This window comes from Conger conger, chromosome 6, assembly GCF_963514075.1.
Source record: "Conger conger chromosome 6, fConCon1.1, whole genome shotgun sequence".
In the NCBI taxonomy this organism is placed as follows: Eukaryota; Metazoa; Chordata; class Actinopteri; order Anguilliformes; family Congridae; genus Conger; species Conger conger.
The window spans coordinates 28843769-28915857 of record NC_083765.1 but is presented as its reverse complement, the minus strand read 5'-3'; the positions used below and the strand labels follow the sequence as shown (position 1 = coordinate 28915857).

Sequence of the window (72089 nt, the reverse complement as noted above, 5' to 3'; positions counted from 1 at the left end):
ACCCTTGTGTTTCACCAAATCAAGATTTTTGTCAACAAAAGGCAGATGAGTCTACACACTGCATTTGCCCTTTATTTATTAGCATAAACTTCCAGTTGTGACACAGGAGCCACTGTAAATATTTACTTTTTAAATAGCCTTTTAATATCATTCGTAATTTCTCCTTATTCCAATTCTTATTGTTACTGCAATCCAAATTATTAATAAAAATTAACCTTTTTTGTCTTCACAGAGTGATTTCTCACATCTTCGGGGATTTTCAGCCAACATATTAGATGAGAATTTGTGTTAGACTGTAGAAATGTTAGGAGGGACTTTGGAGGGATTAGTGTAGTTTAATTGTGTAATAATTTTACCTTATTCATGCTGTATAGTGTGTTTGAGGCATTGAAGTAAAAAATATTTGAAGATTTCTTGTAATTGTAATAGATCTTAGTCATTAAATCTTCTTGCATCCAACTGCTTGAGTTTTGTGTTGTCCATTTTTTGATATTTTAATGTGTGTTTGGTTGAAATCCTTTGAGGGAAACAGAACCCTTGTACATTTAAATCCCCGGGGGCCATTTATCCAAAATAGAAATATTAATATCTTACTATCAGATGTGAACACTTCAAGCAAATCATGAAAATCACAGAAGAAAGTGTGGCGAATTGGATTTATTTCTCATAGGATCAAATTATAATTTGGTAGACATTGGCAAGGTAATGAACAATAAAATTACGGTACAATGCCACAAGTAACACACAGAAAAGCATTGTCAGGCCATATTGCTTATTCTAACACTTGAACAATTTGTCATTCATCAAAAAATAGAGCATTGAATATGATGATAAAATAAACATCCATATAAATTGTATTTTTGTGGAGACAGAAACAACACAAGGTGATGCCTGCGTCTTCCTGAAAAAGTAAAAAATGGCATTCATTAATCATTTATATGACCAATATTTTATACAGCGCATTCTACCTTTGCTGATGATATGCATGATATGAATATGCAGATACATCTGGTCAGGTGAAACTTTTCATTTCCTTTCACTCTCCAAACTAACTAATTATGGTTTTTAGAAAGCAGTCTTTATGCAAAAGCATACCAAATATCACATGCTGTAGAAACAGTAAATTCCAGCTTGATTACCTGTGATTTATGATATATTTTGATATTCTATGGCTCAAACAGGAATGAGAAGCTTGAGCGTCCCTGTGAACAAAAAAGATGTATTATTAAGTTCTTCAGTTATATTAAACAAAATCTTCGATTACAATTTTGTTAATAAAATTGAGAAATAGAACAGAAAATAACTTAAGATACAGTATGCATTGTTTGATTGGCGTGCTTGACGATAAAATGTAAAATATGACTGGAATTGTTAACTCTTTCATGGAAGAGCGTATGCTTACATCATCAAAACCGGATTTTGGAGTGTCTCCATGCCGTTCAGGGGGAGGGGCAGATGTTCTGGATTCTGTTCCAGAAGTCACATGCACCTATGGAAAGACAACAACAGAAATGGTATATTAATGTAAGCTTTGCTGGTGAGATATCAAAATACAATAAAGTAATCTTATCCCTATAAATATTTGATTGAATATGTCATATCCTTACTGCCTCAATTTGTCCTTGGGTCTGGGAAACCTGTTAAAAAACAATTAAGGAACAAAATTAGAAATGAAATGAACATAATACATATTTGCACTCTTTCACAAAACCTCCAATCTTCAAAAACCCTGAATTCTAAAGCTATTGGGTTCAATTCGACATACTTAGCACAAAATGAAAACAGAGAAAATTGCATTCAAATTAACAAAGGTTATAAATAAAGTAATTTCTAACATTAACATTTTTATTATGGCATAGCTGTGGAAAAATTGCTCATGAATTGAAAAAACAGTTCAATGTATGCTTAATGAAGATGATCACGATGAAGACAATGCATGATGCAGCAATCAGGCCATGCTGTACCTGTAGGGGGAGCTGAGGAGTCTGGGTAGTCTGCTCAAAGTTCATCTGATTGACACCTTGTGTTGGCTGGAGGACCATGTTGGGATTGGGCTGGGGGTACCTGTAGTAGTAATAAGGATATCTCTGTGGAAAGAAACAGTATTTCTGATTAGTACTTATAAAAATCATCTTGCTTTCATGTCTCACCAGATTTGTATCCATTCTCATACACAAAGACCCGTTTCACAGATTTCACAGATCTGCTGACTGATCTCATTGGCAGATTCACAGGTATCAGTACAAAAGATAACAAAGTGAAGGAACAGTACCTGTGCACCAGGTCTCTGTGGGAATGGCATGGAGGGATAGTACCCAGGAATCATCTGTGGAAGTACAGAGGCAGAGGCATCAACATGGGGGAGTATACAAACAGCATGTAAACACACTGGTGAGTCTGTGGTAGCAGCAGGGCCTACCTGACTGGGAGCTTTGGGCTGCTGGGGGGCATTGGGGTCTTGAGGTCCCTGGGCAACCTGGGGCAGTTCCTGCTGACCAGGGGGAAACAGCACGGGGTTCAGTGGGTTACCTCCTGTAGGCATCATCACCGACGGGTTCTGGGGGAGATAGGGGCCTGCCATTTGGGTGTTGAAGGGCAGAGCAATATCCGCGCCCTGCTGAATCATGTAAGGGGGCAGAAACGAAGCAGTCTGTGGAAATAAAGACAGAAGCAGAAAAGTGTTTTGAGTCAGCATTTACTGGTGTTTATGGTGTGAAGCCTAATGTTGTATTGCTATTGCAAGCCAGTCAAATTTACATGCATGTGCATTTAACAGTACATATAGTTCTAATATTATAATATAATGCACAATTGTGAAGTTATTCCATTACAGTTTGTTGGGAACTTACCTGTGCTTGACCAAATCCAACACCAGAGAAGGCCAGCCCAGGAGTGAGGCGTAGAAGCTAGAAAATAAATGTGAAAACAATGTTGATTCAAGATTTTAATCAAATCAAGACTTTTGAATAAAATGTAGAAAATGTTTATCCTCATAAAGTATGCTTACCTCATTACTGTTACTTGCAATAATTCCAAGCTGAATCTGGATAGAAAACAAATGCATATTTATCTTATTTGCACGCCTTGTTTGAGCTGATTATTATTTGTATTATTATGTGATTATTATGTGATTTATAATTTAGAGTATGGCTTATTTATTTATAAATGCTTACTGGAATTGCAGTGCTAGCACCCAAAAAACAGGCAAATGCAATCACAGCGAGCAGCTTCATGACTTCTAAATGAAAAAGAGGTAGACAAGAAAGCTTGCATGAGTAAAACATATCCATCCTCCCAGAATCTAATTGACTGCAAACATTCACCACTAACATATCAACAGAAAAAGCATTGCATGGAGATTTACATAGAAATACATATTTAAATTGTTGAACATTCTTGAACTTGCTTGAGAAAGCAGGAAACATGTTTGTCTGAAGTACTGTAACCTATTTTCAGAGTAACCAAGCATAAGAAAACAGCAGAAAGTAAATGAAAACATTACCTCTTTTTGCAGGTTGGTCAGTCACAGACTTTCTTGGTTGCTTTCCCCTTTTGGTCTTTCCAGGAACTTGTACCATCTCCCTGTTTGCCTTCGCTTTTTAAACTTTCACTGTCGCCACACACAGCCAATCAGCTCTCAGAAGCGCTGCGGTTAACGTGACACAGCAGAACACCTGGATGACATCACCATCAGGTCTAGAAGTTTCAGACAGTCCGACGGTAGACTGTGTTATTAGAGAAGAGCCATTGCATCCTGCGTCTCATCTGCAGCCGGCCTGTAATACACACATGCCAGCTGCTTCAGCTTTATTCTCTTTCACTTTAATGTGGCAAAAAGGCAGAAAACAACAGCTGACCTGCATGTTTGCAAAAGTAGGGCATTCTTCACTTTTACATCAGCCACTTAAGTGCATGACCCAGGTGCTTAAACTATATCAAATTTGTTTTCAGAAAAGTTATGTACCTATGTGTGCAGAATCCTTGGCCTTAATCATCGAAATTATCTCTTGAAGAAAAAAGTTACTCAATTAAGTTTTTTATTTAATTTCTTTCTAAAGCAAAAAAGGAGAAATGCTGATTTGAATCCATATGTTGTTTGCCTGCAAGACAAAAACAGCTGGAAAATGAGCACATGTGAAACATATTATTCAAATGACTTTTTCGGTTAACATTACTTTCCATTTCTATATGCCACGGAATAGCAGATATAGCAGATACTGAGGTGTGCAGTTCCCCAGTATGACAACATGTTGTGGGGCACATTAGTGCAGAGATTGTGGAATGCTCCAGCCCATGTCTGGCTTCTCCTAAGACTCTTAATACCTGAACCCAGGTGAGCAGCATCTGAGAGGCACCTTCAGACCAATAAGACCTGTGGAGGCAGCTGTGGGATTACATCAATGCCAAGGCCATAATCGTGTGAGTGGTCAGATTTGTCAGACATGAGCGTTTGGTAATTGTGCATTAGCTGAAAGTGTGGTGCTGGCAGTAATGCCAATGACCAGGGCTGCAGGACATGGGAGGCTTGGAGCAAGGCCTCAGCAGACAGGGAGATGACTATGAACCGTGTTTTACACCGTCAGCTTGGACTGGAATAGCAGCAGCAGTGTCCTGCTGGCCCAGGGCTAAACTCATTATGGAGCAGAGAAGGTGGGCGATAAGGCCATAGCATCTTTTCACTACTTTTTATAGATGTTTGGCCGATAGACGATGTGTGTCATGATGCTTTCTGTCCCCATTGGTGGCCTGTAGCATAGTTGCTAAAGTATATGACTGGGACACGCAAGGTCGGTGGTTCGATCCCCGGTGTAGCCACAATAAGATCCGCACAGCCGTGGGGCCCTTGGGCAAGGCCCTTAACCCTGCATTGCTCCAGGGGAGGATTGTCTCCTGCTTAATCAACTGTAAGTTGCTCTGGATAAGAGCATCGGCCAAATGCCATTAATGTAATGTAAAATTGTTTTTAAGAAGCAAAGTAATCGTGATAATGTGATTAATAAACAATGGTTTATTAATACGTTAACTTTAATTAACGTTAATTCTTTTACAGTTTTCTCTGAGAAGATCTCAGTATTATCTATGAATTTCCTTATCACAACATAAATTGAGGCGCATGATTTCAGAAATGAATTACAACATATATTACAAAACATTAAAGTAATAAACTTACAAATCAAAATAAATGAAGTGGAAAGTGGAAAGAGTGGAAAGCTCACAAGCAAATGCAAACAAAACCGTAACAAAGCATTGGTCTGCGAGGCCAGGGAATGGGGGAGATGTCCTGAGTTATGTCCAATGAGCCTCTTCTCTGTCACACCCCAAATATGCCACCCTCCTTGTAGGTACAAAAGTGCACACACATACATATGCACGCACACGCACACGCACACGCACACACACATACACACACACACACACACAGGACAAAGCAATGAAAGGGGATCAGCATGTCAATATGATATGTGTCTTTGATTAAACTCCTTTCTGTGTAGGTATTTATCCAAGTTGTTGTTCATGGTAAGCTATAACATATTTTTTGCACAATAATACCAATATATTAAACTGATACTTTTCTTTTTGGGATTTTACTGACATTATTTAAGATTTAGTGTATGTTTAAATTTGGCTAGCCTGGTTTTTAAGCACAATGATTGTGTATTAGTGACTTGGCAATAGAATGCTAGAATAGGGCCATTCAGGTTTTATGGTATATGATTCAATTCCGGACAGAATTGTATACATCTAAACTGTGAGTTCAGGCAAGATCATAACGACAAGCTAGGTGAGTGACAGTGTTGGTGATGTCATCTATTTTGGCCAGACTTAGTGATGTCATGCTTCTTGACTAAAAGAGGGGACTCAGCTTTGAACTTCTGGAGGAATGGCTGTAAAAGTACAAACAAACGCATTTAATGAATGTTATGACCAAATCCATTGCAAAATGTTAAATAATTATACTAAAGTGCCATTAGAAAACGTATTTTGTAACTTTACTAATGTAACGTACTAACTAACCTGCCGAACATAGCTGGCAAATTCAGCTGAGAATTAGCATGACAGCAAAGAATATTTTATTTTTTTATGTTATGCTGTTCTGGGGGTTTTAGTTAGTTAGATAATATTGATGCACATGGACATCATCATCAGTGATATAACCTAGGTCAGTTCAGTATTTTGGCATTTTCAACATCAGACATTCTTGCCCAGGCAACAGAGCCAGGGTTGATGAGGCCGTTGGCAGTCCACAGCTCACTCCTCCTGATCCATAACCATCTGTGGCTTATTATGGCTCTACTTTGCACCTCTGTCACTCCAAGGAAGATGCAGGCCCTGCATGGGGACTGAGCTACAAACCCTCTGCATCCCACTTCAACTGGCTCACATCGAGCCCTCCACCCTTTTCAGTGACACTGCCTAAGTTTGTGATATTTGGCTGTCTTTCTGTCAATTACCTGCTCCATCCAGTCCTCCCAGGGTAGATGTATCCCCATGACTAACTGGCTTAGATGATTCTGAAACCAAGACCGCATCCTGCCTGAGAGTGGTCTCTGCGGTCGACTCTCGGAACTACGGTTGTTTCCGAAGACCGAATTTCAGCTAACAATCTCTTGCTGTTGCCAGGAGCCCGCTGACACTTTTGGCTGAGGTTTTGGCCGCTTTCCTTCTCTGATGAATGGGATGGCTTTGCAGGTTGGAGACTGTTGCTGTTATTTATAGCAGATAGTGTCAGTTATGGCCTTTAGCACCTGGTCATGGTGCCAGCAATAGTGCCCTTCTCCCAGGGCATTCGGCTGCAGTGGAGGTTGTACTCCAGCTCTCCTCTTCCCTGGCACCGTGGGCACGATAGCGAGCATTTGTCTTCAATTTGACTTTCAGAGATTCTGACCTATGTTTTTATTCTTTCATCACTATTATTCAGTATCATGATTAATAAAGAATATATATTATTTTAATTTATTTTTCTTTACTTACTTCCTTGCTGTTGCTTCTATAGTGTCAAATTTGGCTGATAGGGCTAAAGTTGGCCGAACGTATTATTCCATTCCATAATACACTGTAGATGTAGTTTTAAATTGTACTTCAATATATGTTTTTTCAGACAAAGATAGAAACATGAAGACAATGAAAAGTAACGCTACCCTACATCAATAGTACCACTGTCTTCACAAAACTGAATCGTTGTTATTGCAAGACATTGGGTTAATTAATATAATAGATGATATCATAACGACAAACCTATGAATATTTTAATGCGGTGCACGTACGTATTTTGGCCACTAGATGTTAGCAAAGCCATGCTAGCAAAATATTTTCTTTCTTTCTTCGACTTCCAACTTCCAACTTCCAACGTTAAGAACTATTAATGCACTCCATGTAACATGCAAGGCAGTCAGATACATAGAATGTGATTCAAATAAAACACAAATTAATTTAGAAATGAGAAACTATGAGTAAGTAATGCGCTCTCTTTGAAAATTGTGTGAAATTGTCAGTCATATATGCATGTATTTTAGTCCTTAACCTAGTATGTATAATCTGTCCTATCTGTGTGAGCATATGTTTAACATTGATTATGAGCAATATGAACCAATAAATCAGTAAAATCACTATAATAGCAGATTATGAAGAGTGCAGTTTATTATAAGTTACTAGGTTAAATGCTTCATCTGTTCACATAGTTATTCATGTAAACTTTCATCGTTGTTCCTGCCACAGATGTTCAGTTTGCTAAAGTCAGAGAAAACAGTTGTGAGGAAGTAGTGAGGTATTTCTGCTCAGATTAGGTTGCTGTGAATGGTTACTAAGTGTACCAGAAAATGTAAATGGTAAATGGTCGGTATTTATATAGCACCTTTATCCAAAGCACTGTGCAGTTGATGCTTTCTTTTTCATTTACCCATTCACACACACACTAAACACAATGGCGATTGGCTGCCATGCAAGGCACCAACCAGCTGAGCAGGAACATTTGGGGGTTAGGTGTCTTGCTCAGGGACACTTCAACACACCCTGGGCAGGATTGAACCAGCAACCCTCCGACTGCCAGATGACTGTGCTTACCTCCTCAGCCAATGTCACCCCATATATGCACAGCGGGCTCCAGACTGGCAATGGATAAAAAATATTAGATTTCTCCAAAATCAAGGCTCCACAATTATTCCTAAGACCATTGCTATCACAGCACACGTGTTTTTGCAACAGAGAGGCGGGGCTGGGAATGGGGCATATACGTTTTTGTATGCAAACACAGGAGGGAGAAATCATGAAACCAATCAATCAATAATCAATAGTACACTAGTATAGTATAGTACATTGCTGCACCAATAATTCTGGAGCCCATTGCACCTCAAAATCCACATAGAAACAGTTCCATGACAACCGATTATAGGTTCTGTAGTGGCACCAGAACTCAATCCAATCAAAAACCTGTGGGCTGCACTGAAGAGGGCAGTTGATAAGCACACACCCAAGAATGAGAAGGATCATGCAATGATTACCATGGAGGAATGGTCCAAAATCCCTCAGAATGTGTTCCTTTACCTTGTGAAGCATTACAAATTCTTCATGCTGGTATCCTTGCTAGAGGTGGATGCATCAAGTTATAAACCAGGGGTACCAATAGTTATGGAACCTTGATTTTGGTGAAATGTACTTTTAATTTAGTGATTGTTTGATTTTGGTTGGTTCCATTGAAACATTAATAAAGTACAGTATTTTTCACATTTAGTAATATGAGTTTATCTCAGTAATCATATTGTTTATTCTTTGAAGTATTTTTTGTGCATTGCCAGACATGGGGGGACCAATAATTCTGGAGCCCACTGTACATTAGTAATGAGTAGTGGAACATCTGATTCCTGATATTTTCATTAACCAATGGCCAAACAGATTATGTCAGTGTTTGTGTATGTCTTTATTTATTTATTTAAAGCAATACACCTTGGTATGATGTTCCATAAGCATGTGACCCTGTGGTCTTCTTGTCTCCTTGAGAGATGACTTCACTAACTCAAAACCAACATAAATGTGTCATTCCATTTTGTTAATAACACATCTCACTCCTGCATTTCGTAGTGGAATGAAATACCCACAGGAGTAATTTCAGGACTGTGGTTTCCTACGCAACCTGGTATGTATCCCACAGCTGTTCCAAATGTGCACTTTTTGTGTGTTGGAGTAGGCAGCTACTCTAACATGATTCTGAATATATAATATTCACAGACTGTGACTGTGGAAACCCTAACCCTAACCCTAACCTTAACCCTATTGTTCAAGGCTTATTATTATTATTATGATCCATCCATCCATCCATTATCTTAACCCGCTTATCCTGAACAGGGTCGCAGGGGGGCTGGAGCCTATCCCAGCATACATTGGGCGAAAGGCAGGAATACACCCCGGACAGGTCGCCAGTCCATCGCAGGGCACACACACCATTCACTCACACACTCATACCTATGGGCAATTTAGACTCTCCAATCAGCCTAACCTGTCTTTGGACTGTGGGAGGAAACCGGAGTACCCGGAGGAAACCCACGCAGACACGGGGAGAACATGCAAACTCCACACAGAGAGGCCCCGGCCGACAGGGATTCGAACCCAGGACCTCCTTGCTGTGAGGCTATTATTATTATTATTATCATTATTATTATTATTATTATTATTATTATTATTAGCCCAATGTATGCTGGGATAGGCTCCAGCCGCCCTGCGACCCTGTTCAGGATAAGCGGGTAAAGATAATGGATGGATTATTATTATTATTATTATTATTATTATTATTATTATTATTATTATTATTATTATCTCATTTTTTGTGTAATGTTAAATACTTCAGATAGCAAGAAATGTTAATGCACTGGCAGTTTATGTGTTTTCATCCTCATGGTTCATGGTGGAAAAATCAGAACACAGTCCCATACATGATACAAAAGAAAGTTTATTTAGGAAAGTGTGTTATACAGCATTTAGGTCTATATATTAATAACAATGTTAATGAAAATTACAGCATCAAACATTAGCTCTGATGCCTACACTACATTAATTACACAGTATTTTCCATGCAATCAACGCATACTGTTCTACAGATTCAAATTGAACAGTCCTAGTCTTCACTCTGGACTGCTCATTCTCCATCCTGGTCAGAATTCCTTCCATGGATATTTCCTAAATGAGATAAGGGAGTAGGAATATGTATATATTTCATATAGATTATTAATTTGTCAGTTATGTTTTTTCTGCCTATGATTTGCAACAGATGTATGTGCATGCATGTCCAATATAACCATATGTATGGTTGCCTTTTGTGAAATTTGTATGCATAATGTATTGCTTTAATTATATTTCAAAATATATTTCATTCAACTAAATGACTGAGTTCTTTCCTACCCGTATTCCCCAGAAAATGTTATGATAGCAGTACCTTCAGTCCACTTGAGAACAGTAAATATTTCTATTTAAGCCATACTAGGGCTAGTATTCTCTTCAGCAGCAGTTGGGGTTGGTGTTATTTGAGTTGAAATCTGGAAGAAAGCATGGCAAAAATAAATAAAACTAACATCACGAGGTATGTCCGATATGATAAATAATGTAATTTGTATGTTTAGTTTGATCAGGATTGTATACTCATTTCTGTTTGAGATGCAGCACAGAATACAGAACCTACCTGGGACTCCATGGATGGCCTCTCAGTACAGGCCCTGGAGCGCTGGTGCAATAGGAGGGGACATGGGTGTCATTGCCCAATCGCAGTCAATTACATTATGATATGCACATTATCATTACATAATATAATTACATTATTATATTATAATTATCATTGTTGTTGGTGCTGCTGCTGTTACATTTATACATTATTACTTTCCCAGCTTGAAATAAAGGTAAATTGTCATTACAATTGTGTAATATTTCCATTGTCAGTTTGAAATAACCAACCATACCATGAACGATCTATACCTTAATTCTCTTTAAAGGCCCTGGCAGCACAGATCCCAGCTGTGGATTGAAATTTCCAACATCTCCTGGCGCCCCCTGAAAATCACAGTTTGAAATGATTCCATTTAAACTGTCATCCTGCCTGGATTTTTGTTTTCCATTTTCAAGTGGGAGTAAAAAATCCTAGTTAGTACATTCTCATAAAACAAAAGCAGGAAAGCAAAGTTTATTGATTCAGGGGGTTCTGGAAACATCTGCAGACTAATATAAAAAGGGGTTTGAGAAATATTTGAGTCATATTCATAAGTTTTTCATTAAAGAGATACAAAATGGAGAGTCATGACCTGCTGCTGTGGTTGATTGGCACCCATCTGAGCTCCAAATGCAGGAACCCCCTGTTGAGAAGATTATCATAATGGCCAGTGGTCAGTTTATATATATATATATATATATATATATATATATATATATATATAGTTTATATATACCATAGTATATACCAAGAAAAATAACAGGCATTATTTAAATGAATATAAAAATTATACGGGCCCATAATGTTATTCATTCATTCAGACAAGCAATTTTGGGAGAATAAGCATTTACCCCATTTGTGCCCATTCCACCCTGCTGTTGCTGGGCCCCAAAGTTTGGATTGAAGGGCATCATGGCTTGTTGTGGTACCATGTATGGAATCATCTATTCACAGAAATTAAGAATTTTAAAACATACTCTCTCTTTCCCTTCAAACCATGACTGAGTGAGATTAAAATGAAACTGTAATATTAAATATTAAATATAAAACATGAAATATATGAAAATATGAAATCCATACTGACCTGTCCAAACTGGGGCTGTGCAAGAAGACCACCTCCCAGCACAGCCGGCTGGATTCCCAAGCCTCCACCAATCAGGGCAGGCTGAACCCCCAGGCCCCCGCCCAGCAAAGCGGGCTGCACTCCGCCCACCAGCAGTCCTGGGTTCACCACACCTCCATTCAGACCAGCAATTAACCGCAGTTTCTGTGAAAATTTGAGCGTGGATTAACCACAACTGAACAAATTGTAGACATGCTTCTTCACTGAGTATGCAGTACTCATACACATGCTTAATTTTTATGATACATAATATTCCATATTAAGATTACTTACTTTGGCTGTGTTGGCCTGAAAAAGAATAGAATAAATGGGCATTTTAAAGCAACATGCCACAAATTGATGAACAAAATAGTTTGAGAGTTCAAACAGCTTTCTGAACTCTAAATGTCTCATGTCTCAAAGTTAAGTTGGTTTAAAAGCCCATGTGAACAAACAATAATGCTGCATTGGTAAATGGAAAAAATAATCCTGAGAATGTTATTTTTGGAGATTGAAATTTTTGCTTGCATTTGATTAGGAAAGGTACTCACTTGGAAAAGAATGGCTGTGAAGACAGCAAATACAAGAAACTTCATCTTTTCAAGCTGAAATAAACATGAATAAAATGCATGAGAGCAATGCACTGTATTCAGAAGTGCTTACATTGAATATTCTATTCAATCCAAATACTCAGGAGGCAATGTTGACCATAGGAATAGACTAAATACACGCCAATAGTAAACACATTTAGCACAATACTAATTAAACACAACAATGGTAGTTTTGAATCAAGTTCAATGGGCATTACCTGCTTGTTCTGCTTTGACAAAACCAGTCGATGTGTTCTTATGCTCAGGAATGGAGAACAGGTTTGCTGTACTTTTGGACTGAAAACTCACCATTTTATAGAACTTTTCACAAATGATGGTGGTCACTAACCAATGAGCAGCGAGGACATAAATACAATTACTAATTTCTCAAACATTTCTCATCATGACAGGCGCTACCATATTTAAACTGTTTTAAAGCTTCAGGCTGTTATGACAAGTTTAAGCATGAGTTAAAGAAACCAGTTTTGAGTGACCTCATTTCAATGACAAATACCCTCTAATCCATGACAACAAATTTCTTTACAAAGGAATATATATTTTTATACCCACAGTGCATTGGTATAGAAACCGCATTACATGAACTTGCCTCAGTTGGTTAAGTAATGCTGTCCATGGCCTTTAATAGGAAGCTGAAGTCTTTGGATGTTGGAAGAGAGGAGTTTGTGCCTTTCTTCCTGTTGATTAAATCCCATCATGCTATGCATGGAACTCCTACACATTGTTTTACAAAATATAAGCACGCTAATTATAGTAATTATCCTGTGATGAGTACCTATTTCATAGAAGTATTAAGATATAATGCAATGTACTCCCCAGTCTACCCACAATCCTGACCAGAAATTGGGTTAAAAAAGGACAGACTGGATGTGTGATGATGATGATGATGATGATGATGCCTTCATTACAGTCATGCGGTATGTGCTAAACTTCTGACATTTAGCAAATAGCAATGGCTTTTATTAATCTGTAATTATATTTTCAAGCATTGCTTATTTTAATCCCTTAAGTGATTTTTTCTTTTTCATTAATTCCTTTTTTAAAGCTGCAATTTTCAATTACTATGGTAACAGGATATATCGTTTGAGTTAAAACTCATGGTTCTATCTGTATAATTTTTTTTGAGATGCCATTGCTTTAGTGACAACAATTTTGTAACATGTGGGTGGCAAAACAAGCCTGAGGGGACATTTTGGAAATCTATATGCTACAGAAAATAAGGTAATGTTAATGTCCATTTCATGGCAAGGGTCCAGAAAACCAAATGTATTTTAATGCAATTTTAAAAACATGCTAACTCAGAGAAACGTTGATAGTATGTCCATTGTTTACTGGGATTTCTCTGGAGGAATTATCATTGTTGTCCGTTTTGCCGTTGCATACTTCTACAAAAGTATCTGTACATACAAATTTAACCTGTACAGTAATCCAATTGCATAGTAAAAGCGTGACCCCAATCCGTGAGCAAAAAAATACAGTATAAATTCAGCTGAGCCTAGAACCGGCTTGTGATATTTTATTGAAGTAATTACTGAGAAAGATTTTAGCTAATGACATTACATGGCAAAAACTGTTCTTGAGATTTTATGGTTTTAGGATTTTTAGGATTTTCTCATCTCTCTAGCCTCTCGAGTATTCTCTAGTGAATATTTCTGAGGAAGACAGTGAAAACACATTTCGCTCCAATATAGAGCATTTTTATTGATGTGACCTTGTTTTATATCAATGAGCATCTAAATACATTGTCAAAATATTGTATTATTATTCAGTATGCTTATTAATATGGAGCAAGCCTGCCTTTAAATAATAAATAACACGTGCAATTGAGGAATGTGTTTGACTTGTTGATGGGGGTTGGTTAAAAATGTCCATCAAAAGACCTCAGTGAATATACTAGTATACAAGATGTTATGATAGTGATTATTGTTATTATTTTTTACAATCTTCTCAACCTGTTGCTATCTGAGAAGACCACAAGGAGAGGGAGAGGAAGGGGGCGGTAGACAGGTGGGGGTGAAATGCAAATCCTTTTTTTTTAGGATAAATACTTTAGTAAGCAGCATACAGTATTTTACACATCATAAGACTCATAATATCATTTTGTTTCCATATGTTTCCAAATATCCTTTTGGGAAAACTTTATAGACATAGCTTAGATAAACCAATGCAGAATGCTCAATTTTATTGACATTGTCATCAGATTTGAATGGGGAGTTGTCCAGTGTTTTGGCTGTGGCTCCACTGTTTCTCAGTGTTCCAGGCACCTGCACCTGTATCCACTAAAAACAGACACTTTTGACTGTGTTTGAGCTCCTGTAAATTGATTTAGTACTACTTAGAGTAATTGTTAACCCAACTGGTTATCTTTCTGCAGATACCAGGATTATGCCTATAGTCAAAAGGGTTCAAGAATAGTAACCATTTAATTTTGGGTATGTAATTTTCAAGCTTGTGTTAAGAAACGAGGTGATACTTAAGGGGTTAAAATGTTTTTTTTTCGAGTACTGCTTTTCATTTTCTTTCTTGCAAATGTAATAATTGCAGAGGGGATAATGGGGTGTTGGGTTATAATTTGATGAATATCTTAGTTCTCCCTGTAAAATGTTTACTGCATTTCTCCGAAAGGACAGAAACTTTCAAATCCGGTCTAATGTTTGATTGTCTGAAATGGTACTGCAGTCATCCAAGCAGCAGGATAATAACACTTACATAAGCCTGAAGTAGTATGTTATTATACAACCACTCTTTTGAGGTTGGTGAAGTCAGAAATGGACTGTTTCTGGAAAGTTGTTTTTATTTTTATAATGTCCATCTGCTTATGACTAACATCATTCTGTTTCCTCTTAGATATAGGCAAATATACTAACATATTTATTTTATAAGTAAACATAATGACATTTTGGGAAATTTTGCCAGAAAGCATGCATGAAAAATAGCCCCAAGGGATGTATTGTATGTTGTCTTGCTCCAATTATTCATGCTAGAATTCATTTGACAATAAGTTACAATTGTTGTTGTACCGTGCTTTCTGTTATCCATATTACTGTAATATTTTGGAGGCTGTATAAGTGTTTTAGTCCAGTATGTTCTATTCAAACCTGCCTGTAATTCTCCCCCTACACTGGAGCAACTATGTGGGTCAGATGAGCAGACATAACAAGCCGTGGCCTCCTTCCACTCCTTCAGGCCTTGAACAAGTGGAAGAGAGTTCTAGAAGTTTTATTTTTCCAGTTAAAGAGATTGAGCACTGACTCACATGGTGACAGCCTCTTTGGGAATATATAAAATATTGTAAATACTTCATTTTTAATTAAATAAAGTATGTTTAGTACAGTAAATAAATGCTTATATTTATTTCTCACCTTGTGAGAAGTGCTTTCCTCATTGAGATGTCTCTATTAAACGGTAATTTTTTTCCTAAACCCAAAACACTGCAGCACGACACATTGGACAGAACACCTTTTACAAAAGCAACCGAAAACCATGAAAACCCAGAATCTAATATTTTTTTCTTTTTGAAAAAGAAAACATATTTGTGCTATGATTCCTTTACCCCCTCCAGCACGGTACTGGGGAAAATTAGATGCTTGGCTTATTAAATATACAGTATAAGGAATAAGCAACCACACATTATGCAGCTATGCATTTTCCCTTTTCTCTTTTGATTCAATAGTTTTGTGCATATGTATCTTTCATGGTTACTAATTGTCTTGATTCCGCATTTCCATGGGTAGCAGTCCTGGTAACAATCAGAGGACAATACCTAACCCATTCAGACCCTTTCTTTTCAATGTTAATGAATTATTTACACAACAGTCTTCTAATTGGCATATTTGATAGACCCTAACTAATCAGATGCAAGTATGGCCCAACTGGTTAACAATAGTAAAAGTTACAACACACCAAAGTGAAGCATTGCAGCAGTACCTCAAATCAAGTAACTTTTGTCACAGCCTTATATATTTCTAAACTTATATATTTTTATGTCTACATTTCATGTGTTAAACGTGATATCTAAACACTGGAAATATATTTTTATGTATTATATGTTTAATAGCATAACGAGTTTAGACACAGGATTTTTTGTCCATTGCAATGCACACCAGGTCTGAAGAGATGTAACATGTTGTCAATTATAGTGGCCAACTATACAACTAGGCTTAAATGTTGATAGGCTTTCCCTGAAACCAAAAATAAAGACTTGATCTAAAATCCTCCTGCAATGCTATATACTATGCCATACCATACGCTCCTTCCCTCCAATCATGTATGGTTTGCTCAAAACATTTGGTAATTTACATTCTTGTTAATGTCATTCATTGTGGTCATTTAATCACTTCTGGACCAAGTACCAAAAAAATAGTATCCTGGTCATTTGACCCTAATACATAATTATACTGGTTAGAGCAAAACCACAAACTACACAGTATCATATTCATTGGACCCTCATTTTCTTTCTTTTCTGAGTGATCCCTGAGTCAATCTGGGCAGAAGCCTTTTGTTTCCTCAACCCAGTTGAATCACCAATCAAAAGAAAAGGCATTGTCCACATATCAGTCACCATGTTTGGTACATGGGCATGCTAGAAGTGTGTGGGTAATACAAACAAAATAACATCTAATCTCAACACTTTCCAAGAAATCATCTGCAAACACATGCATGTCTTTATCACCTCTAACTAAGATTACAGTTTAGAGAATAGCCTCCAGTGTTTCTTTGATGAATGTTTTCAATTATTTATTTATTACATATTTACAAATCATTTTTTAAATAATTATTGTAATTGAAGGTTAATTATTGAAATATTGAAATCATTCACTCATATGGTCCTTACAGACAATATGCTTACATTCCATTTAATGCTCTGAAGAAAAACATTGCAGGCAGAAACACAGCGTAATAATTTTTAATTTATTTTGCATAACACAGATACATTTCAATATGTGATAAGATAAACATAATACAATATGAAATAAAAACATGAACATATATGAATTGTAACAGCTCTATGAAAAAACATCATATTTATCAAAGAGTTTAGATGAAGAGTAACAATTTGCTGGAATATAAACAATATACTGCTTCTGTTCCAGCATTTAGATCATTCAACATGCTTACATATTACTTCTATATATTAGTGTGTGTTATACACTGTTTTTCTGGGGCCGGTCGAATGACTTCAGGCAATGGGAGTCATTTCACTCCAGGAAGGTTCAGCCAAACCAGAGGATTCTTCCATGGTCTCGCTCTCAAGAACAGCCTGAAACACAAATATAAAAAAGGATATATTATTTAAGCCCACAATACATCTCTTTGACAAGGCTGTTGCATTTTTTAAACAATGTATTTACCATGCCACTCTATTACAAACAGGTAACTGGCCCTTCTTCTTACTGTTAAAATGACGTACAGTAATGCTTTTCATCAGTAGTGATAGATGTAGACAGTTGTGTTGGTAGTGATTGTATTACCAGCAGTAGCAGTAGAAGTAGTAGCGTTATAAGTGCACTCGGAATTAACACTCACAGCTTCATTATCTGAGAACTCAGGATCTACTGGATTCACTTTGAAAGGAAACAGGGGAAGCTGAAAATGAAGAATTAGTAGAATTATTTATTGGTTTGCAGAACATGGGTATTCCTGAGGCTTGTCACACATCAAGAGAACCTTGATTGAAAAACTGTACCTTCAAAGCCTCAGCAAGAGATGATGGCCATGTTGTTGAAACAGTGGGATCCTGGTGACAGTGTTAGGGCGGAAAGGGGGAAAAGTTATAATAATAATAATAATAATAATAATAATAATAATAATAATAATATTAACAAGAGCAAGAACAATAATAATAGAGTAATAATATTTTTTTACGCAAATAGAAAATGTGCATAAGCCAGAATGTTTTAGTAAGAATGGAGATGTAACAGGATGTAGATTACCTCTTGTATCTCTGAGGGGGCAGTTTCTGGGTTTGGCTCTTCAGCTGAACGCTGTCGGGGGGGAAGAGAAACACAAAGCATAACCCAGTCATTGCTAACTTTCCTGCCACACTAGGTGGGGTATATCAGGCACAATAGCACCTCGGGAACCCATATAAACAGGCCTGTAGCTACTTTGTTGTAAGGAACACAATGATTAAATGAAAGAAATACACAAATAAAATCACAATTGAAATACACATTTTTAATGCAGTGATCGAAACCTGAAAAGTAAGTGCAGCAGTCAGTTGAAGTGAATAAAATCCAGACAACGTGATGGGGTTATTGTGGAATGAACAATCTCACAGACACAGAAACACTGCAATAGTGCCAGTAGTCACAAAGCAGCAGTTAGCTGGATAAGAGAACTAAGTAAAACCCAGAACCCTTCCAAATATGGAACATATTAAACTAAAAAGAGGTTTTACTCAGGGTAGTTCTTAAGCTAAATGGTTGGAGCAAACACAGTAATCCTGCTTTGTGAATTCATGCTTTGTGAAATAACCCTAGCAGGATGGCGAAGATCGTACCTTGACCATGCGTCCATCATGTCCTGCAGCCTGAGCCCCCATGTTTGGCAGCATCATGTTTCTCCCACCCAGAGGCACAAGCTAAGGACAAAACAGCCCATGCTCATGACAGTCCAATACACCAACTTTAACACTTATCTAACATTAGATGATCCTACACCCTGAGATAGGGCGGCAATGCTGGTACCTGAAACTGCTGTGCTGGGTTAAACATCGGTAGACCTGGAACCTGAAATCCAGGGAACTGTTGACCTCCTACAGTATTTGCTGGTACAATTGCAAATAATTGTGTATTTGCACCTTGCTGCAAGGCCAAGTTGTTCCCCACAGGGACTGCGACCTGACCAAAGGGGAGGCCAGGTTGCTGGATGAAAAAAGTTTGAGGAACAGGCACCAGCTGGTGGGGGGCGGGACAAAAACACAAGAGTAAATGTGAGCTGTGTCATCACCATCATGCTGTGAAGCACCCACATACAGTGGAGTCTTCTGTTTGAGAAGTCTCTGTGTAGACACTTTTGATACTTTTTAGTATTTGTTCTGTGGGTGGCTATGGCACACCCGAGTCTTGCTTGCTATACATTACTGTATGTCTCTATGATATACTCTGAAAGTGTTGTGATGCGTAATGTGGTATGCTGGTGTCTCACAGAAAATGTAGTATATATTGGATATTATGAACACATTAAGACTGATATTATGCTCCTTCTGGCACAGATGAATGTAATAGAGACTGAAAAACATGCAGCGCAGTACACACCTGAGCCAGTTGTGTTTGCCCATTCAGAAGCAGGTTATTGAGGACTCCTGGGTTTGCTGCTTCTGCCCCCCCACCCGCATTCATCGTCCCTGGGTTCACAGCTGCTGCTGCTGCTGCTGCAGCCTTGGTCGTGGACAGAGAACTCATCATCAGCAAAGGCCCTTTTGAGCTAATATCAATCACCCACTGCTCAGAAATAACTAATACAAACTACTGAGCCTGTCCATCTGAGCTAATATCACCCCACTGCTCGGAAATAACTACTAAAGAGTACTCAACCTGTGGAAGTAACCTAATAAAGTGAAGATTTGGAGCTCTCAGCAACTTGTTTTGTATGTGTTCTGATGTAAGCTAAATGAAGAAGCTGTACTTCGTTTTGTGTCTCAACAGAAAATGTAAGGCCATTATTTTAATGTCTCAGCAGAGATTGACTTTCATCAGAAAGACCTATTCTCAAATTAGAGGGTATTTAAGACATTTCATGAAATTTCAAGAAAATTAACAACATTGAGCATGTCTTTACCTCTGCACTTGCTGACCCTCCTGCATGCACCTATTGAAAGTAAATATTTAAACAACAGAGTTAATCCCAGAACTTTTCAGATTTCAACTCATGCGTTACAATTAATTGATAGAAATGAAACTCACCAGGTATGCACACGTGTGAATGATGAGAAACAAAATGCCAATCATTTTGCACTACAGACAAAACTGGGAAAACATAGGTATTTAAAAACTTAAAGCAATCAATATCATTGTGACAAACACATACACACACACTGTAATCTGTATATATTTGGACAGTGACAGAATTGTATTTGTTGTGCCTCCGTATGCCAACATATTGGATTCAAAATGGAATAATGAATATGCTTAAGTGTATATTCATTCACATTAACAAAAAAATAATCTGATAAAAAAATCTAAATTAAAATTGGTCTAATACCTTTGCAGGGGTACTTCCTCAGATCAGTGCAGAAAATAAATCTGTGAGTCTGCCAACATATCTTCTTCCTTTTTAAAGCAATGTACCTGCCTCATGTTTATAGACAGCCAATCAGATTGCAGCATCCTTTGCTGATTCAGCAGGCAATGTCATTCAGCCTTACAACTTGACTGAACTTGTGAACATGACCACGCACTGCTCACAAGGCTCATTAAACATACAGCAGCCTGTTCTCAGGTCACAACCACACGCTTTCAGACCTGCATGCACAATGTTACACTATCAGAATCCCAGTGCCAGAAAGGGCTCTTAAACTGAAACACCTGAAGGCTGATTTCACTCATTCAGCTTGAAAAACAATGCTGGTGTCTGTTGGGATTTGAATGCTGAATCAGAGCATTCAAATCCCAACTTCTATACCTTTAGACATCTTGCTCATTCCAGGAGAAAAAAACAATGAGTGACAGCTTCAGCCTCCAATGACATCACTGACCTCTCAGTCTGAACTACCCACAGCGTGATTAACAGACACTGGAGAGCACTCTCAATGTTTGTTGTTTACTTCATTTTACATCATAGCTGACTCTAATTTCTGAACACCTGTTTCCATTACCACCCACTTATGTAGTATGTCAGTGAACTGTGTGCACCATTGCTCTGTTCTGGTCAAGAGCAGCTGTCTATGCTCTCCCACCAAACCACACCCAACAAATCTTCCATCTGTACAGAGAACTCCCAACATAACAGAGAACACTCGAAACATGAGATTAAATCTAAAATGCCATTTTATTAGGAGTGTTAATAAGGCAGAAGACATGACAGGAGCAGCAGAACAAGCATTGAAAGTGTTTTACAGCTATCCTTTGCTTTAGTGCCACTGGATACATAGCAAGCTTTCTGTGCTCATAATATTCATGAATAAATTATAGCTCACTCTGGTTTTTAGTAATAATGATTTTTATGTCAGGTAGAATTAATGAAAAATAATTTAAATGTACCATATAATGAATGGGAATTAAACAATTACATTTTTGATTATTCATAGTGAAACATCTTGATGAAATGGCTTAAAACTCTTAAAACGTATCTTTTTTTTACAACATTCAGTCTTCTGTGGTGAGGAAGACATGCATTTACTTTTCAATTTATTTTGTTTTCATTTCTATTATGATTATTGTAACAGCTTAAGATCTGCTCTATAACAACACACATATTGTTATAATGGTTAAGTAAATACTACATTATGTGTTCATACTGTGCCGTACACAAATATATTTTTATTTCCTGAAAATATTTGAACATCCACATATTTATAGTTTCTTTGCTTGCATCACCTGTTTCAATACAACACAGTAAGTAAGTAGGAGACATCAAAAGGTACATCATTTACTTTTGTGTAACACACATGCACGCATACACACCCACACATCACACAAACTGAAACATCAATCTACACACGCATTTCTTCTCTATTCCAGTTAGGAAGAACAGCCTCTGTCCACTCAGCTGGCAATTTGATTACAAGGTCTGAATTTAGAATAATAGATTCAAATCCAGGTCCTCTGTTAGAATAAAAAAGAGAAAGAAACATAAGAGGAAGGTCAATGGGATGCTGATGACAAATGCTTTTTAAATGGCACAAGAGCTATTGGCCTGCACTTTCACTTTCTACTGCATTATGCTCAGTGAACCCTCAAAATGTGCTATCATCACCAACCTCTATATTTAGAACACATTAACAGTCCTTGCCATATGTTAGCCATTATTTCACCCTATAAATATAACCGAATGTGGCTACATGGCAAAAAACGAAATGTCACATTCTCCATTCATTTTCAATACCACCACAATACGATTTAGCATGTACACTGATGAAAAATGTTCCTCATTTAAAATAAAACTGTCTGACATTAGAGCAATTTGCCATCATAAATGACATTTACATGTTTTCCGAGCTCCTATAGGAATAAATAAATAAATCCACCTTTTACTCTAAGTTAGACTTTTCTATGCTAAGTTCTCATTTAATTACCACTTGTATCTCAAGTCACTTCTATACCACAAAACCTTGTTTGCCTCACAGTGAGCATATTCCACATTACAGTTCATACTATGCATCTGGAGAGCCTGTGGCTCTTACTGTGGGTGTCCTGTGAGTGCCTGGTGCAATATTTGGGGTACCCTGAAGAACCGTGTCCGACTGCAACCCATCCTGCTCCTGGATGGATGGGTCCTATCATGCCACTAAACTTTAGACTTCAGTCAGCTATTGAGATAGTCACAGGCTGGGTTGAGCTTTGGCGATCACCTTGACCAGCCGAGACGCTCTCTTACCGTCCTTGATGCCAAAGCAATGGCCCCACTCCCTGAAAGACACCTGCTTGTCCTTGTCGGCGTCGCACTGCTTAAAGAAGAGGGAGGTGCAGTGCTCCATGGGAACCAGGGGCACTCGGAGAGGGGCTAACTCGGAGTGAGAAAGGAACCTGCGCAAACACAGCGCACATCCCGCCGATATTTAAACTTCATTATGGGTTTGGTTCATATTACAGACAGGTGTCAACTACAGGTACATGTAATGCATACAGTGCACTGCAGTGTTAGTCAACATCAGTTATTCCTAACCCACACTGGCCCTTGGGTAAGATTGAGTATCTCTGCTGTAGGCTGGTGGTTCCCAAACCTCTCCCCGGGTACCCCCACCTGGATCCAGGTATTTGATTTGTTCCGCTTCAAGCTTCATGCAAATAACCAAGGGCTTAATTCTTTGCAGCAGGTGTGCTCAAGGTGCCACACACAACGGATAGCAGGATCCAGTAGGGAGAGCCCCAGGACAGGTTTGGGAACCATCGGCCAACAGCATACTCAATCTTACCCAAGGATCAGTGTGGGTGCAGGCAGTGGTGGGTCCAAGCAGTTACACACCTGAGTCAACTGATCAAGGTTCTTAGCAAAGACTTGGATGTTTGATTAGTACATCAGGTGTGTAACTGCTTGGAACAAAACCTTGCACCCACACCGGCCCTTTCTGGGAAAGAAAGTATCCCTGACCTACAGCATTCTCATCCTTTAATACTCAAGCGACAGAGTAAATGGCAGCCAACTCCACAAGCAGAAGGTGTAGGTAAACCTTTAACTGTATCGGTATTTTTAGTTGGCTAGGTAAGCAGTGTTTGGATAGTTAACTTTGGTCACTTTTTCAGTTTGTTTGTTTGTTTGTTCAAAAAAAAAAAATGGCCCTTGTCCTTATCTTTGTTGTACAGATAGCAGTTGAAATTGTACTTCCCTCTAGGGTCTTTCAGCGAACTTATCCCTGGTTATGGGTATGCACTTTGTTGTACGTCGCTCTGGATAAGAGCGTCTGCCAAATGCCAATAATGTAATGTAATGTAAAACTGTGACTGCACCTGTCTGCAGGGTGCTGGTCCATCTGAGCAAACTGCCAGTGCACAGGGTAGATGTACATGTTATAGTTCTTCTCAAAGTCCCGTATCAGCAATTCAATAGGGTGGTCATCAGCATGCAGCCGCCTCTCACTCTCATAGATCTTCTGAACCTGGCAGGAAATTACAAGATTGTATTATTAGTATTAGTAGTAGTACCGTTGTTGTTGTTGTTGTTGTTGTTGTGCACTGTGTGTCCAGTGTGGGTTTATAAACTTTGTACCCTACATTACCATTCTAAAATAATCTCTGAATGTACATAGACAGAGTACTTCAGTACATGCAAATGGCCACCTGTGTTCACCAAGCTTGTGAACTGTTAAGGACTGCTATGAATGAACGTGCTTAAGGTGGGAGGTGGAGGCGGGAGCAGGCCCTTACTCTGGCGCGCTGCTTGGGCGTGAGGAAGCCGGGGTTTCTGGTCTCACGCTCGTAAAGCTGCAGCAGGACATTCTTCAGCCAGTCCCGCATGCGCAGGGGAAACTGCAACAGCTCCCCCTGCAGGCACGGAGCAATGTCTGCAGGGCCCAAGAGAAACATCAACCAATGCACTTATCCAGGGCATGGAGCGTCATATTTATTATTGCTTCACCCATTTTCAGGTGCCTGTATCTGTGTACAATCACTCCTACACCCTATGCTAAATATTTACTATTACTATTACTGTGTCAATGGTATAGCAACAATATCTCATTCATGATATGAACCTGCAACACTATGCATTCAAAAAGCGATTCCACCCCATCACAGTTAGACATAGAAAGAAAAAAGGCTTAAATTGTACTGAGGTCCCTAGAATAGTAAGGGGTGCAGGAGGGTACATTTGCAGGATCCAGTATAGTCCAGGTGGAGCCGATGGGCTTTCTTGGTGCCCTCAAGGTTGCATTTCGTAGCAAAGAGTTCACAGGACGTGTCATAAGTCTTATTGTCTGTCCCACACACCTGTATCAAATAGATATTGACAATATTTTAAAATCTTTTTTCTTATATAACATTTATTTGGGAGAAGTCGCTGGAACAATAACAAGAACACAGATAAGGTACAATTCTCATAAATTATAAATTCTCCATAGCCATGAACAACAAATTTAGTTCATGTGGTAAGCATTAGCCAAGTCAGTAAAGTAATTAGCGAGATGTGAGGCATGATTACAACAAATATGACAATGAGCAGTAATATCAAAATGAAAATACAAGCTCAACATAAAAGTTCTAGAAGATCAAGGTACAAGTTTTTGGCATAGTTCATTGTTGTTTCCTATTAATCTTTTTTAGTGTTCTTAGAGCTCATAAAGCCCGTTTGTGTTCCTAGATATACAGTAGTATCACAGAATCATATTTTCCCCCCACTGTAAAGACAGTTTCCTGGTTTATACATGGGGGCTTGGTTTTTACAACCTTCACTCACATGCTCAATTGCAGTAGCACTGGGTGTGCAGGACGAGGGGTCCTGGCAGACGCACACTGGTTCATTCTCCTCATTCACTTCACACGTCTTCCCACGTTTGCACCGGAAATTTCTGCAGGGATCTAAAAGAACGCGGCCAAACATGCCTCTTAGCCAGGCCTGGAAAAAATCATTATTAACCAAACTCTGGGTCTGTGTGTAAAAGCTGAAAGAGACGCACACAGCAAATTCCATTGTTTCACCTCCCTCTTCTGTATTCCCTACTCCCTGGTGTTGTGTTTTGCACACATTCCATCCTTATATCAGTGTGGACTGCATGGGAAGCAGCTGGGGGCAGCTCTCAATGCCACAGGCTGGGGGTTGTTTTGGTAGCGAGGGTCAATCAAAGTGAAAGCATTCTTACACAAGCGGAAAACGGCCCATCAGCAGATTCCTAGTCCCCCCCCCCCCTCCCGCAAGCTTTCAGAGCAATGCTCACAGAAACAACACTCACTGAGAGGGGCTCCCTGCACACTCTCGTCCTGGGGCCGCTGGTCATTGGGGTACAGCTCTTCTGTGGCCCTAATCTGAGCAGGGTTCATGCCTACCAGAGTAGCCTAAAGAAAATCACAATATCATGGGTATTATCCTACATCAACATTTGGATGACTGAATTAATGTTGATTAAGATGCATTTATACAATAGACCATTATTGTGTAACACTGATCATAATGATTGGTGTGGCATTAAGTGCTGTTACCCATTTCCCAATCTTCCTCTTTTTGGAGTTCTGGACGGTGTTTTCCGCAGTGTCAGGCTCTTTTTCCATGTGGCCCTTCTGTAGGGGCCCCTGCCCCTCCTCAGCTTCTCTGGGTGCTGAGGGCTTTTTGGCCCTTTGGTTTTTCCTCTGTTTGCGGGCTTTGCCCTTGGGGTGAGCGCCGCTGTCATTCCTGTTGCTCTCCTCCCCTTCTCCTCCTCCTGTGGCTGCTCCCTCTGTGTTGGGCATTTCTCCGAGCTCCACACTCTCTTTGGCCTCCTGGGCATCATTGGCTTGGCCTTCCTCTCGTTTCTGGTCCTCCTCTTGGCCTTCAGCCATTTCGTCTAGGACCTCCCTCTGTGTGATGGGCTTCTCTTCCTGCTCCTCCAGACTCCCTGTAGCCTCTTCCGCTCCTACCCCTTCTGGTGACTCATAATCTCTGCTGTCTGGGACCTCCTCAGCAGCTTGGCTCTCTCCTGTGGGCAGGAGCTGGGAGTCAGAGTCGGTGAGGGGTTTCGCCTCCTCTTCCTCCGCGGGTTCCTGGGACTCCAGGCCGTCACTGTCCCCGGCGTAGTCCATGTCAGCAGGGATCTCCGATTCCGCACTGCTGTCACCCTCATCCTCGCTCTCTCCCTCAGTCTCGACCTCCTCAGGCACCTCCTCCGGGCCATCATCCTCATCTTCCTCCTCCTCCTCCTCCTCCTCCTGCTCCTCCTCCTCAGACTCCTCCAGCAGGTCAGCCAGCGCCTCCTCGCTCAGCAGGACGGGGGTGCTCTTCTCCTCCAAGGCCCCGTCTTCTTTGGGCAGGCCCTCGCTGTCATCGTAGCTGACGTCCTCGTCCTCCTCGTGCTCCTCGCTCTCAGCCAGGAAGGTGATGGATGTGGGGAGAAGCTTCCCCTCGCTGGCCTGTTCTGGGTCAGCCTCCTTCAGGGTACACAGGACCAAAACACCAATGTCACCTCCACACTCACCTTTTCATTCATCTGACTCAATTAACAGCTCAAATAATAGCAATACAAAATATAATTATTGAATAAGAATCCATGATGAAATGCAAGAGAATTTATGATGAATCAATATGTATGGTGTACAATTTATTTCAGACTCACCAAGATTTTGGGTGAATCTTGATGTTTACCATGAGGTTTGCTTATTACCTTAAAACAGTTTCAAAATGACAAAAGACACCAATTTCATTAAAAAGCAACACATACAACATTTGTGTATTTTTATTTCTAAAACAGATAGATGTTTCAACTAGGTACATATTATTAAAATGTTAAATCATCAACATTTTATCAATACATTCCACATAAGAGAAGTATGTATATTTAATTCAGATAATGATGTGGACTTACAGTGGTAGTTAATGATGATGCCAAAAGGCAAAGTATGTGAAGGTGAGTCTTCATTTTTTATTATCAAACCTGAAAACATGGAGAAAAGTACCAACATTTTCAACCTAATGGCATGAGCATCTGCTCAATCTCTGAAAAAGAAGTAAGTAGCAAATTGTGTTCTAAAATCTGAGTTATAATTCAATACAATTATTTTCCTTAGAAAAATCATGTGCTGTGACATTAATGAGAAATGCAGACTTAAATCAGCTTCTCAAAGATAATTACCAACAACATTGCATTTGGACTCAGCAAAGGCCTGGTTTATACACACACAGGGTATTTATGCCTGATTCTACAATGACTCGTCAATGAGGTGCAGTCCACATTTGGGGGGTGGGCTTCGGTGTCCACAAACCAGCTGCATTTGGTCTTAGTTTTACCATCTGCATTTGCATTTCAGCATTTCACAAGCATCCTCTCCCACCCCTATGTGAAACCCAACAGCCTAAAGCACTGCATACTTTCCTCCTGTACATCAATCTCAATCTGTATGCCTGCTGTACGTTGTCCATGGCAGAGGGGCCTAAATCTGTAGTCTTAGTTGCCACAGCAACGGGAGCTGAGATGTGCCCTGCTCAGAAGTCACATTGAAAGTCTGGCAGGGCAAAGTAAACAGCCGTGGGTACTAGACTGGAAAGAGAGTCCGCTAAATACACAAAACTTTTTTGTCTCCTGGTCAGAACAATGTCATCGTTATTGCATCTGTCCAAAAGAACAATGCTCAGAGGTTCAGTCACAAAGGATGACAAAGGCATGGATATATTGCTTGCCAGAGATGATAAATTACTTAAAAACCTGTGATTATCTTTTTATCTTTATCTGTGGTGGTTTTATTTGTTAATTTCCATTGTACCTACTTTAAGACCCAGAAAACTGGGACTCATCTGGCTAATTTTCAGAGTACTTGCAGTGTCCATTAATTACATTGAAAATCTTCCTTTGAGATGTTTTGGTGAAAGAGGCTTAATGTTTCTGTGTTTTACTATTTCAATGAAAGAGGAATATATCCCAGTACATGTCATAGTAATCAGCAGGCTTTATTAACCCAGTTATCATTTATAATTCTATGTATTTCACAAGCATCAACTGGTGTTCCACTTCGAACACCCAACATTTCTAAATGTTTATATTTACAATGCTCCTTTTAGACACTGTACAGTTTAGAAAAGAATGTCAAACATCATCAGCATGCAATTCAGTTCTAGGAAATAAATCACAATATTCGTCTCCCTTTCTCAACTTTTTCTACATAAATTCCCTCAAATCGTAGCTGGATATTTTTGCACTTGCAGATGTAGTGGAGATAAAGAAGTGTGGGAGAGCTTACCTGTGGGTCTGGGTTGCAGAGAGGGTGATACAGCTGGAGAGGGAACTGTACAGGGAAATCAGGAGACAGCAGACACACACTGAGCCAATGCTACTACAAACACAGCCCTCCGCTCCTTTTATTCCCAGCTGTCTGTCCGGAATCACCGAGCGGCTCTGTTCAGTGGACCTGAGCTCAATGGAAGCTCACAGCCTAAAGCCTACAGCCAGCAGTACACACTGACGGAGAGGAGGGAGTGCTATATTCAATCAAAACATTTCCACCTATGGTCTGTTATCTATTCTAAACACTACTTTTGACTTTCTTATAATATATCTTGAGACAATTTGGGTAAGGCAATGACATTATTTGTGGGAACCCGTTTTAATTTGGAATTTATTTGTTCTTTTGGTATTTTTTTCATTTATTGATAGATATATAGATATCATGATAACAGAGTAATACACGTTGGTAATTTCCTTACTAAAATTGTATATAGCTGGCATAGATGAAATATGTAGTATCTATGTACTACTTCTTCCCTAGCATATTCTAGCATCTTTCAACATTAATGAATAAATAATTAATGTTATGGAGAGGGTATTCATTAAATTAATTAATTTAAGCATCGCCTGATTATAAAAGACATATAGTTAATGTATGTCATGTTTTTCATGATTTCAAAGCACATTACTGTGATAGCACTGTTCAACAACCAGCAATGGGTAGGACTCACATGAATGATGCATGGCAGCCATTTTGTGCAAGGATAGTCGTGATCCAGCTGAAGTAGAGAACATATTGTTAGACTGGTAGTTTCTCTAAATGTTCATCAGTGATGTGTATGTCATCACGTATCGTCAATTTTACAGTGTATAGTGATATCAGTGTTTGAATTTTAGTACAGTTAACCCACCGCTAATTCTAAATATACTTTTTCAAATTACATATGATTAACAAGCTATCCATGGAGGGTTCTCTCAATCCATCCTTAGCTGTTGGTATTTACTTATATATAATAAGTAATATATAATTGGCTAATTAATAATAATAATAATAATAATAATAATAATAATAAATACAGCTGTGTAAAAATGGGCATTTCCTTATACAATCGCAGAAAACTGCTAAGGGTGCTGCTGTGCCCTCTGCTGTAAGAAGCAGGACATTGCAATGTGAAAATATTAATTTATTAATTAATTTAGTCTGAGTGTTATCACTTCTACCACCAATAGGTGGCAGTCTTGTTACGTGAGCGTCCCTTTTTTCGGACTATTTATGAAAAAAATACAGGGCTGGGTAAAGCTTGATGAAATCTTTGCTTTTCCAAGAAGATGCTTTATGTCAGGGCTACCATTTTATGTGTGTTCAGTAATTACAAATAGACAGATCTTGCTGTAGGTTAGAGAAAGGCCTTCTTTACTCTGATATGAAACATGAATTGTAGATCAGCCATGTAGCACAAAGAATGCCAAGCCTGCCAAGCTATGGGATCAAAATAAATGGGAAAATTGATTCCTAATACGCCTCTAGTCTTTGTTGGAATACACCTCTAACATATAGGACATCCTCGGAACATTGTATGGATGTACAATATCTAATGAGTAATAAGAGGGACTGAGAAGCAATTTGGAACAGCCACCATAGGACAATATGTAGCTAACACTGTGCTTTTGTCTGAGCCATTCGTATTCTTTCTTTTCACTGACATTTCCCCCGTCAAAACCCAGCCATTTCTGCTGATGTGCACAGCCTCTGACATGTCATCGGCTGTGTTAGAATTATAGAAACTGCTCCTTTCTCAGAGGCAGGGAGAGCACAGCTCGGTTTTAATTACACAGTGGGAGCACCCACTCCCGGAAGTGAAAAAAAAACATGGAATTTGAAACGACCACAGACTGTCAACCAAATATGGGCATTGAGGAAGGAATATACAGTACCAAAGCAATGGTAAGAGGTGTGTGGAGAAAGAAAGGAACTGCTCATGATCCAAAGCAGCCCCCCCCCCCTGTCTGTGAAACAAGGTGGAAGTAGGATTATGTCTTGGACATGTAAGGCTGCTACTGGAATAGGCTCACTACTCTTTATTGATCAACAGACTGCTGATGCAGTAGCTCTGATCTGAACCTCATTCTGCCTACATTGCCCTGTCTGCCAGGCTTCTGAGCATCGCCTGTTCAATCACTACAAACTGCCTTGTCTGTGCTGCTACTGTTTGCTGGCTATTAAACTTAGACTGTATGACTGTGAATAAATCTACCTATTCTGCCTTTTGGGAGTCTGCCCTTAGTTTCCAATAACCTGCCCCTGACACAGTCATTGAATGCAAAGGACTTGTAACCAACTATTAAATATGACCAATCAATTTTATTTGTTGTAGCAAAGGCGCAGTTTGTGGAAGGAAGCAGGGCAATCCAAGGACCACACCTACCTAAGTAGGCATACACGTGTAAAATTAGTCCAGGCTGTTAAAATGTGTGCTCATTTCCGCAGTAGGTGCCTGAGACCAGGGAACCACAGAGGAGAGAGTGGTGTTCGAGAGAGACAAGACTGAAAAGTGACAGAGCGAAGCAACAGTTTGGGTTTCATTTCTTTCTTTTGCCTTGATTATTACTTTATTAGTTTATTACTTTTACCCGGATCCTGTAAGGGTGACGGGTGAATATTTGATTTTATGTTTAGACTCTCACACTCTCTCCTTTCCCTGATTTGCTGAACATAAATAAAATGCTGGTGCAATCCGGACTTTCCAAATCAACCTGTGTCCAGCTCGTCTATCCCCCCCGGGGTGTGACATTTGTATTGTGGTCTTAAGATTTAAGATTATGTTAATTTATGTAATTATGTATGGTCCCCTAGAATGGGGGGTCTACATATAAAAAATGATGTAATTCCTACATAGATCATCCAAAATTAGAGCTGAAAGTCAGTCTGCACATGAACCACATATTAAGTTATTCATTTAAAATCCGATGTGCTGGAGTGCAGAGCCAAAACAACAACAAAAATTGTCACTGTCCAAATACTTACAGAGCACACTGTATAGGCTACAATATAAGATTGGTCCCCCAATCTACAACAAGAGCAATCTACAACTGGGGCTGCCACTATGCGTGTTTTAGTGAACTTTAGTGAAAAATGGAGACTTAGATATTAGCTTTGAAAGCCTTCAGATTGAAAATATATATTTTTTACTCTCCAGAACAATCAAACTCCCTCTCATATGAAGTATGAAGTACTGTATCTATTTGTTAGGATTTGAATCTATTTTATTTGTGATAGCTATAGATGATTTTCTTTAAGATTTGTACATCACAATCTGCAATAGAATGCCTGCATGGCCATTATTTTACTGCAGTTGAGACAGTAGTAATACACATCCCATTCTCAGACTAAACTGAACAATAATCACACCGTATCACTTGTTATGTCTACAGAGTGTTCCAAAAAAAGAAAGTGTTCCTTCAACTGTACATACATAGTCTGTGTGTGAATGAGACCCTGTATATAAAGGCCCAAATCAGAAATAACGCCATGATCACTACGGCAGAAGCACCAAACTGGCAGATTACTTTAAATACAACTGAAATTCAATGATAACAGCTTAAGACCCTGCCTCCTCAAACAACAAACAATAAATATTGGCTTCCCTGAGATCTATACAGTATTTATCTTAACATAGGGGACATTCAATTAAAATGTAATAAAATATATATTGAAAAAATGTTTTTGTCATCAAATACACTTGAATTATATCAAAGAAATTTAAAATACTTAAACTTAAATATACTTTTTCTCCTGGGTCTCAGTAGGTTAAGAGAATCTTAACTCATGTTCTGGCAACCAAAAACTTGGCAGTACTGGCAATGAACACTAGCACAGTAATTGGATAATGGTGGTGCAGCTTTGCCAAGTAAACATTCTGCAGTTTGAATCTGCATTTTATTTTCCCCTGTTTCTAGTTCCCTGCATGATGCAATCTCAGACATGTGTCTAAGACATTTCCTTGCCCTTTTCATTATTTTTATTTCTTATGTTATTTTTATGAGTATGAATGTGTTCGATATCAATACAGGAAATTAAAATGATGTGTATGGATTAACGCTCATGTAGTCTTAACATTCTGTATACTCCCCTTAAGAAATGACCCCCTCAAATAAAGAAGCTTGAATTCCTATTTTTCAAATCTATTTTGCATGATGAAACAACCTCTCACTCATCACAAACTTTGTCATCAAATTTCAAAAAGATCATTTAGGGGGTTTTCTCTGCTGTTAAACATAGTGGAGGGTCATTTTTGGCCCTTAAGACAACACAAGGGTTAAGACTAGTATAGCACTCACAGCCAGTGGTAATTATTAAGACAATGGGTTATGGGAGGCAGACATTGGGCAATGGAGGCTTCCGATTGAGGTCATCTGCAATTAAAACAGGCAGAATCCCAGACAGGAGGTTGCTGTTGTCTTCCTCTTGTGTATACATGCATTGTATTTTTGGTGTTTCCCTTGAATACACTCTGAAGCTCTTAAATCATTGAAAGTTTGAGTGAGTCATGTGTTTGGAAAGGGATACCGCATAGGGAGGTAGTAATACAGTAATATGCTGGTATAAAATGTACGATACATGGTGTGGATTATATGCTGGAATTTAATTTCAGAATATATTGGGGGGACTCTGTATACAAAGGGATGCAATTCCTATACATGGATGACCTGATATGGATGTAAATACCCTCAAATGATAGGTGATAGTTCACACTTTAATCTCATATTCATTGTTTCATTTCAAATCCAATGTGTTAGAGTACAGAACCAAAAGAATACAAATCATAACGCTGTCCAAATACTTTTGGACTGCACTGTAGTCTAATTCATAAATACAGATTTTAGAATAAAATAGCACAATGGTAGGGGAGAGTGGGGTTGGTTCGCACACAAACAGCTTTTTTCTTGTCCTTTGAAGGTCATAGACACAAATATGTAACATCAAAATGTTAGTTTTCTTGTACTGCACTAATCTATTATGCTAAAACATCACTCATTGTTTTGTGAGGTAAACATTTCAGTTTTGTAGTATCAAAAGTAAAAATAAAAAATGTCTTCACACTAAACATATGATTTTACATATTACAAATGCCTTACTTCCAGGTGAATATAGATAGGAATAGGCTACATTTTGATTTAAGATTTGAAAGTCTGTAATGAGGGATGTTAGCTGGGCAACATCATATTTTCAAAGCAATGGTTCCCAATGTGAGTAGTGAGTAGTGAGTAGTGAGTATTCATATATTAAACATGATTAAATATACAGTAATTACATACAAACCCATGTCCCTGTGTGTGTGAGTGGGGCTCTGAGCACAATATTGTGATTACTGTTCCATCAGTCACACACAAACATGCATGGGCGCAGGCACACAAAGTCCATCAGCCTGATCTACATGCACACTGGTTTACACACACATGCAAACGCAAATACATACACACGCACAAATGCACACACACACAAATGCACACATATACACACATATGTACCCACACGAGAGGAAAGAGAAAGGGAGATCAAAAGGAGAGAATAGTAGGCCTATAGGTATGGCATTTCTTTTGATAAACTGGTTCAATATACTGTTTGGTTTCAACTCTATTTTACATTATATTTATTATACACTTTATATTATATATATTTATTATATTTATGCTACTGTAATACTGCAACTTGTGAAAAGTGTGAAAACAATCCCGGTCTCCCCTACTTCATTCAATACCATTTATTTTCATTGCTTTCCTTTTCCTGTTTTACCGTGATTGGGTACTTTTTCAGTAATATTTGCTACCAAACCATATAAATAATCCAATCTACGGTAATAATCTCATAATAGATATTCTCTGTCACAATATGATAAAGTGGGTCAACATTCAAATGAAATTAAACTATCTTGCAGGAGGATGCCACGCTGTTACTGAAATCCTCTTTTCCTGTCGTGGGAGAAAGTTCACGCTGTCTGTGCTCAGCGGTTTTGCACCCTATAATATTCTCCTAAAATACTCTCTCGGTTTAAGATGGACTGCAGAGAAAAGGCGATCGGAAGCACTCCCAGACCACCGGCGCATTCCGGAACTTACACACCTCCAACAGTCCGTGGTAGACGGAAAACGGGGGAGAGCTGAGCTGACGCGAGGAAGCGATGCCTTCAGCTGAGATCCACAATAATAAATAGCTCTCTCTGGCTCCCGAGTTTAGTACAGTTTATGAACCTGGACTTGTCTGTTTCGGGATTTTACTCTGCAGACGACACGGGCTTGATTACTCTGTGCAGGGAACGGCTGCTCCGTTGTTGGATTAAGCGACGACATCGTAAACTCATCGACCGAGAGAGGTACTACAAGGGGCGCTAGTGCTTCAATTTATATTCATGTCAACTCATATCTGTGGTAGAAAGAGTGACTGGATTGCTGTCATGGAAAGCAGCAACACTACACATAGCCTAGATCAGGCTAAGATATGCATGTATGCCTGTTTATTCATTGCATATTTACAGCATATCAACAGCACATGTTACACACTATCACAGTGTGGTTTGTTGCATGTCATAGTTCTTAACTAAATCAAATGTTTACAAATTGGATGTAATAGCTGCTAAGTCTGAGGGATAAAAGTGTCATAAATTGAGGCTATGTCATTGATGTCCAGTGCAGTAAATGACAGCTGTTGTGTTTATTACAGGATGAAGGCTACCATGGTGATTGTTTGCCTGCTGGGAATTGCTTTTGCTAACCCTGTGAGCATGTTTTCATCAATAAAATAAACATGTTCAGAATATTATCAATATATTCATTATATTAATGTGGATTATTTTTTGTAATATGTTTCTCTGGTTTCTTTTTTCATTGGACAGATACACCAGGAAGATGCTGTAGAAGGAATCGTCCAAGAGGCAAACACAGTGAGTTAAATATTTCATGCATGGGATGAAGGTTTAAATTTTTTGTTACTCCCACTGAGCTGTGACTTAAAACGAAAAGACTGATCACACTCAACAGCTATTTTCTTGAGGAGATAGATTACTTATTGTTTATCTCTTTTTTTCAATCTTACCCTCATGGTGCGTTTTAAACTATGGATAACACAAGTAACTCCTGTAATTCAATAAATCCTAGATTCAAAAGGAGTCTGGAAAATGACTGGAAAATGATATTGCGGAAGAAAATACATTTCGTTTGTAAGAATTATGGATTAGACACCATCATGGTTAGTTTCTGACAAAGTTTCTGACCCCAGACTGTCTTTGACTGTATTGGTCTGCTGCTTTTTCTGAATGCGCACAGAGACTAGACATGGAAAATTAGGGAGGGCAAACAAACAAACAACTGTCTGGCTCTCCCATTGAAGGGGTTTAGACCATATTATTGATGTAATTGGTACCTGCACCAAACCCCTGGTTTACTCTGGAGGAGCAGTTCTACAAGACTGCTCCAGCGCAAGCAGGCATCTTAGGAGACACCTACATAGTTTTCGTTTCCACAACTTTCTGAATGCAAGAGTCAGCAAACGTGAACTGCATTCTGTAAAGTGGGGTACTATGAAGCATTTGAGGGCTATGTCAGCCATGGCTAACACAGCCGTTCAGTTCCTGGTCATTCACAAGCTATCCCTCGTATTAGTGAATTAATGAATAACTCTCTGTGACAACACGCAGAGAGCTGAAAAAGAATACTGAATTTATTCAGGCAGGGAAAGGATTACATGAGAGATATGCTGTGTCTGTCAGGATGGAACTACAGTCTGCAGACACTGCAACTCTCCTGAGTTTAGTAGCAATGCTCTATAATTAGTGGATCACTTGTGAGGATTAAAGCATAATCAAATCCAGAGAGAGATTTTCAGCGGTCCAAAACCTTCCCCATTTTGAGCATATTCCTGGTCTCACTGAGGGAACATATGGCACAGGATACAGTTGGGCTATATTGATTCCAGAAAAACTAAGAAACTTTTATGTTAGCACTTTATGTTACGTTATGAGCTAACCACAATGATGTGGGTGTTGAACTTTGTATTACATTTTGCATAAATAAATGTAATTTGCCTTTCTTTCTTTCTTTGTTTTGCACAAAATGACATACTAGATTAGCATAATGACACAAATGGGTTTAATTTCTCTACTCCACTAAAGTGCATCTGAAATTGCAGGTCATAGCACTGCTGAATGTGTGAATATTTCAGAGTTATAAAGAATGTGTCTGTGTTAATGTAATCCACAGACCCAGAGCTCCTCAGCAGGGCTGTCTGCTGAACTTGAATCTGCAGAACATAAGGTAGGTTTAAACACCTACAGGCAAACATTCTGTCACTCACTGTGAGACTTTGGGAGGGTCTGCAGTATAACCGCTGGGTTCCTTTGTCCATTTTAGGATTTATTTCAGGATATAATTTCACTGAGAAAATACATTTTTTAATGATTATAAAAACATACTGTGTTACTCCACTATCTAACTTAGATTAATGTACAATTTTGTCCAATATATATATTTTTAAATGATTTTCATACGTTTTAGGGCTCACAAGAAAATACTTCAGAAAGTAAGGTAAGTTGACTCAAACTTTAAAATATATATCCTGTCACTCAGATTACATAAATAACATAGTAAGAGGAGTAAAATTACATTACATTTTATGTTCACTAAAATGTAAGTTAAATTCATATAAAAAATAATTAATTCATTAATTAATCTTTCGTAATTATTAATTTCCATCATCAGACATCAGAGGAAAGCAATACTTCAGAAGACAAGGTAAGTTCACAAATCTATGGATTTAAAACCTCACAAGCAAGCAAATAAATAAATAAAAGCAGTGTCACTATTTGCAGCCATCGTGCATGCATGTGCTGTAAAGGACTAAGAAGCAGGTATAAAATAATTCCAAATCATAGTTTACAATTATCAGAGTGAAAAAAATACATCCGTTGTTCTTAGATGACAAACTTTTCATTTGTCAGCCAGAGATGAGACCTGGCACCCTATTTCCAATTAGAATGCTTTAAACTGATCTCATAACAGCATGTATCTCATTTGTTCAGAAGTTCTCATAGTTGTTTGTTTTCCTTTTGCCTTTCAGACGTCTGAGTCCAGGGACACCACAGATGAGGACAAGGTCAGTCACAAAACTTTTCGGTCCTTAACTGTGTTAAGGCTGGACACACGATGCGTTCATTTGTAAATTGGTTCCCATATTTTGTGTATTGTAATGCCCCCTCTTTTACATCCGCAGACTTCTGAAGAGAGTGAAAGCCATTCTCGTGAAAAGGTATTTGTCATCATCTTTCATGTCATAAAATAGCTCATTTCAACCTGGGCTGAACAAGTAACAAATGTAGTCAAACCAGTGTTGGCCTAACAACCAGCTCAACATGAGTGTTTTTGCATTTCTTTGGTCACTGCCTTCTCTGTGATGTTGAAATTTTAAAGCCACCTCTTTAGAATGATTCTAAAGGATTCATGATATCATTTTGTTATTTGACCCTTTTCTCCATGCCAGTAGATTATAACATTGTCTCTGTGGCTGAGCCAGTGACCCTGTGGTTTAATGTGCCTTAACAGAGTGATTCTAACGAGGATGGAGACACCAGAGATGACAGCAGAAGCAGTGAGGAGATCGTGAGAAAGGTAGGTAGAGGGCCATACTGGGGACCAGTTACACTTGTGTGAATTATTAAATAGACTGTTAAACCAGAAAACATTTAATACACATCTTTTTGATTTCCCTTTAGATATACAATTTAAATGCAATGTGGAGTACTTGCAGGACAAACAACACCGTATTAGTTATGCTACATATAATATACATTAACTATAATTAGTGGAAGTGTGTACATCCCTGTCTCAGACAAGCATATACTATACAAGCATACACTTATGTACACACATGCACCTGATAGTAATAAAATCAAAAAATTTTGAAAGCGTGCTTAAAAGGGCTAAAATCGATGTGTGTATCGATCGCGCAGAGCTGGGTCGGGGTGTTCAAGATCAATCTGAAGAGCGAGGAAGACAGCAGCATGAGCAACAGCACCAGCCAGGAGGACTCAGAGGAGGCAGCCGACATAGACACCAGCGACCCGACCAGCAGCACGGAGAGCCACCAGAGCGAGGGCTCCAGGGAGTGCGGGGAGAGTGACGCCAGCCCGGACTGCCAGCACTCTGACAGCGAACAGAGCCAGAGCCAGAGCCAGAGCCAGAGCCAGTCCGCTGAGTGCCTGGAGACGGACAGCATGGACTGCAGCCGCAGCAGTGAAGAGCGCTCCTTCGAGGACGACCAAACCCACGACTCCGTCGGGGACATGCTGGCGCTAGACGACGAGGAGAGGGAGCTTCACATGTGGTGATGCGTCCACACGCGGGACTCTGGGCTTCAAAGACGCCAACGCACTCTGGGAGACGGCTCAGGGCTCGGCGAAAACCTCCTATTTATTTAGGCCAGGACCACAGCATCCACCCCTAAATCCAGTAGCAGATCCAGGCAGGGCAGGGCATTCCGGCAGTAGTGTTTATAGTATTTCAGTGCTTATGGTTTCCTTCTACTCCAAATGGGTGTTTACTATTGTGGGGAATTAGTTTTAACCTTGAAAATATTTACCTCAGGTATCTTATTTCATCTGTGATGTTAAAATATGCTGTCAGTGTTATTGCTATGGGAAGCACCATGAATTGTGTACATGAATGAACCAGGCGTGAGCTGTATGGACATGCCATACAGTGCTGGGAAGGAGATACATGGTTACATTAACTTGCTCACATTGTGTTAATCACATGTCATATTCAATTATTTATTCTAAATTAATTTAATTAACACATTTCTTTTCAGAAATGTGAAGGTTAATTTACCTTTAATTCGGCATATTCAGAATGAGCACTGTGATCTGTTTTTCATCAATCAAAAGAGGTTCATTGTAAATCAAAGACTGTTGTGGAGCACAGTGTAACAAACTCGCGCTCCTTACTGCCTTCCAGTTAAAAGTGTTTGTAATTGTTATGTTCAACATTGGCAAAGGCCTTCCTGCTTTGGTGAGGATACAGGAAATGACATCACCACCCATGTAAGCACCACAAACTATAAAAATACACATGGATCGGAAAGAGTAGATGGTAAGCATTTTGCCTTAAAAATAGAAACTATTGTTTTGCACAATTATGTATGTGGCGTGATATTATTCAAAATGCATTAGGACAAAATAATAGCTTGATCAATGCTTTTATGTGCATTTATACCAGATGTGCATCTGAAATGTAATTCAAACTGAATTTGTGTCTGTGAGTATTATAACATACCTTTATAGTATTTATTTGCAGCTTTTTACAGTATATAAAAAACTATACCAGGAATCCTAAATATACTGTATTGTATGTATGTATTTAAGAATATTCATTAAAGTGTGTTTTAAATCTGCCACAATTACTCGTTTTCGTCAAAATGTTTTTCTTAAAATGGTAAGCAGCATTTCTATTTTTGCGCTAGTTGATTTCTGGAGAAAAAGTAGAATATTTTTATAATGTCCTAATATACATTTTAATGTAATCGTTTTTGACATTGGGACTAAGTCGTATAATTTTGGCTAAATGCCCAAATTAAAATAAATAAATACACAGTTTTAATACTGTGAAATGAAATGAAATAATACTGAGGATAAATGAAAATGTTTGCTGATAAAATACATTAAAAGTTTTCTTCCAAACATGTGGAACACAAGTAATTTCTGTAACCTCTGGGTCAATTGGATTTCAGTTAATTAATTCAACTGAGGAAATTAATTTAAATTTAGTTCTCAAATTGAAAAAGAATGGCAGTGATATTATTACTTTTCTCAATGAATTTAATTTATTTTAATTTCCAGGATTGATTGATTCAAATGGAAATGATCCCATCTATAGATAGATTTCCAGTACAAGAATGAAAACATGGCTCATACACACTCTAACTGTGCGTGCTTTAAAGCTGGCCGCACCCTCTCTGGGATTACCACAACTACCGCCTAACTGCCACCTCAAACAAATAAGTCTTTCAGTAGTTTGGAATTACAGGTAGTGGTTGATTCAGGTAAATGTATTTGCTGTGAAAACATTTTTGTTCATTAGCTTAACATGAGCATAAACATGAACTCTGGTGATTTATGACTGATCATTAGCTTAACATGGGCAACTTAACGACTTACCTCCCACATTCTGAAAATAATCAACAGACAGTCATTACAGTGTTCAGTGTGTTGGATATGCAGCTCTGACACCATTAAGGACTGGGCAGGCTTCAGCTTTGGAAAAATAAAACAACAAAAAAAGTCCTCATCAAGTATGATTACATCTCACAAAGGAACAAAAAAGTTTCCTTTTAAAGTTCCATATTCAATGTAACGTAAATAAACAGATTTTCGAAAGGCCTTGCCAATTATGTACTGGTATTGTACAAACACCAATAATTAACACAGCACTAACAACTTAAAGATTCAAGGCACATGGGTAATTTCCATGGGTCAAAAACGGTCATTTCCATATGGAATAAAACAAGAAAACAATGATTATTTGCATTCATTTTTACTAGGCTGGCATAATTGTTTTATGTATGTGTGTGTGTGTGTGTGTGTGTGTGTGTGTGTGTGTGTGTGTGTGTGCGTGTGGAAGAGAGTGCTATGGTCAGATGAGACCAAAATTGACCATACACACCATCATGTATGGCAGCAAAAGATGAATTCATACAAGGAGAAACACCTCGTACCTACTGTCAAATATGGAGGTGGGTCATTGGAGATGTTTTGAAGATGTTTTGCCAGTGGTCCGGGGGCACTATTTAAGATCAATGGCACAATGAATTCAGAAAAGTACCAGGACATTTTGGCAGGTACTTGTTGTCTCTGTTAGGAAGCTGGGATTGTACTTGGTGGTCCAGCAGGACAATGACTCAAAACATACATCAAAATCCACACATAAATGGTTAAGTGAAAACAACATCCTGCAATGACCATCTCAGTCTCCAGACTCAAACCCCATCAAAAACCTGTTCATAAGTGCAAACCCAAGGATATCAATGATTCTGAAAAGTTTTGCATGGAGAAATGGTCAAAGATCCCTCTAAATATGTTCTCTAACCTTTCACAAATTATAGGAAGAGACATTCTGGCTGTCATCTTTGCCATCATTGTTTGCACAGTGTATTAAACCAGTGGTGCCAATAATTGTGAAACCAGTTTTTGAGGAAATACATTTTTTCTTTTTAAAATGTAAGACTTTTTGTTGATTCTATTGAATCATACTACTTGAAAACTACTTGACACATGTTGTAAAATATGTCAGTAACAGTATTATTTTTTGGTGGACAGTATTTTTTGTGCACTACACAATATGTATACAATTAATGCATTGGCTAAGGGTAAATTAACAACACTGTACAATAATCACAGTAATTATAGTTCTCTGGTGGCCCACTGACATCATTTTCACAATGGTATCTGAATAAACTACAGGTGAAGTTCACGGAAATAAAGGGTTAACCCTGTAGCCTTAATCACTCTCCGTTCCCCTGGAAGACCTCTATAATTAACACTAACTGCATCAGCAAGTGACCTACAACCCTGCAATAAAAAAGGTGTTTCTTTAGCAGGACAAATGTGACCTGTTCAGAAGTAGCCGACTGCGTCGTGTAGCTCATCTCTGCTTCTTTTATTGAGAGTGGTGGGAACAACATTGCACTCTTTTGAACTCGAAGGAAAGGCCTTAGAAGGTAAGCATTCCATCGATGCAAACTCTATTGACTCAATTATTGTGTGTGGGTACAGTCTGCTTTGGTGAGGGTTCATATGTGGCACTAAAAAGTTAGACATTAAAAAGCATAGTGTGTGTATGTTTTATAACACTGTTTCTTACCAACAGACAGAACACCTTGATTGGAATTATTCCGTGCTGACAAGTGCTGATAGATCATGTGATCCTGAAGAATCGAGTAAGTCACAAAAAAGTCATTCACCCATAAAAATGTATGTATACTCATGTCTGTTCACCTGTCTGTACACCAGTACATGTGAAGCACAAGGTCAAGATTGGTAGCTCTGCTGAATACATTTGGTTTGATATAAAGATAAATACAGTAATTCTGTGTGCAAGGCTAAGACTGATTTGACTAAGAGATGAACTCTTTATGTTTCTTTTTGAAAGCTTACAGGACTTCACAATACTTTGAACTGTTTGTTTGTGAATACTTCTTAATTAAGTATATTAACCATCAATTATATTATATGACATCTACAGTGTCTAACAATGAAAATTGCTTTGGTATTCATCTGTGTCCTGGGAGGAGCTGTTGCCTTTCCAGTGAGTATACATCAGATCACATAATTTCCTTTATGCGGGACGAGTAATTTTCTAATTATACATATTCAACATGTTCTATTCCATGTTCTGTGTAGGTGCAGAGACGACATCTACCCAGATCGTTTAGCTATGTGTACTACACGGTGAGTAGTACACTTTTCCGTTCTGAAACACACGTCACACAGGTCACAGCTTTGCATCTCCCCTTATTGTACATATTTTATGAAATACATAATCCATAAGGGTAGTGCTTCCTTAAGTGTATTGCATTATATTGTATGGTATGCAATTACAACACTTTATAAATCAGCCAATACATGATGGCAGTGTAATTGGCTGCAATGGTAAAAGGAACTGGGCATATGACTTGCGTGGTTGATTCCCTACTGGAATACTGCTGTTATATCATTGATCAAACAACTTAGCCAAAATAGTTTTCATAAAATAAATTGTTTAGTAAAAAATAAATAAACGCATGTCTACTTTCCTACTTCAGCTGGTTCAGTTTCAATAAACATGGTATGACTGTTTGTGTTGCAATAATGGGTCTTTATCACTAGATGACAGCAGATGCGGCAACATTTACATAATCATTTTTAGCAGGCATTCTTACAAAGGGCTTCTGATTAAAATTTTCTGCATTCTTCAAAACACTTTATGTTTTAGTTGTATAGTCGAAGCATGGAGATATTTATTCTTGAGTAGCACAAGGCTGTTCTTCAGTGTTGCCCTGAAATGGGATACAATTTCCGATTAGTTTGAAGCAGGCAGTTATTGTATCTCATTTCTCTTTTCCTATGAGTCAGCGATGACTCTACACAAAGCCAGTAGGTTATGAATCAGAAGATGTAAATGTACCATTTCACACAATCCATGTGTCTCTTTGAATGCAGTCCTTGAATGTACAATATCTGAATAACATCATTGAAAAGGAACATTCATCAGATATTACAGTATTCAGCATAATGGAAACTAAATTTGATTGGGGCATTTGAATTGATAAGGCTCATGATTGCTCTCCGCATTCCAGGATGACTTTGGTGAATCAGTCCTCGAGGACTTGGTGGAGGATGAAGGAATCAGAGTGGGGGGAGCCACTGTAGAAGATGATGGACTAGGTGGAGAAGGATACGGTGGAGATGGAGAACAAGGAGAGGTAGAGAGTGAGATAGGGAGAGAGGGACCAGGGGATGAGAGTGCAGGAGATGATGGAACGCAAGAAGTGGGAGAAAGCGAGGAAGATGAGGATGAGAGTAAAGAGGGGGAGGAAAATGGGGAAGACAGTGAGGGTGATAGTAAGGACAGCACAGATGACGACGCTGAAGGAGGAGAAGAAGATGGAGGAGAAACTGAAAGAAAGGAAAAAGGGAAAGATGGTGGTGGTGAAGATGGCTCAAAGGTAAATTTGTTCTTCTTCTGATGGAAATGGACTTCATACAATGTACAGCAGGAAATTTCAGTGGTGTTAATGAGTTGTTCTCTGTTACAAATACGCTTTTGTTACATTTAATAAGAAACTAAAAAGATTAAGACCACGGTATAAAAAAGGGTGATACTATGTGATAGCTCACTTTCAGTAACTTAAAAATATATATATCTTCATGAGTAAAACAACCCAATATGTTTTTACTTATGAAGCTTATTGATTGAACAAACCCTTTTAAAAAATAATTCACACTCAATTTCTGTCTTCTAGGGGAGGGGAGATGCTGATGGAGACATTGATGGAGGCAGTGATGACACCACGGATGAGGACAGTGATAGTGAAGAGTCTGATAGTGATGAAGGAGAGAACAACAGTGAAGATGGCGGAAAGGAAGAGGCTGAGGGAAATGTTGATGATGTAGAAAATGAGAGTGGAGAGACTAAAGAGAATACTGACAGTGATAGTGAAGAGAGTGAGGAGAATACTGACAGTGCCAGCGAAGAGAGTGAGAATACTGACAGCACAAACAGTGAAAGTGAAGAGACTGGGGGGAACAGTGAAGATACAGGCAGTGGTGGGGAGCAGATTGAGGAGAATTCTGGCAGTACAGAGAATGGAGGTGAAGATACTAAAAACACAGACAGTGATAGTGAAGAGAGTGAGAATACTGACAGCACAGACAATGATAGTGAAGAGAGTGAGAATACTGACAGCACAGACAGTGATAATGAAGACAGTGAGGAGAATACTGACAGCACAGACAGCGATAGTGAAGAGAGTGAGAATACTGACAGCACAGACAGTGATAATGAAGACAGTGAGGAGAATACTGACAGCACAGACAGCGATAGCGAAGAGAGTGAGAATACTGACAGCACAGACAGTGATAATGAAGACAGTGAGGAGAATACTGACAGCACAGACAGTGATAGTGAAGAGAGTGAGAATACTGACAGCACAGACAGTGATAGTGAAGAGAGTGAGAATACTGACAGCACAGACAGTGATAATGAAGACAGTGAGGAGAATACTGACAGCACAGACAGTGATAATGAAGACAGTGAGGAGAATACTGACAGCACAGACAGTGATAGTGAAGAGAGTGAGAATACTGACAGCACAGACAGTGATAGTGAAGAGAGTGAGAATATTGACAGCACAGACAGTGATAATGAAGACAGTGAGAATACTGACAGCACAGACAGTGATAATGAAGACAGTGAGGAGAATACTGACAGCACAGACAGCGATAGCGAAGAGAGTGAGAATACTGACAGCACAGACAGTGATAATGAAGACAGTGAGGAGAATACTGACAGCACAGACAGTGATAATGAAGACAGTGAGGAGAATACTGACAGCACAGACAGTCATAGTGAAGAGAGTGAGAATACTGACAGCACAGACAGTGATAATGAAGACAGTGAGGAGAATACTGACAGCACAGACAGTAATAATGAAGACAGTGAGGAGAATACTGACAGCACAGACAGCGATAGCGAAGAGAGTGAGAATACTGACAGCACAGACAGCGATAGTGAAGAGAGTGAGAATACTGACAGCACAGACAGTGATAATGAAGACAGTGAGAATACTGACAGCACAGACAGTGATAGTGAAGGAACTATGGAGAATACTGACAGCATCAATGATAGTTGGGAAGACACTGAATACTGATTGTACAAACCATGATGACAGTGAAGAGATTAAGAAAAGATAAGGGTACAGTCAGTGACAGTAGGCCTAAAGCATTTTCGTTCAGTGAACATACAAACATAATGGACTGTAGTTACAATTACAATTGTCAAAAAACAGACTTCAAATGTTTTATAATACCAAAACTATTTATATATTTGTAACTGTATTGTCCTCCACCTCCCCTAAGGGTTATGACCTGTCTAAACATTTTTCAATAGGCCCTCAGAGTTATGACTTTGTCAAGTCTTGCTTTTCTTTAGTGAAATAAGAACTTATTTCCAAGGTTCCTCCAATCCCTCTCAATCGATTCTTGCTTTCTCTATCCATCCACATTTTTATCATGGGTTTTAGAATAAGTAATACAGAAATAAAATATGATTGTAAATATATATTAGAATTAGAATTGTTTATATGAATGGAAAACAATCTTAAAATAGTTGGTTTATATTTGCTACTGTCTGTCATGGAACACGTTGTATATAACATCGACATGATCTTTTGCTTGATCTTTGCTGCCTCATTTTGTGAATAAAGCTTTTTTTAATATAACTGCTTGTTCTTGTTTGACATTCCAATATTTTTATTTTCACAATTTGAAACCTAACTAACTAAAGGTGAGAATAGGGCGTCGTGCCATGAGGACAATAAACAGACACTATAAATTGGCTTGAGGCAACGCATATTCTGCATAGTCCGACAGAGCATAACAATATACCTCAGTGAGCACTTTATTAGGTAGACCTGTACACCAGCATCTTAATGCAAATATTGAGTCAGCCAATCGTGTGGCAGCAACTAAATGCATAAAAGCATGCAGACATGGTCAAGAGGTTCAGCAGTCAGAATGGGGAAGAAATGTGATCTAACGTGGAATGATTGTTGATGCCCGACAGGGTGGTTTAAATATCTCAGAAACTGCTGATCTCCTGGGATTTTCAACAGTCTCTAGAGTTTGCACGGAATGCTGCGAAAAACAAACAAAGAACACCCAGCAAGCAGCAGTTCTGTAGACAAAAACATAAATTACAACAGTGGCATGTTGTGGTATTATACCTTTTAGAAATAGAACGCAAGCATGTGTCGGGCCGGTTAGCTCAGTTGGTTAGAGCGTGGTGCTAATAACGCCAAGGTCGCGGGTTCGATCCCCGTACGGGCCATCATCGTTTTCTCGCAGTAGATACGGTTTTTATAAAATTAGTGTGCATAGATGTTATGTCAGAGCATTTTGGGGGGAAATAAAACATATTAGGCGCTGTGCGAGTGGAAAAATCGGCCCGCAGAAAAAATAATTAGAAAAATTTGAAAATATAGGCATCACTAGGGGGCGACTTCATATCACTTGGCGAAACTAATAGCTCGAAAGCTGGCCCCGTGTTCTCACCTGTAGTCGACGTAATGCAATTGTCTTGAACCCTACGCTTCAATAATGAGATAGGCTATAGGCTACTTATTGAGTTTAAGAATAAACTTTTTTGGCTTCAGGTATATATTTTTTAGTTTTAGGAGTTCTAGAATGTGTCGCCTTGTTCCCTACAGCAGAAATAAATTGTTGGACAATTCGTGAGAGATGTATTCGTTAAGAGTGGTACAATAGCCTAAATGACGTTATATGTTATGTTATTCGTATCTGTCCATTATAGTCCATATGTTCATATCAGTTTTTTCCTCGTGAGAAATACGCCGCTCGAGTAGCCTATGGTACATGTTGTACTGCTAATTTTTTGCATATACTACCACTTTAACAGGAACGCGCTGCAGCTCTTGCTTGCTTTGTAGTACGTCCCCTGCTCATAGTATTAACTCTAGTTGTATTCGAGTAGCTGAATAGTATAAAAACTTCTCCGTTTCAGCTTTTCAGAATATACGCGCAAGATCCTGCACCCCACATAGTAGCCTATTTTTACCAACTGCGTTGGTCGTGTGACACATTTAGCCTTTAGCTATAAATGCATATTTCATATGGTATTTAACAACCACACATTGTCGAACGCGTTAATTCAGCAAAGGCTAGCCGTATAGACATTGTTGTAATCAAACTCGAAGCAAAGTAGCCTACCAGAAAAAAACTCCGCGTTTTGGGGAAGTCCCTCAAGGAAATCCCCTTTAGTGTTGGAATATTATTTCGTAGGCTATTGAACCCGCAGATTACTGACTGAGTGTATATTTACCAAATCGTAAAGTGAGTGTGATCTGAAAAATGAAATGTTGACTGTGACTGTATAGACAGGACTGAAGGCTCTGATTTGTGGATTTGACCGAAAAGGATATGGAAAAAATAAAAGCGGAAAAAGTTGCAGTAAACTCCAAATTGCCTAGTAGCTACAGGCTGAACACTTCATATCAATGGACTGGACATGAAATGGACGGCACAATTGCAGATCTTGAAGCTAGATTGGGAAGATACGATGGCACATGTATGAAGGTGGACACAGAGGAATCTTTCGCATTGAAACCACCGAAATCTTTGTTGGGTTTGTGTAATGAAGCGAGTAATATAAACCAAAGTCTGCCAGATAGCCCTACAGAGACGCACGGTGTCCATAAATCGAAGACAAACAAACTTGTGAGTAGACCTTCATTTATAAAATCACAACGTACGTTTGATTATAGTCTAACGATGAACATTGTCTGATAATTGAAGTGTGGTTTCAGTCTATTTTTAATGTACGTGACAGGTTACCGCACACAAGTAGCCTGGTGTAGTCTACCTGTCACACGAATCGGAAGTTGAAATTAATATTTACCAGTCTTAAGCATTTTATGCGCAAAAGACTAAATCACAAGCCTACTCCAGAAATGTTGGGTTGGTTTGCAGTCGCCGTACTCCTACTGTTTCTACTGACTTTGACTTATAAACATAGCAAAATAAAATAGGCCTACTATTGAATATATTAACAATTATCAGAATAAATAATTCCTCATATTTTAGCAACAACGCAGGTGGATATAAAATGTAGGCTACTAAACTGCGAACACAGTCTAAAAATGAATACCCCGTACACTGTGATACGTATGCCTACTTCTGTGTTATTTTCAACAAATTTTGTGTCAAGGTTAGGCTACTATTTTTGTGTTATAAAGGGGGACCTTTAACATACTGTTTTGAAGGTAAGATAAAATGTGATATCCTAATTAACAAGACACTGAGGTGTTTTAAAAAAAGGACACGTTATGTGTTGTTTTTAACGCATCTGTTTTGAGAACGCAAAATCTTTTATTGATTGATCTGTTAACATGAATATAATTATGAAATATCTATAAAATAATTATAGCCCCATATAATCGTATAACAGCACAATAACTGTGCGAATCTAAATTAAATAATATTACATAAATGTATAAAAAGTAGGCCTAGTCTCTCAAGACGCAGACAATACATTTTGTACATTTCAATAGTCTTAAAACGGCTTAATTTGTAGCAGATTATAACTACATTGTATCTACAATTGTAGCACATTGTACCCAAATTGTAGTTTTCAACGCAGAATGTAACACAGAAGCAGTAACACAAGTGTGTTACTCCGTACTTATTTAGCCTACATACCGACTAATTTTCTTACGTATTTGCATGCTTATCTACTTTCTTTACTTACTTACTTACTTACTTACTTACTTACTTATTGACTTACGTTCTTATGTATTTACTTACTTATAACTTACATATTAACTCACTCACTGCCTCCAAATTGGGTATACGAGACTATGGGCCGGTTTCACAGACAAAGGTAAGGCCCAGTGTCAAGTGCTCCAAAATTCTACAGGACAATCCAATCAGATTTTATCATGAAATTATCTGTGTTCAATTAAACACCTTTTCATGGGTTTATGCATACAGTAAGATTAAACTAACTGACATATGAGGCCAATCGGGAATTGAGACCAATGTATCTTGTAAGAGTTTATTTAACACAACATTCATTGTGCTTGATCTTCTAGCCTCTTATTTGTGCAGTGGTTGCAATGGAAATTAAACCATTTAAATGTAAGTCACTCTAAATACACAAGACATAGATAGGCACAATACTGCCAGGGTCAATTGTGTTTCTCTTTCAGTGACAAAAAAAGAGAGAAATCGCAAACTCTCAAATGTTGGTGAATTTTGTCCCGTGTTTCAGGAGTTTGACTGCCGGCTGCATCATGCATGGGAGACCGAGCATGAGATATCAGGAATCGCAGATAGGCAGCTGCTCCTGAAGGAGTTTAGAAAGCAGACAACAGAGGAGCAGTGGACAATGAAGGATGAGCAGGACCTGTTCTGCAGCTCTCTGGATGAGGTTTCGCCAAACCAGCTGGCGGCCCAACTTGGGGCCATGATCACGGTGTGTCAGGAGCTGCTGAAGAGGCTGGAGAGGAAGAGGCAGGGGGATGGGTCTATGGAGAAAGGGACACATGAGCTGCCATTTAAACAGGTGTGTATAAACACCATTTGCCTATTAAAATACTATCTTCCCCAGAGTACATTTTATCTCAGTTGAATTAAATATAAAAACTGCTAGAGCTGTTTTCTTGTGTACTAGTAGTAATACCTTAATTGTAAGTAGGAGCAGTACTTGTGCTTAGTTATTTTTTTACTTGCAAAGTGACCATTGGAATTATTAACTGATTTTCAGTTTTTTCTCTTTACATTCTGTCAGTCTACTGATTACTCAAAAGCTGCTCATCTCAATACCTTAGTCAGCAAACTGAGAGAGGAAAACAAGGAGCTGAAGCAGAGAATTGCCATTGTAAGTAGTTTAATGTTTGGCATCATAATTCACTGCCTAATTTAATTTAGATATTTTTGTTTGTGACTTTAATGCCTCTCTGGCAGCTGCTGCCATGTGATTTCAACCAATGTCACAAAAGATTTTCTCTCTCTCTCTCTCTCTCTCTCTCTCTCTCTCTCTCTCTCTCTCTCTCTCTCTCTCTCTCTCTCTCTCTCTCTCTCTCTCTCTCTCTCTCACACACACACACACACACACACACACACACACACACACACACAGGTCGAGAACCTTAATTCTGAATGGCAGAAGTATGACCAGGGCAGAGAAGAGTATGTGAAAGGATTGTGCAAGAGACTGAAGGAGTCCGATCCCTTGGCTGGTGTGGGAGTGGCGTTGCGGGCAGGTGTAGGAACAGAAGCACTGGTGCAGCAGGAGATAGCGAGACTGAACTGCCTCCTGGATGAAAAGATGAAGGACTGCACTAAGCTCCGCAGAGAGCTGGAGGACTCCAGGAAGGAGTATCAGGAACACATCCAGGCCCTGAAGCAGCAGGTCATTCTCCACAGACGCGCAATCGGCTTGTGTCATAGGGCAGGAGCAAATGTCACACACTAATACAAACTTGATAAAGATGTCATTGATCTAAGAGTCTGATGGACCTAGCACATCATATGACACATATAAACATAAAACAGTAGTCCACATGAAAGACAAAAAAGTAGTGGACTGAGAAGGTTGTCAAAATAGCAGCAGTTTTCTCAACCAGGTGGACCAGGTTTAACTTGAATGAATTGTTTTTCCCATGCAGGCCCTCATTTATGAGGAAGACTTTAAGTGTGAGCGTGCCGATCGGGAGAGGGCGCAAAGTAGAATTCAGGACCTGCAACAGGAGGTGCTGCGCCTCCAACTGAAACTCCGCAAAAAACAGGCAAGGATCATGCCTGCCCTGCCCTTTTGAGTGATTGTTTTTCTGGGCATGCTCTGTGCGCAAGTGTAATCACAAAGCCAAACACGTGACAAGTTGTATCTTGCATTGAACAGGAGCGGGGAGATGCATCAGCCCTGTGTTGGGTGCATTTGGGACACAGGCTGTCTGCACACATACAAGTGGATGGCGCTGAGCCACTGATGACCAGCGCTGACCAGCCAGGACTGCAGCAGTCAAGCAGACAGTTGGCTACGGTTCGGAACAATAGCCAAGGCTTAATGGACCTACAGTGCCCATGATGTTGAAGGCACTGAGGACTACGATCACATAGCGGAGTAACTCAAAGCACTGTGAAGATTTATGGCAGGAAACAGGAAGTGACATTGAGACGTAGTTTGAGTACAAGCGCTACATGTCCCAAGACGTGACAAATTTCACCTCTTGACTTTTTTCAAAGAACTCAAGATGATACTGTAGAAAGGCCTTTTAGTTTCTTTGTACTGTTCTGGAGCATTGTGCTAATGCATTTAAGTACACTTTATGGACTTGGATTTGTAGACTTGAGGAATACACCTTTTTTAAGGCAGAATTCAGCACATGAAGCAGCAAAATTCATTTTACTACAGTCTCTGTGAAGATGGCTTGGTTCCGTGTAATTTTTCTGAGAATTATACTTCCATGGCACTTAAGTTAGTTTTCGTGCCAGAGGAAGCTCTAGAGACAAGTAATTGGACCGAACGCAAAGCTGCTCACCGAATATACCTCAGTAAAATGTTTTCACGTTTTCTGTCACAGTATTGTGAACTCTGTACATTCTTGACATAACAAGTGTGTAAAAATTACATAAGTTTAGTAAGTTTATTTATGATGCTGCCTATTTAACTGTGATGCTGGTTATGTAGATTTTCTTTTCTGTATTATATTTTGTTTTCAATGTTATAAATGAAACTTTTGTTGTATATATAATGTTATATAGTATTTAAATACAGTCCATCATGTCAGTATATTGCTGATTTAAACCCTTAAGTAGCAACCCTTTTCTTGACACGTGCTTGAAAATGACAAACCAAAAATAAAATGGTTACTATTCTTGAACCCTTTTGACTACAGGCATAATCTTGGTCATTTCTGAAAGGTAATGCTTCGGGGTTTTCCAAGAGTAATTACTGTAAATATTACTAAAACAAAGTTATAGAGGCTCAAACAAAGTGAGAGTATAAGCTTTTTTTCTCACTGAAAATAGTTTCTGTTTCTGACTGAATACAGATTATTGTAGCTGTGGCTGGTGTGCTTAGAAACACAATGTAGCCAAAAAATTATGCATTTTGCAAACTATACAATCCTGAAAAAAGTTTCCACTTCCCCCTGCCTGTCACCATTCCCCTTCCTGTCTGTCTCAACCGCCCTTTCCTCAGAAAAAGATTGAGATGATCATGAAAAATATATACCACCTTGTACACTAAGGTCCATTTATTGACGTTTTTGTCAAATACCCAACCCCCATCAACAAGTCAAACACATTCCACAATTTCACATGCTATTTATTATTCAAAAGCAGGTTGGCTCCTTATTTCAGCATACTGAATAATACGAGAATATTTTGAGAATGTATTTAGATGCTCATGTCACTGAAAGTTTCACCACATGCAGTATCATGTCATTTCAATGGAGGGAAGAATGGTGAAACTGATGTAGATTAGATGGCATGCATTTTGAAATATGGCAGCTTTTTTTTTTGCATATATATGAAAGATTCTACAGGTCCTAGAGCATCAGTATGTACCAGTACATACCAAGATATTTAAATAACAAAACAATGCACCCCCGCCCCTCCCAATTTACAAGATTTTAATTTTAATTTAAAAATGTTACTTTTGAATGCAATTCACTATCTGCTTATATAAGTACACACATAATATAGTAATATAGTATGAAATACGTGTTTACAAGTGAGACAAGTTTGTACAGCTTAAAGCATGGAAAAAACTGGTTTAAGCAGGTGGTTTTAATGTTGTGGCTGATCAGTGTATAATGATAAGCCCACAATTAAAAATAAAAAGAATAAACATTTTTGCCCAATGTTTGGTTTCAGTTTCCATGTGATAAGAAGCAAGTTATAAAATTATAGATAAGAATATATTCTTCAATATTTTAAAGTGGCTTTTAAAATAATATTTCAGTAATATACACTCACCGAACACTTTATTACACCTACATATTTATGCGATTATCTAATGAGCCAATTGTGTGGCAGCAGTGCAATGCATACAATAATGTAGATATGAGTCAGGAGCTTCAGTTAATTTTCACATCAACCATCAGAATGGGGAAAAAGTGACTCTGATCTAAGTGATTTTGACCGTGGATTGATTGGTCGTGGCAGATAGGGTAGTTTGGGTATCTTAGAAACTGCTGATCTCCTGGGATTTTCACGCACATTAGTCTCTAGAGTTTGCAAAGAATGGTGCAAAAAATATATATATATTCAGTGAGCAGCAGTTCTGCAGACAGAAACGTCTTGTTATTGAGAGAGATCAGAGGAAAATGACCAGACTGGGGGTGTCTCAGTGGCGCAGCCTGTAGAGCACTGACGTTGGCGGTTTGAATCCGACCGTCCGACATTTGTCGCATGTCTTCCCCTCTCTCTCGCTCCCATTCTTCCTGTCTCTCTATACTATATACTGTCCAATAAAGCTGAAAAAGGCCTAAAAAATATTTAAAAAAAAAAAAATGACCAGACTGGTCAAATCTGACAAGAAGTTGACAGTAATGTCAGTGAGCCTTTTTCAATGATAGGAAGAGATTTACAATGGTTTTGTAACGATGTTTTAATACAAATGTACTACCTATTGTACCTTTTACGTACCCAAAATAAAATGGAAGTGGAAGATTTTTTTCTCACTGAAAAGATTTTCTGTTTTTGAGTGAATAATTGGCTCAGGCAGCAAGAGCAATTGTCTGGCAATCGGAGGCTCAATCCCGCCCTGGGTGTGTCAAAGTGTCCCAGAGCAAGAAGCCTAACCCCTAAATGCTCCTGACAAGCTGGTTGGTGCCTTGCATGGCATCCAATCACAGTTGGTGTGTGAGTGTGTGTATGAATGGGTGAATGAGAAGCATCAATAGTACAGTGCAGCTAGGCAGTTTTACAAAAAAAAAGGACTTCTGAAGACTCCAAAAAGGATAAATGGAAACTAAATGATATTATTGGTCTTATGAAGTGTAAAATACTGCATTTTTCTTTCTAAAGTATGCAACACTTGAAAAAAGTGTTTGCACATTGCCCCACCTGTCACCCTCCCCCTACCTCTCCCTCTTCTTGTGCAACAACAAGTGCACATGCAGAAGAGCATCTCGGAACACACAACGCATCATAACTCTTAAGTGGATAGACTACAGCAGTAGAAGTATAAAAAATAAGTATTATAAATACCTAATAAAGTGAATAAAGTAATAGAGTGTATATCTGGGGGACAAATATTTCAAGTTAGTTTATTGGTGAAGTAATAAGGGACTACAAAAATGCATTACTCTTTAATGAATCTGCAGTATTCATGGCTGAAATTCACATGACAATCACTGAGAAATCTTTGTACCAGGGTGTACAAACTTAAACCCAGCAGCGTCATTGCTGTTCAAGCGCAGTGGTTTATATTGCAGTTCGAGATGGGGTTGTGTAAGCATTGGGAAGTCCCTGCCGGGCGAGCCTGAATGCATCGCTGTGACAGAGGCCCGTTCCCAGCTGTCAGCACAGACAAACTGACTAAGACCAGGGTCAGAGAGTAAATCATCCACAGGGAAAAGGGAAGTACCCAGTTATTTAAGGAGAGTTTGATTGAGAACCAAAAGGGGTCTGAGAATGCATCAGCTAAGAATGATTTAATCATGTAGCTGCTGTCCTATTTTGTATGTTGTGAGTAGATGACACCCAGGTAATCTACAAGTTCCAGGAAAACTGTATCTTTTACAACGCATGGAATTTCTCACAATGTATATTCAAATCAATTGATAGGAAATAGATTTTATTTATTTTTTCTCATGAAAAGTTTGGGACTTTTGCAACAAATTTGAGAAAACCCATAACGGGATTTGTCCAGTGTTGTGGCTCTGACTCCATTGTGTTTCTAACCTCATTAGACACAATAATCTGTATCTATTCAAAATCTATTCAAAAAAACTATTTTCAGTGAGAATAAAAGCTTCCTCTTTCACTATGCTTGGGCTTCTGTAACTTTGCTTTCGTATTATGAAGAGTAATTGAGACTCTTGGAAAACAAAATCCCTAAGAGTTACCTTTCAGAAGAGGATTATACCTGAAGTCAAAAGGGTTCAATAATAGTAACCATATTGTGTCATTTTCAAGCTTGTGTCAGGAAAAGTGGAAATACATAAGGGGTTTTTTCAAGTTGCAACTGTGCACCACCTGAAAGTGCTTCTGCCAAGCCAGCTGGAGCAGCTTTACAATGGAATTGGTCAAGCTGGTCATAAGATGGCCTCGATGAGTATGAGCTGGTCAACCAGCATGGCCAAGCTGCTCATAAAGCTGGTCTAGCTGGGTATTAGCTGATCAACCAGCTAGTGCTAGTAGCTTGTCAAGAATCAACCAGCTACCAGGTGTTTCAAAACATTGATTAGGCTGGTCAAACCATCTGCACTGGTCGCCCAGCTACCAACTGTTTCAAATCTGCTGTTTTCATCAGCAGTTTCTTTATTTATTTATTTATTTTGAAATATTATTACTACAGCTTGTATATAGACAGTAATATTGTCCCCCAAACAAAGTGATATGTTGGCTTACAGGGATTTCCCTTCACCTACACCATTGCTGGTGGCCTTCTATGGATTTTCTGAAACCTACAACTATACGCAGCCCACTCCCAGGGAGTTCCCCAAGTTCTGAGGTAGTCAGACACAGCTCAAAAGTAGCCATCTGTACAAATTCGTATTTCATGAATAGAAGTCTATTGTCCGTTCTGTCTGGAAGCTCTGAGAGCTAACATCTAACAGCTAATTCACCCAACATATTTGATCATGCTACAGTTTGTAGTCATTTTAATTTACCAAGAGGGCTGGAGTAAAAATATGTGAACGACAGGATTGGATCTAAAATAGGTGGCCGGGATGATTAAAAAATCATCACATTGTGTTGTGCGGCTAGTTACCACACATTTTGGTGTGTAGTTTCTTCAGTGGAAACTATTCAGTAAGGTGTACCTTCATCATGCTCAGGAGTAACTCAAGGTAATTATGTGGCATCATGACATTCCAGCACCTGGAACCTGGTTCCCCACAATGGCACTTGCGGCCAGGTCAAAGAGCACATGGCTGTGGATCCCCCTGCTGGAAGTTCTGCTTCTCCTCCTTCTCCTTCAAGAAAGGGAACGGCTTACGTGACACACAGTCCGTAGACATGAGTTAAATGATTTGCGTATCCAAAAATATTGGGAAATTCCCATCAGCCAGGGAATTCCCAATCCCTCTTAAACCAGCCTCTAAGAGGGGCACTTTAATCTAAGAGACATTTGTTTTCATTTATAGTAACAGTGGTATTATTGTCTGGTCTGTTGGTTTTAGAAATATTTAAAAAGCAGATTCTGCTATTACCCGTGTTGAAGTTTTACTGTGTGTAGTCATGTCCTGACCATGCAGCTATTTCTGCCAAAGATCATACCACTCACAAATAGGTCCTCTAACCCAGATTAAAAGGTATAAACCAGGGAACAGCTGGTTTTCCGCCTTCCCTTAACCTGGAAGTCAGCTGTATAAACAGTCAGTTTAGTCAGTTGCACTAACTACCTGGCAGAATAGAAAACCAGGGCTGGATTTGGAATATGGGTCAGGAGCTTGGAACAGGTGTAAGTTTTTCCTGTGGCACTCCAGGGGGGTATACTACAAAGCGAGAGTTAGGGAGGTAATTTAAGATACACCCCTATACCCCCTTGGTTTCTGCAAGCATTTATTTAATAATAATAATAATAATAATAATAATAATAATCGCCTCACAGCAAGGAGGTCCTGGGTTCGATTCCCTGTCGGCCGGGGCCTCTCTGTGCGGAGTTTGCATGTTCTCCCCATGTCTGCTTGGGTTTCCTCCGGGTACTCCGGTTTCCTCCCACAGTCCAAAGGAAAATTGCCCATAGGTATGAGTGTGTGAGTGAATGGTGTGTGTGCCCTGTGATGGAATGGCGACCTGTCCAGGGTGTATTCCTGCCTTTCGCCCAATGTACGCTGGGATAGGCTCCAGCCTCCCTGTGACCCTGTTCAGGATAAGCGGGTTAAGATAATGGATGGATGGATAATAATAATAATAATAATAATAATAATAATAATTTGTTCTTTATCTAACACTTTTATCCAACATACAGTTTATTAGACTAAGCAGTGAACAATCCCTGTTTGAGCAATATGGTTAAGGGCCTCGCTCAAGGGCCAACAGCTGTGCAGATCCTAGATTGTGGATATACCGGTACTTGAACCACCAAACTTCCAGGTCCCAGTCATGTAACTTAGCCACTAGGCTAGTTTATCAGACCTATTTTACATACCATACAAGCATTTGGTAATTCAGTGGTTGTTAATGTTGCAATGAGGCATCTGAATACTGTAGGTGGGTTCAAAAATCAATGGCATCATTTAAAATGGCATGTCAGTTCATCTGAACCATGCAGGGACAAAGGGATAATTCACGGTCCAGCACATACCTTGTGATGATTACAACATTGGGCAATTAATGTAAGGCTTACTTAATATAATTTCCTCTATTACTATATTGGAGCCATTTCAACTCTTGTATTATGTGACTAACTCTTCATAGGTTTTTAATGCAGAAACTGAACTTTCTGGCCTATGAGAAGTAGGTTTCCTGCTGAACATATGCTAAGACCAGTAGACTGAGCAGTTAAAAATATATTAAAGCACATATTATGAGAAGTCTACTTGAAATGCCAATAGGCTACATGGTGAAGTACAGCCATTGTGACCAAGATAGGTGATGTCATCGATTGTGTGACTCACTGGGTATTCATAAGACTAATCAGATTGTCTCCTTAATCATACCACATCTAAGGTTGGTTGAATAAAAGGGGTTCAGATCATCAAGAAAAATCTCCAGAGAAGATGGAAATGACTATATTTTTTCCATACCTGTAGTATAAACGTGTTGGAACAAAAGTCCCCAAGTGCTTTTCACTCATGTGACGTGAGCATGCTGGCTTAACCACAATGAACTGCTGCAATACAGGATGTGTGAAGTACAGATGTTCAAGATGACACAACAGCGGAAATGTCCCTTTCTATATGGTGTGTATACATATTAGATAGAGAGGGCATGGAGGTAGCTATCTTTAGAATGAGTCTTCTGCACATTCAACTTTTAGTTTCACAAAAGAACATTTTATAATCTTAACACTGGCACCCGCTATGTTAACACATGCATATTGTTTAAACAGTGAAATAACTTGTTCTTGTTAAATGGTCTGAAACACAAAGCAGAAATGAAAATCTTATTGAAAATTTTTTTTGTCAATTCCTCATGCACTCATTAATTGGGCAATTCTATTTTATGGTGAAAAATACCTACAGATGCACTAAATAATGTCATAAAAAAACCTTTAACTGTTTGGTTCATTAAGATGAAAAGAGCAAAAATTTCAGAAGCATGTGATCAGTGATTTGAATATACACTGGCTTCATAAAGTATAATTGTATTGTAGATATAATTTTAAATTGGGGATTTTTGCCCAGCAATCTACACTCATCAACCCCGTAAGGTCATAGTGAAAACATGTTTTTAGAAATCTTTGCAAAATCATTAAAAATCAAAAACAGAAATCTCTCATTTATATAAGTATTGAGACATTAATTCAGTACTTTGAGTCTTTTTGGGTAAGTTTCTACAAGCTTTCCACACCTGGATTTGGGCAATTTAGCCCATTCTTCCTGGTAGATCCTGTCAAGCTCTGTCAGATTGGATGGGAAGTGTCTGAACTGCCATCTTCTAGTCTCTCCTCAGATGTTCTGTGAGGTTTAAATCTTGCTTAAAGCTGGGCTGCTGAAGGACAGTCAGACTCGTCCAAAACCACTCCAGCATCGTCTTGGCAGTATGCTTCAGGTATTTGTCGTGCTGAAAGGTGAAACCGTCGCCCCAGTCTGATGCACTCTGAAGCAGGTTTTCTTCAAGTTAAAACCGCTCTGTATTTGGCTGCATTCATCTTTCCCTCAAATCAGACTAGTCCCCCTGTCGGTGCCGCTGATAAGCTGCCCCGTGGCATGACGCTGCCACCACCATGCCAAATTTCTTCAATTTCACAATTATTGAAGCCACTGTGCTCCGAGGAACACTCAAATCTTTAGAAATGGTTTTATACCATTGGCCTGATCTATGCCTTGCCAAAAGTCTACAGATCCTTGGACTTCACGGCTTGATTTTTGTCCTGGCATGGTGTGAATTGTGGGACTTTATATACAACTATGTCCAATCAAATGGGAGGTGCCAAAGGAGGACTGCAATCAAGTTCTAGACCAGGGGTGCACAACTCTGGTCTGCGTACTGGTTTTCGTTTTTTATTTGCTGACAATGACCCTGGTTTAAGCCCGTACTTGAGCACAGTAAAATCATTAGGATACACTTTCAGTCTGCAGCTGCAGTCTGAATTCATACACGTCAGATTAGATATGATTGAGTCAATTAAATAATTAAGACCAGAAGTTGGCACAAAATCCTGAAAAGGATCGGCCCGTGTTGTGCACCCCTTTTCTAGACACATCTCAAAAGTTTTTTTTGCCGGTTTTCTCCATTTAACACAAAGTGTGCAAAAAGTAAACGGGTGTGAATACTTTAACCCACAGGACATCTATGTTTCTTGAAGAATTAATAACCTGCATTGACTGCATTGCATTGATTTTTTGTCGATGAACCATGCTGATAAGCATATGGCACGGGACATTTTGAGAGCTCTGGTATTGCATTCCATACCGGAAGACAGGCTTGCGTGAGCCAGAAAATGTACGCAAGATTACCAGAAACCTTTTCTTGAGGACCCCCCGAATCATGACACATGCCTGCATATTCTGCAACGGAAAACATTGACTGACAAAAGGACTTCCCCAGTTTGTGACAAAAAGCAGTACCACCATAAACAACCATAAAGAAGCTCGCTGTGGAACATTCGGATGAGTCAATATAGCCCAGTCAGATTTGTTCAGTTAAGTATTTGTTTTCATGAAGTATGTTTTTTGACCAGCTTTGTCCAATACCCAAAATCTGAGAATGACCAACTTTCAAAAAGTTTAAACATTTACATTTACAGTTTTGTCATTTGGCAGACGCTTTTAATCCAAAGCGACTTACAAGTGCATAGGTTCTACCATAAGTCAAAGCATCACTTCCACTATTAAATGGTGGCACTCTCCAGTTTCAAGGAGCCAATGGGAGCCTGTCTTTGCCTTCTGTTGTGGCCTCCACTGAATGTATGATGATGATTTATGAAGACACCGCAAATAGACACAAGACACATTTCTTGCCATACTACTGTATTCCATCTTTCAAAAAGAAAGACAAGATTTTTAATATTACTTAACAATATGTTAAAAAGTAGCCAGTTTGGCTTCAGTGTTAATACAATATACACTCTATAACAGATCGACAGTGTGAGTATTGTTCTTTTCTCAAATTCCTTCTGAAAGTCTTCTCATACAAGCTGGCTACGGATCAAAAAGGAAGGAAATAAAAATAAAAAAACACTGTGTCTTTTACACGTTAAAGGTGAATTTGAAATGGGAACGGGGAGGAAAAGGGGGAAAGAAAAAAAAGAAAAAAAATCAAGTATTCGCTTCCCCCCAGCCCCACTCTTGAGAGGAACGCAGGAACAGAGCGTGTTTTTCTGATCAAGCCCAGTTCCGTGCTAGTAATCTGGCCCAAGTGCTGAGCCAGGTGCGTGTGCGTGTGGGTGTGCGTGTGCAATAGAAGCCGAAGTGACCATGAACTTTCCGTTTTCTTTTTTTACACTTTTTCAAATAAATTAATCTCTTTGTGCATCTACCTTCATCCAAACACATTGAACAGCCCGGACAATTGAAAAGCCAAAGAGAAGCCAGGATGTAAATCAGAACATGGCTCGAGCCAAGAGAAAAAGCATCCCACTCACAGACTGAAAGCACACAAGCAAACAAATTCAGGGAGGATAGCATTTAGTAGTTTTTTTTGTTTTTGTTTCATTTTCATTTTTTTACAGTTCTGCAGGGGGGTGTCAGGCCAAGGGGGCTCCCTGGGATCACAGCGAAAGGGACGAGGCTAGCCAGCGGTGGCTCCAGGCTGGGGGGGGGCACGTGTTTGAGAGGCCGTCCGGGGTGATTGCTTCCCTCCAGAGTCTTGTCGTGTCGGGGGGGAAGGGGGAGGGGTGGTCAGTGGGCGGCGTAGGTGGCTTTCTTCAAGCTGAAGTTGGACCAGTTGATTGACAGCCGTTGTCTTGTCTGTCTGGCAGAGTCCAAGCAAAACCTAAAGAGAGAACAAGAGTGTTACACATCTGGACAAACCAAACAGCATCTGCCATTTCCATCCCTGTGGCATAGACACAAAAGCAGCTGGGGGTAATGTGCCAGTTGACGACGAGGAATGCAGTCTTCAGTGCCTTGGCACAAAAGCATTTGCACACGACTGCAAATTGTAATAGGCTTAAAGCATTGTTTTACAAGGGAAATGAAACTTCCAGCAGTACTGCTGGCTTGAATAAACACAAAAAGGAGGAAGAGAGATCAGCCTAGACTGTGTTTCAAAAGCTCTGGGGGTTCAGGCCTCGCGTTTCCCGTCTTGTGTTACCCTGTAAAGCGTCTTTGTGCCAGTCTTGCGAAAGGCACTATACAAACAAAATGGAGTTGAATTGAAAGTTGTTATTTGTAGAGGGTGAAGAGGCTCGCACCTTTTGAAGTACTCTACCTCCCGCTCAGTCTCGTCCATTTCCACACTGTCCAGATCGATGTCTTTGGGCAGAAACACATCATCTGGGGAAAAACAAAACACAAAACACCTGTTTACATGACTGCCTCAAAAATAAGTTTCAGTGCTGGACTTGTTAGTTTGTGAATTTGACTCATAGATAAACAGCAAATCGCAACAGGCCAATAGATTCAATTCAATAGACTGGATTAGATTCAATCTAATCCAAATCAGCATCTTTTGACGGAATGAAGCTTTCATTACGGCATTAAACAGCCACGCGAGTTATCAAAGGCGCATTCATTTTATTATTCAGAAGTGAATTCTCAGACGATAGGAGTCAGTCGCTCACCGATGGACGTGCTCTTCTCGCCCTTCTTCTTCTTGTTCTTGCGGGCCTTTCCTTTGGGCTGGGGCGACTCGGCGGTGACGGGCTTGCCGTTGGGCTGCGGTGTCTCTGGCGGGGGCGTGGGTTCGGGTTTGGGCGATGTCTTCTCTTCCCTGCCGTTGTTGGACGGCTTCCTGCCGTCCAGCCGGTCCTCGTCGCGGGCCTCGGGAGCGGGGTCCTCGCTGGGGCGGGGCCCGGGTGTGGGCTCGGCCGGCGCCTCGCCGGGGGCCTTCCCCGTGGGCTCGGCGGGGCGTCTGGGCGCCTCTGGGACTGGCCTGCCGGTGGGCTGCTTGGCCCGGGGTTTGCCGTTGGTCTCTGCGTGGGCGTGGGCCTCGTGGGGGATGGGCGGCTGAGCGGGTCTGGCGCCGGCCGGCAGGGCGGTGAGGAGGCTCTGCAGCAGAGGCGCCGTCTTGCCGTTCCGCAGGTTTTCCAGAACGTTCTGGGCCGACTCCTTCAGGGGCTGAGGGGTCTGAGGGGCCGGGGGGGCCAGCCTCTGCGCCTCCCTGCCCTTCTCCCTCCGCTTCTTCTTGGCCGCTCGGAGCTGCTGGAGCTCCTGGAGCCGGAGGAGCTCCTGCTTCAGCGCCTCCTCCTCGGCCTCCCGCTGCCTCTGCTCCTCCTCTCTCTCCCGGGCCTCCGCCTCCTGCCGGGCCTTCTCCTCCATCTGAAACACACAGCAGAGCTGCGTCTGTGGGCTGCTTTCAGCAAACTCTTCACATGCAGCAGTGCAGAGCACACAAACAACACCGACTCCCGCCACAACTCCACTCCTCTACAATCATGCCTGCCTGACCAGCAACTATTCACCAAGTGTGGCGCTATATCCGATAGAACAGTTACTATTCACCTTTCTCTATAACATTCATTTTCACCATGCATTACACAAATAGGGCTCTAGAACAGTTAGTATTGCTCTCCCCCTATGCAAGTGTGATGCCACAGTGCTTAATATTCACCATTCATTATACAAGCTTGTCATTGGGCCATTTTCTTATTTATTTATTTCGTTTTTAACGGTTCACTGGACAAGCATGCCCCTAGGCCAATACCTACATATCCATGTGCATAAATGTGTGCTTCATGCCGATATGAACATGTGGACAGCATTAGCACAGCCATTCCAGTGTGTCCAGTGTTGTCTTTACCTTCTTCTGTTTGTGGCGGGCGCGTTTGGCTGCTTTGGAGCTGCTGGTGGGCTTGCTGTCGGCGCTGTTGATGAACTGCAGGAGGTCCTCCACCTTGCGGTGGTCCTCCACGCCGTCTACCCGCTCCGGCAGAGGCTCCTCCTTCTTGGGCGGCTCCTCTTTGCGCTTGGTGAGCCTCAGACGGAGCTTCTCCCGCATCTCTGCGTAGTTTCTGCTGGTGGGGGCCGCCGGGGGCTGGGGGGGAAGCACGGAGTAAATACCCGTGACAAACCGGGACGTTTCAGCTGTTCGCATTGGTTTAAACGACAATGTGGCCAGGCAGTTGGGTCCCCAATCAGAAAGTTACGAGGCTCAAATGCTAGGTGGGGGAACTGCCATAGGGACCTTTGTAATACCTATTCTGTATAATACTGTATTCAGCGTACACACATTTTGCATTAACTGCCAAGAAAACAGAGGGATTGTTTGGCACCTTTATATGTGTAATTGGCAATCACTTTTATCCACGCTAAGTTTAATGTAGCGCAGCAGTGCGATTACTGATTACTGAGCCATTTCACATAATATCACCATCAATGAGGCTGTACATGCTGAGGAAAAGTGGACACATGAAGCAGTCTGTGTTGGATATTTTCACAGATGGGGTTCTACTCCACGCTGCCACCTGCTGGTCACACACTGAAAAGAGCGGGGGGCGCCTCACCCCGCCGTGGCCGAAGAACTCGCAGTAGCAGCAGTCGCAGTACTTCCCCTCTTTCTGATTGGTGGAGGTGGAGGTGCTGGAGCTGTGCTCGGAGCAGCTGTCCTCGTCCTGGCTCTCCTCCCCGTCGTAGGGCTGGTGGTCGTACGCCCCGTTCCCCTCACACCGGTGCCCCTCGCAGTCAGGGTCACTGCCCAAAGCATGGCAACACGGGTCAGAGGGCCCCGTGCACCTCACCACCGTACATTTTCTTTCTTTTTCCATTTATTATTTTTAAAATGTTAAAAATAGCTTTAAACATCGAGTCACGCAGTGGATGATGTCATGTCATCTGACCCAGAGAGGAATGCAGGAGGGACACAAAAGCTGCAGTAAAATACTTTTCTGAAAGGGCTAATGAATGCCAAGCTGCAGAACTGAATTATTGGACTGAACAAATGAAAATTTTAATGCGACAAAAAGCATTCCCTCACAGTGCACCCATCACTCTCCTTAAGTGGCCAGTGAGTCAGTGTAGGTGAGGTGTATCAGTGTAACAACAGGTGTTAGAGGGACCTGCTGTTAGAGTTCGCAAAATACACTTAGGGCCAGATTTACTAAGCCTTTTGCAATGATTTTCAGCGGCACATGACGCATTCTGCCCAGGAAATATGTGTTGTATGTATTAAATTGGCACACGGGGCTGGAAGCACAGTATGCATGTGATCTAGGTGAGCCGTTGCAAGGTGCGCTTCTCTCCTTAATGCATATGCACTTAAAATTGGATCTCGCAAATAAAGGGCAGAGACATTATAAGTGTGGCTGATTATGTATTTACATGCATGTGCGCATGCACACACTCTCACATAGACACACTCACACTCACACTCACACTCACACTCACACTCACACTCACACACTCACACACTCACACACTCACACACTCACACACTCACACACACACCTGCACACGCTGGGCGGGGCGCTGGCGGGGCCCTCAGTTGGAGCAGAGGCTGTGTCGGTGGAGGAGGGGCAGGTCATCTGGTGGTGGGCCTCCAGAAAGCTGGGGGCCACCAGGGCTGTCTTTGGGTAGGGCTGGGACCCCATGGCGGGGAGGTGTGTGGCGGGGGCGGGGGGCAGTGCTGGGCCAGGGAGCGGGGGTAGGGAGGCCAGACCCGTGGGGCTGTTGCGCGGGGCGACGGGGGTCAGGTGTCTATGGTCCTCTTTACCGACATTATGAAATACTTCACCTGGGACAAACAACAACATTGTAAGGACATCAAATGTGTCAACTTGGAGACTTAGTTTAGATATATAGCAACAGCTTACTAATTTTTTACTCAACTTTCAACTAATTAGCACTATATGCCAGTCTGTGGTCGCCAAGTCACTATGTGACAAACCCACATAAGGGTCGCAATCATAAAAATTATGTTGTTATTTTAAAATAAACAGATTTAATTATTTCATCTAAATCTGAATTTCACCTTTTCAGTCCCAAGAGTGTCAAATGGCACAGAAACGCAACAACCTTAAAATCCCAAGAATGCCTAACGGCACTCTCGACATAATACCTTCTCAACCGATCAAAATGACGAATATACTATTGTTTTGAGCCCCAATTAATACCCTATAAAACACTCTCACCCAAAGCCAAAACCCCTTGGCACTTTATATGGGTCTGGGGACTGAAAGAGTTAATGATCCTCACATTTGGCCTGTGGAGACACCGTTTCTGGCTGGCTAATAGTTACTGCTGAAGCGCTGCTTTACTCCGAGATGAAACGGGTGTGGTTTTTACTTGACTGAACGGTGGTGGCTGTGCAGGACAGAGATGAGGCGGCTGAAGATGTCCCTGACATCACTGCTTTGTTGGCTTCCATGAAGGCATCTTGGAAATTGTACAGACACTTTTTCTTTTTCTTGGCCGTGTTCTTTTTCTCCTTGGACTCCGGGGGTACGTTGGGGTCGTTGCCGGGCGATGGCAGAGGGACTTCTTGAAGAGTGGGACCCAGGATGTCACCTGTCGGAGGTGCAGAGACGACGTCGAGGCTTAGCGGTTTAAGAGTAATGCCGGTGAGAGACAATTCGATTGATGGAAATAAAACGCCGAATTGTATTTATTAGAGAAAAAAACAAAACAAAACACAAGGACACACGCAAGGCTTTTCACTGTATTATAGCTCCAAAAAAATCTCACTGATCTCAATTGAACTGTACAGTAAGTTGCATGATAATCTCCTAACTTAATGAGGCATACTAGGTCTTAGTTTTAGTCATCAGCTTGTAAACAAAAACTCCCGTCTAATTGTTTGAGTCAGAATAATTCAGCGTGGCGCTGCTTATGGGCAGAGAATGAGCTCATCAGGACTGAACGATGGTGTAAAAGCAGGCAGACCCATGCTGTAGCTGGAGAGGCTGGATGAACTCGGCCGAGCGCTGACTCCCACACAGGCACGGAGCTCACCTGGAAGTGGCTCCTGTAAGAAGATGGCCGGGTTCCAGTTCTTCATCACGTTGGTGTCCCAGATGTTCTCAAACTTGAGCGAGGGGCAGTGCAGAGAGGCGTTCCAGTCTCCGGTCCCGCCCGCCCCGTTCCCCAGGCAGTTCTGCAGCACGTGCTCCTGCAGGGGCGGGGTGAACACCTGGTGCTTCCCGCCGCTGTGATTGGACGAGGGCGCCGACAGGAGAGTCTGTGGAGCACAGGGACCGTGATTTAATCACCATCTCCATTTTTACCACGGACATAAGAACGTAATGCACGTCAACTATCTCTCTAGAACCACACGGACAAAATTACACTGAGTATTTCCCATTGTATCAAATCCTATTTGAATTTTTGATGAAGTCACACATGCCAGCCATCCAGCGACTAAAACGGGTGAAAGGCTCCACCTTGTGGCCGACTTAGGAACAGCTCGTCAGGGACACAGCTGTCAGGAGAGCAGTACATACCCTGCCACCCTACGCGTGATGGGAAGTACTTTAAAATAAATGTCCAACACGGCCCACTACTTATATGGTACATAACAGCACCATCATGCCGCACGACTCAAGCTTGTACTTGTTTTAATTTGTCCTTTACACCATTGAGAAAAATAATAGGAGATGAAGACCATGGGAGTGAGCAATGTAAACATGTGGTGTTGCTAGCCTTAACTTGTGATTACGCAGGAGTTATGGGTCCAACCCAGCCCAACCCTTCCTGTGGCTTTCAGCGAGGGCCCAGTGCGTGGAAGGATGAAATACTGGCCCAGGAGGGGGGGGGGGGGTCTCACCTTTCCGCGTGCAAGGGGGGGGCTGGAGTACAGGGTGGGGTGGAGCAGGGGCCGGGGCAGGTGAGACAGGGGGTTGTGCAGGGGGGGGTGCCCGTGGATGTGGGGGTAGAGGTGCAGGGCAGGGTGGGACGTCTTCTCCGTGAAGAACTGGTGGGCTCCGTGGGACCTGCTGGGGGGCAGGGTTGCGGCCTCCTGGCTGCACACGTGACACGCGCACGCGTGCTGTGCTGGAGCAGCCTGTCGCCAGGGAAACACAGCAGCGCCTTAACAACCACGTCTTCGCTCAACCTGCCTCATTTTCACATTTCATATGTGGAATAATACAGTTTAACAACAGATTACTGATCAAACGCAGCCGGATACTGAAAAAATAGGAATACTGAAAACGTTTTCCACAACTTATTACTAACTTTTTACTCCAGAATTACAAAAAAAATTAATTACTGTAGTTCAAAGGATTAAACTTTTTGATTAAAAATGTGCAATACTGGCAGGCGACTAAAAAGGGGAAGAGGACACCATTAAATAAAATGAAACATTTTTAAATGCATTTTTATACCATTATTAGTGTCAATACTGTCACAGTCCTCATCGAGTTCAATGACAGCTCTACACATTAACACTACAGAGACTGCGTAATGAAAAGTCTGTAATCGCCTCTCACCCCATTCTGCACTTGCGGGTGGGGGTAGGATGGGGGAGGGCTGTCGGTCTGCAGCTGATGCTTGCTGGAGTTCCTCTTCCCCGGGGACAGCGCCCCCTGAGGGCCCGGAGGCTCTCCGTCCGCCTCCTCCTCGTCTGCCTCAGAGGAGCTGCTGCTGCTGCTGCCCCTGGGAGACTGCGGGGAAGGAGAGGGGCTGTTACCATGGGAGACTGCGGGGAAGGAGAGGGGCTGTTACCATGGGAGACTGCGGGGAAGGAGAGGGGCTGTTACCATGGGAGCGCTGCCACAGCCTGACACCCGCTGTAACAGCACCCAGTGGAACTGCAACACAGATGCTGCAAACACTACGCATGCATGCACAATATAAAGGACTAAAATATATACTTATACACATTCAACGTCTTCATAATAGAAAAAACATGGCAGAAAGCATACTTGACTTGTTTGTCAATTACGAAGTGCATCTGCTTATCTACTCTTCCTACACTCGAGATTGGCATACACTGGACGAGCGCACTATTCAATTCTGATTCAAACGTTTTTTTCCCCCGTGTTAAATAAAAGCATGTCCACTGGCCACAGAGGAGGCCCTGTCCAATGGGACAGCAGCCCCCTCCAGACCGCTCTGAAGGCGTTTTTAAAGACGGCGCTCGTTCGTCAGGCACAGACCTCGTCCTTCAGGGCCATGTTCTCCCCCGCGCCGTTCAGGTCGCCGTGGAGACCGTTCATGCCGGCCGCCACCTCCGCGTCATCGTAGCTGTTCAGCGGGTAGATGTCCGCAAACTTGGCAGACAGCTGAGGCACTTCGTCATCGTTACTGCCGGGGCGAGAAGAGAGGAGAGGATGCTGTCAGCACGCGGTCGACTGGGGAATTCAGCGAGATTCACCAAGGCACCTGAATATAGCCCTCCTCCCCAATGGGGAACAACCTAACGCAACAGGCCTACACACAACATAGCCCACCTCATGCAAAAAAGGCCCATACAGAGTATTTGAAAAGACAAGCCCAATAGTAATAGAATCAATTTACAGGTAAACTTCAAATTATGTTTGGAGCAGCCTGTATCCTAGTAGCTAAGGTGCATGACTGGGACCCAGAAGGTTGGTGACATTGGCTCAGGTGGTAAGCCATTCGCCTTGTGGGTGTGCAAGTGCGTGTGTGTGCGTGTGTGTGTGTGTGTGTGTGTGTGTGTGAATGGGTGAATGAGAAGCATGAATTGTACAGTGCTTTGGATAAAGGCGCTACATAAACACAGACCATTCACCATGTTAACTGGACAACCCCATGTGCTAGAACTTAAGACAGCAGCAGTGAGTGGGACATGGTTATGTGGTCACTGCGGATAAATAAGTGAATAACAGCAGGACCCCGGCCTCTCAGACGCTGCATGAGGGCAGCCCTCCCGCCCCTGAGCCCGGTGAGGGAGCAGAGCCGTAGCTTACAAGGCAGGGGCGGGGCCGTTGTCTTGCAGGAGGAGGTTGGGGAGGTGCTGCTGGACAGTGATGACCGGAGAACAGGAGCCTGAGCCCGAGCCGGAGGCGGAGCTAGCGGAGGATATGCTGGGGGGGCGGGGCTCCGGCTGCAGGGGCAGCTTGACGTGCAGGTCGTCGTCGGCGATGGGCGAGTCCATGATCCCGCAGGTCAGGATGTGTGACAGGCTGCAGTCGTCACACGTGCACCTGGAGCCAGTCGTTACATTTAGCAGAGCTCAGCGAGACAAAAACAAAACAAAACAGCGCAAAACAAAACTTGAAAAAGGACTCAACTGGTTGAAAGAAATATATGTATATTTAATATACAGTATGTAAATTTCATCCAAAAAAATTTATACATTTAAAAATATTTTTTCAATGAAAACCTTGCCTTGCTGCGCTAGAACACAAGACAAATCCTTCGAACGTACCGTCTTCGGTAATTACAATTTGGGCAGTCCGGTATACTGAGTCGAGATGAGAGCATCTGTCTCATCGTGTCTGTGAAGTTACTGTCAGCTGTGAGGGACTTTTTACTGTTTGTTAGCTGGGAAAATGAACACAAGACATAAATTAGACTAGACAGAATGAAAGGCCAACTAAATTAAAAGGTCTTAGAACAGGCACCACTTACAATCAATATTTGAAGACAAACCAAATTACAAGGAGCAGTAAATCTATTGTGAAATGAACAGTACTATGCACACCACTTTAAAAGGAAAAACATTAGCCAGGTAGACAACAAAGTGAGTTTCAAATAAAATTGACTATTGTACATCTACACCCAACATTACCTGTTCTTCAATAAATCTTCTCTGTTTAAAGAATTCCCAGTCTTCTTTCAACAGGCGCTGCTTGGTTTTTAATGACATCTTGAAAGAATGTGCACAAATCAAGAAAAGAAAAGAAAAAAGAAACCAGGACTCAAAGACAGTTTGATGCAATGGACATTTGCACAATGGCCCTTCTGGAGCTAATGTCTTGATGTCACATTCACATTTCTATTGTGGAAATACGATTCACCCAAAAACCTCATGGGTTATAAAAATTGATTTGTGCTTATCTTAAAAAAAATTTTAAAAAATTTTAAAAAGTTCAAAGTTCAATAATGACACATATCAAAAATAAATCAAGGCTGATATGATGAAATCACTGTATTAGCATCACTCAAAGATGACATCAAAATTGTCCTGGCTTTCATGACTACAAGCACACAGCACACCATTCATAAATGCCCACTTTCTTTCCCAATTCCTAAGGTAAAACAGCACATCTAGAGAGGACGATCATGGGACTAGCACACTGCAAATTTCAAAAGAATAGGCTAAACGAACTCATGTTTAGTTAATACTTACATTTTTACTAATTAATGACTTGTGAGGTTCTGTCCTTTGGTTGGTATGGTTCTGTCCTTCAACCTTAAAAAGCAGCTGTTAAAACAAAATAAAAATAAAAAACTTTCAAAAACGAAAATAAATATGCACTTAAAAAATCAACAAACAGGTACATTAAATGTATGAAACGTATTGGGAG

The 72089-nt window shown here is 40.4% G+C and overlaps 4 protein-coding genes and 1 non-coding gene across 7 annotated transcripts in view; 3 read left to right on the top strand and 2 right to left on the bottom strand.

The window, feature by feature from the left end:
- Positions 1–21369: 21369 nt before the first annotated feature.
- On the bottom strand, positions 21370–29085 carry sparcl1 (SPARC-like 1). The gene is made up of 11 exons (XM_061245994.1): positions 28915–29085; positions 27546–27614; positions 27297–27344; positions 26191–27111; positions 25944–26046; positions 25451–25572; positions 24864–24984; positions 24424–24560; positions 24007–24155; positions 22937–23085; positions 21370–22164 (listed from the first exon to the last, which is right to left on the bottom strand). The coding sequence occupies exons 2-11, from the start codon at positions 27597–27599 to the stop codon at positions 22136–22138; spliced, it is 1833 nt and encodes a 610-aa protein (XP_061101978.1). The 5' UTR covers positions 27600–27614; positions 28915–29085; the 3' UTR covers positions 21370–22135.
- Positions 29086–35053: 5968 nt separating this feature from the next.
- On the top strand, positions 35054–40330 carry scpp1 (secretory calcium-binding phosphoprotein 1). The gene is made up of 10 exons (XM_061246904.1): positions 35054–35269; positions 35617–35671; positions 35789–35836; positions 37152–37205; positions 37446–37475; positions 37650–37682; positions 38008–38043; positions 38161–38196; positions 38490–38555; positions 38897–40330. Exons 1-10 carry the CDS (start codon positions 35142–35144, stop codon positions 39272–39274), a joined length of 864 nt encoding a protein of 287 aa, XP_061102888.1. The 5' UTR covers positions 35054–35141; the 3' UTR covers positions 39275–40330.
- Positions 40331–47451: 7121 nt separating this feature from the next.
- trnai-aau (transfer RNA isoleucine (anticodon AAU)) lies at positions 47452–47525 on the top strand. Its single transcript has one exon. It is a non-coding gene; the product is annotated as a tRNA-Ile (tRNA).
- A 663-nt stretch (positions 47526–48188) lies between these two features.
- tnip2 (TNFAIP3 interacting protein 2) lies at positions 48189–53097 on the top strand. The gene is made up of 6 exons (XM_061246244.1): positions 48189–48931; positions 50484–50777; positions 51003–51092; positions 51354–51626; positions 51883–52002; positions 52116–53097. Exons 1-6 carry the CDS (start codon positions 48635–48637, stop codon positions 52299–52301), a joined length of 1260 nt encoding a protein of 419 aa, XP_061102228.1. The 5' UTR covers positions 48189–48634; the 3' UTR covers positions 52302–53097.
- An 8416-nt stretch (positions 53098–61513) lies between these two features.
- Positions 61514–72089, bottom strand: part of fam193a (family with sequence similarity 193 member A) — a 20555-nt gene continuing 9979 nt past the window's right edge. For all 3 annotated transcript variants that reach the window (XM_061246532.1, XM_061246533.1, XM_061246534.1), the window contains 15 exons: positions 71912–71986; positions 71351–71428; positions 70988–71103; positions 70527–70763; positions 69753–69900; positions 69084–69257; positions 68420–68656; positions 67609–67834; positions 66943–67164; positions 66106–66391; positions 65166–65352; positions 64463–64696; positions 63285–63981; positions 62916–62997; positions 61514–62494 (listed from right to left, as the gene is read on the bottom strand). In XM_061246532.1, the coding sequence (XP_061102516.1) occupies positions 62401–62494; positions 62916–62997; positions 63285–63981; positions 64463–64696; positions 65166–65352; positions 66106–66391; positions 66943–67164; positions 67609–67834; positions 68420–68656; positions 69084–69257; positions 69753–69900; positions 70527–70763; positions 70988–71103; positions 71351–71428; positions 71912–71986 (3093 nt within the window). In that variant the 3' untranslated portion in view covers positions 61514–62400. The remainder of the gene's footprint in view (positions 62495–62915; positions 62998–63284; positions 63982–64462; positions 64697–65165; positions 65353–66105; positions 66392–66942; positions 67165–67608; positions 67835–68419; positions 68657–69083; positions 69258–69752; positions 69901–70526; positions 70764–70987; positions 71104–71350; positions 71429–71911; positions 71987–72089) is intronic.

Bases quoted from the DNA above. Each gene is read 5' to 3' on its own strand.
- sparcl1 (XM_061245994.1), bottom strand. From the start codon at position 27,599: ATGAAGACTCACCTTCACATACTTTGCCTTTTGGCATCATCATTAACT. The intron at 24,156-24,423 runs GTAAGGGCCTGC...ATTTCCTGCCAG, and splicing joins CGCCCAAGCAGCGCGCCAGA to GTTCAGAAGATCTATGAGAG. The intron at 23,086-24,006 runs GTGCAGTCACAG...GTGTTTGCGCAG, and splicing joins GACCAGCACCCTGCAGACAG to GTTCCTTTCTCACTCCGAGT.
- tnip2 (XM_061246244.1), top strand. From the start codon at position 48,635: ATGGAAAAAATAAAAGCGGAAAAAGTTGCAGTAAACTCCAAATTGCCT. The intron at 48,932-50,483 runs GTGAGTAGACCT...CCCGTGTTTCAG, and splicing joins AATCGAAGACAAACAAACTT to GAGTTTGACTGCCGGCTGCA. The intron at 51,627-51,882 runs GTCATTCTCCAC...TTTCCCATGCAG, and splicing joins TCCAGGCCCTGAAGCAGCAG to GCCCTCATTTATGAGGAAGA.
- scpp1 (XM_061246904.1), top strand. From the start codon at position 35,142: ATGAACCTGGACTTGTCTGTTTCGGGATTTTACTCTGCAGACGACACG. The intron at 38,197-38,489 runs GTATTTGTCATC...GTGCCTTAACAG, and splicing joins AAAGCCATTCTCGTGAAAAG to AGTGATTCTAACGAGGATGG. The intron at 38,556-38,896 runs GTAGGTAGAGGG...TCGATCGCGCAG, and splicing joins GTGAGGAGATCGTGAGAAAG to AGCTGGGTCGGGGTGTTCAA.